Genomic DNA, 61338 nt, shown 5'->3' on the forward strand with positions numbered 1-61338 from the left:
GCGCCTGCCTTTGGCCCAGGGCGCGATCCTGGAGACCCGGGATCGAATCCCACGTCGGGCTCCCGGTGCATGGAGCCTGCTTCTCCCTCTGCCTGTGTCTCTGCCTCTCTCTCTCTCTCTGTGACTATCATAAATAAATAAAGATTAAAAAAAAATAAAAAAAAATTTATTTATGATAGTCACAGAGAGAGAGAGGCAGAGACACAGGCAGAGGAAGATGCAGGCTCCATGCACCGGGAGCCCGACGTGGGATTCGATCCCGGGTCTCCAGGATCGCGCCCTGGGCCAAAGGCAGGCGCCAAACCGCTGCGCCACCCAGGGATCCCCTAAAATCTTTTTTTTTAAAGGGGCTTCGGGCAATAGAGTTTTGGATGAGCAGCTCTGGGAAATGGGAATTTAAGCTAAAGAAACTCACAGTTGACAACAGAGGCACAAAGGGGGAGCAGTGGGACCCACGATGGGAAAGGGTGGATGGGGGCAAAAGCCCAGAAGCATTTAGATGTGAATGAGCAGGTCCAATGGATATGTGTGTCTCAAAGGCAATTTTCTCATTCTAAATTAACTGGAATCCAGTATATGTTAATCTGAGAGCTTGGTTAAGACAAAATGACAGATGGACTCTCTTCTTGTGCTAACAGCAGGTTTCTGGGGCTTCAAGACCAAGGGACTTTGTAAAACGAGTGCTGCTCTGTGCAACCTTGAAGAAGAGAGCCTGCCAGCCTCCCTGGTAGCTCTCCCACCTCCCACCTCTCCCCTCTTCTCCCTCCCCTTCCGCCCCCCTCCCTGGGCATCACTGCCCTTGAATTTAACCAGGTTTATTCTTCCTTTTGCAAACAAAAATTGAGAATTTTGTTTCTTATATATACTGGCTTTTAGAGCGTTTTGGAGAGTTCATGCTATTGGGTCATTCTATACCTGGATTGCTTACATTATACTGCAATGAGCAGATGGGGTCATAAACACTTGTTAGAAACACAATTTAACATTTTCAAGTAAGGTAAATCAGAAGGCAGAACTAGATGCAACAGGATTTTTGAGATGGGATAATTTTCCAAATGGGACAATTTATCTGTGAGCTTCTCAGAAGGCCAGGAAACAAATACCTTGGGATGCACAGCTTTTACTTGATAAAAGGAACATTTAGGCTCATCTGAGGAACGAGCTCTTCTTTTTTTTTTTTTTTTTTCTAGGAAAAAGAATGACATGGATTCTTATATAAATGCTGGTTGATGCTCTTAGCCAATTTTATGAAAGGTATAGAAGTTGTCTATAAATGGATGTCTCATATTGAAAGGAATGACTGGAGGCTCCTTAAGCCTGACTTCTACAAGGAAGCTAAGATAATGTGATCCAGATACGTAGCTTTTAGATCTTCTCTCTTAAATCATGGCTAAGACTTTGGACTGGGAATGACTAATGTAGGTAATCTGGCTGTTTTAAAAGTACAGATTCCTGGCCCTACATAGGCCCACTGATTCAGAGAATCCAGCAGGAGGCGCTCCTGGCAGGGAGGCTGCATTTTCTCAAGATCCCAGGTGAGTGATAATCAGTCTGGTCTGGAACCAAGGGTTCAATGTCTCTGATAACCACCAGGTGTCTCCACATTTCTGACAAACGCTGTTGATTCTCAGATGACTCCTCTGACCATCTCCTTAGAGTGCCAGGATTCTAAACTATAGATTAGAAAAAAAAAAAAAAAAGACACAGGTTTAGATACTAAATATACAGGAAGGAGTTGGCTTTCTTGGTGAGAATCTGGGGGGCTTGATGTCAGTGCCTGCCTGGGGAGCCACATGGTGGCCCAAAGTGAGGATCAAAAGTTTAAAAAAAAAAAAAGTTGCCAAGTTTTCAAAAAAGAAGTACGGAAGGCAAGTGTTTGCTGGAGGAGACCTCAGAGATTTGCACCAAGTTCTACTGCAAGTGATTCCAGCTAGATGTTTCAACAATCAATGAACTTTACTTTGGCCCTCAAGCACTGATTTTAGCACAACTGCATCACTCTAAAGGGACCACGGGTATTTGGTTTCCTGAGAACTTTTTTATAGTGAAAATTAATATAAAGGGGCTAAATCTTAATCTGACTGCGAAAACAAAGATTTCTCTGAATGCACTTTACTATTAGTTTCCTTTTCTAAGTGTGAATACTCTGGAATAATCTGAAGTCAGAATATGTTCTAATAAAACATTATTAAAGGATAGGAAGGAAGAGTGTCCTAAAGATTTAACGACAGGAATTGAAAGTTCAATACAGGGTTAGGAAAAGATATTGAGCAAATTTTATCAGAATAAAAAGAGGAAAAATAGGAGAAAAGGAAAATTAGAAATTGAATGCACAGGACTTAGTGGAGCACACTGCTGGCACAAATGAAAAGTGATAGATTGTTGTGGACTAAATGTTTGTGTCTCCCCCTCACCCCAAATTCATACATTGCATGCAGCATTAATCCCTGATCAGACCGTATCTTTGGGTGGGGTTTAAGGAAGTAATTAGGTATGGATGAGGTCATGGGGATGGAGCCCATCATGGGATTGGTACCCTTACAAGGGGATGAAGAGTAAAAAATTCTCTCTCCCTCTCCTCTCTATCCCCGACCCTTTCCCAGGTCTCCACCACCTGAGGGAGGACACAACCACCTTCAGACTGAGTAGAGTGCCCCCACGAAACACCAGATCTGCTGGTGCCTTGATTTTTGGACTTCCTCACCTCCAGAATTGTGAGAAATAAATGTGTGTTATTTAAGCCACCCAGTCTATGGTATCTTTGTTATATCAGCCTGAATACAAATACTTTAGGAAATTGTTCAGTAGTTTAAGTCAAAGATATGTCTACCCTCTGGCCCAGAAATTCCACTTTTTTCTTTCAAGATTTTATTTAAATTCATTAGTTAACATATTATATAATATAGTATTAGTTTCAAGGGTAGAGTTGGATGATTTATCACTTGCATATAACACCCAGTGCTCATTACAAGGGCGCTCCTCAATGCCCATCACCCATCTACCCCATCCCTTCACCCTCCTCCCCTCCAGCAACCCTCTGTTCCCTATAGTTAAGAATTTTCCACTCTTGGTGTATATGTAAGAAAAAATGAAAGCAAACTTACACAAGAATGTTTATAGCAGCTTTGTTCATAATAGCCCAAAGTGGAAAGACCAAATGTCTATCAATTGAAAAAACGTAACCAAACTGTGCCATATTCATACAGCGGAATTCTATTAAGAGATCAAAAGGAAATACTGCAACAGCAGGGATGAAGAAGCATTATGATGAGCATAAGAAGGAACTATTACCAGTGATACACAAAAATATGAAAATATCCCAGGGGATCCCTGGGTGGCGCAGCGGTTTAGCGCCTGCCTTTGGCCCAGGGCGCGATCCTGGAGACCCGGGATCGAATCCCACATCAGGTTCCCGGTGCATGGAGCCTGCTTCTTCCTCCGCCTGTGTCTCTGCCTCTCTCTCTCTCTCTCTGTGACTATCATAAATAAATAAAAATTAAAAAAAAAAAAAAGAAAAGAAAGAAAATATCCCAAAGAAAGTTTAAACTTTTCCTCCAGTTATCCATGGCTAGAAGTGATGGTGGTATTGATATATGTATATATATATATATATATATATATATATATATATATATATATATGCATATATAAATGTTTATTGGGAAAAGCAAATAATTATATTATGTGGTTAGAAACCAAGATTTCCAGCAAAAGAAGATGAGAAATCTAGATATATAAAATCTAAAATAAATTCTCCAAATTGGGCAGCATTGGTTTATATACGGTATATATTTTATCTTAAAAAAAAAAAAAAGGCATTTCCTAGGTCAGTCCACTAAAAAGGCTTAGAATTAATACCCAAACCAGAAGCAATGAGTATGTCTGTGCCTCAATTATGGTCTCTAAATAACATTTCCCTTGAAAAGAACCACAGCTCCCTGGAGGAATGACTGTTTCCAGGTCTAGATGAGGAAATGTATTAGACAAGCCTGAAATGCTTTATTACACCAGAAGGCAAGAAAATCATCAAAGACTACTAGGATTATGTAATCCTAGTAAGGACCTCTAGTCAAAGTGAGACAATTTAACATGGGAAAGTTGCCATAGTATATTGAAACATGAAATGTAAAATGATTGAAAATTTACTTACATAATGATATTAACAACAAGAAACCTCATTGGTTACATTTAGGAAATAAGGCATGAGCCAAACATTTATCCTGCCTGAGACTATATGTCTCAGGTAACTAAACAGGTTTTTTTTTTTTAGATGTCCCACAATTCAGTAGGAATGAAAAAATAGAAGTATCACCACTTCACAACTCCTAATAAAATAATGGATGTAGGTGCAATTATTAATGGATGCTAAAATCATAAGGTGAAGCCTAATAGGGGACTTTATAAAGGATGGTTTAAGATGACAACGCCTGAATGCAAATAATGAATCTTAATATAACAAAAAGGGATGAATATGTATTGGGTACCTCTTGTTGTGATGCAACCCAAAGAACATAGTACCACTTAAGAAGGATTCTTCCAAACAAAGCAAAATAAAGCCAGAGAACTTGAATTTGACTAACTCTGTAGATATACCACCTTACAGGAATACAAGAGAAAGATTTTCCTAAAAATTAAATGATACCAAAAATGAGGGAAACTCTCGAAAACTGTTGTGGTTTCTTCAACAACTAAAAAGTAAGAAAAGAGAGGAAGAAGAATCTATAGATTTAAAGAAACCTCAGAGACATACCAACCAAATGCAACTTGTAGATTTTGTTTGGATTCCAACTTGAACAAGCTACTTGGAAAAATGTGAAATGATCAAAGACATCTGAATGTTCATTAGATTTGGTATTAAAGTATCAAAATCTACGGCATAATAATAGCATTACTTTGTAGGTTTAAAATTCTTATATTTAAAATCTAAGATGAAAAATTTTAATTTCATATTTTAAAGATAATTCTAAATTATTTACAGATGATATGTCTAGAGTTTGCTTTAAATTTTGGAGGGGCAATAAAGAACAGAAAAACAATAGAGAAAATCAAAACTAAAAGCCGGTCCTTTAAAAAAGATCAACAAAACTGGGACACCAGGGGTGGCTCAGTGGGTTAAGCATCCAACTATTGATTTTGGCTCAGCTCATGATCTCAGGGTCATGAGATGAAGACCCACGTTGGGCTCCATGCTCAGTGGGGAGTCTGCTTAAGAATCTCTCTCTCCCTCTGTCCCTCCCCATGCTCACAAACACGTGCACTTTCCCTCTCAAATAAACAAATGAATCTTTAAAAAATCCAACAAAAGTGACAAACCTTTAGGTAGATTGACAAGAAAATAAAGAATACACAAATGACTAAAATCAGAAAAGACAGGGACATTATTACTGATGTTATGAAAATAAAAGGGATTATTTTGTGGAATAAAAAGAGAATACTAGGAACAAATATCTTCCAGCAAACTGGATAACTTATATGAATGGTCAAATTCCTAGAAACACAGTTTACCAAAACTTAATCATGAAGAAGTAGAAAATCTGAATACTTGAAACTAGTAAGAAAATTGAATCAATAATCCAAAACCCCCAACAAAGAAAAGCCCTGGACAGATGGGTTCACTAGTGAATTCTACCAAAGATCTACATGGCATGTTTTATAGAAATAGAAAAACCTGCCCTAAAATTCACATGGAATCTCAAGGGACCATGAATGTCCAAAACAATGTTAAGGACAAAGTTGGAGAACTCACGCTTCCTGATTCTGAAACTTACAAGAAAGTTACAGTGACCAAAATGGTGTGGTACTGGCATAAGGACAGACATACATACCACTGGAAGAGAGCCCAGAAATAAACCCTCATTTATATGGTCAATTGATTTTTTAAAAGGATGAGAGATAATTTTTCAATGGAGAAAAGACAGTCTCTTTCAAAAGATGTTGCTGGGAAAGCTGGATATCCACATGCATGAAAACATAGTTGAAATCTTACACCATATGCAAAAATTCATTTAAAATGGATTAGAGACCTAGATATTATAAGAACTAGAACTATAAAACTCTCAGAAGAAAACAGAAAAAAAAATCTTCATATTGGATTAGTCAATGATTTCTCCAGATACCAAAAGCACAGGCAACAAAATAATTAAGTTCAAATTCACCAAAATTAAAAACTCAAGAGCAAAAAGACAAGCCACAGAATGGAAGAAAATATTTGCAAATCATATATCTGATAAGGGACTAATACCCAGGAGATAGATAGATAGATAGATAGATAGATAGATAGATATTTTACAAAATCATATCCTGCAAATCAACAGCAGAAAATAAGAAAGCTAAAAATGGGCAAAGGACTCAAATGGACATTTCTCCAAACATATACAAATGGCCAGTACACACAGGAAAAGAAGCTTAACATCACTAGCCACTAGAGAAATACAAATCAAAACCATAAAGGTAACCCTTCACACTCATTGCATGGCTAATTAAAAACAGAAACAAAAAAAACCCTTAAAACTCATATTGGAGAGGATGTGAAAAAATTGGAACACTTCTGCATTGCTCGTGGGTATGTAAAATGATGTATCTTTGTGGAAAATAGTTTGGCAATTCCTCAAATACTTACATAAAGAATTACCACATAATTCAGTGATTCCACTCCCGGGTATGTTATCCCAAAGAATTAAAAGCAAAGACTCGAATAGATACTTATTCAACAACATTCATGGCAGCATTATTCTGAATAGTAAAAAAGTGAAACCACCCCAAATGTCCCTGGACAGATAAATGAATATAAAAATGTAGTACACACATACAATGGAGTATGCACCCTTAAAAAGGAATGAAATTGATACATGTAACAGTATGGATGAACCTTAAAAATGTTATGGAAAGTGACATAAGCCAGACACAAAAAGACACAAAAAGTATTTTATGATTCCACTGATATGAAATATGTAGAATAAGCAAATTCATAGGCAGAAAACAGAGGTTACCAAGGGCAGGGAAGAATGGAGTTACTGTTTCGTGGATACAGTTTGTTTGGGATGAAAAGTTCTGGAAATGGATAGTGGTGATGGTTGCACAACAACGTGAATATACTTATTGCAACTCATATACTTAAAAAATGGCTAAATAGCAAAATTTTGTATTTTTCTGCAATAAAAAAACTTAATGAGTTAATATTTGTTAACACACACATTAAAAATATCATGGAAGGGGTACAGACAAAACAAGATTAACCATGAGTTGAGAATATTGGAACAGGGTGATGGTACACAGGGGGGCTCATTAGCATAGTTTCTCTATTTTTTGTATACATTTGAAAATTCCTGTAACAGTTTAAAGTATCTGATACTGGGCAGCCCTGGTGGCGCAGCGGTTTAGCGCCACCTGCAGCCCGGGGTGTGGTCCTGGAGACCCAGGATTGAGTCCCACGTCAGGCTTCCTGCATGGAGCCTGCTTCTCCCTCTGCTGGTCTCTGCCTCTCTCTATGAATGAATGAATGAATGAATGAATGAATGAATGAATATTTTAAAAAGTATCTGATACTGAAAAAAAATCAATTTAAAAACACAGTAAATTAGTGGGAAGTGAGAAAGTATTGGTTAAGTCATTACAGTGAATAATATCTAATACTAGTATTACATATTTTATATAACACAATTACATAATTATTATAATTACTCCTTAATGATATATAATAAGTTATGATGCTAGACCCCTGTACTTCTCTACTGGGAAAAGTGGTAACTATCTACTGATAGTAATGTCAGACTGTGTCACTTCTCTTGCTGTTGGCTGGTTAGACAACTCATACCGCTGAAACTCAGGATCGCACAGCAAGAACAGACCTACTAAAGGTCACACAGCAAACTGGCAACAATGCTCTACAGTAGCAGCTCAGCTCCCTCCATTAGCACCACATTATAAATAAACTACTTTAAGTCAGCCTTGGTTGAGAGCACAGTACTGACTTTCAAAACACTAGCTGTATGGACACCTGAGTGGTTCAGTCAGTTAAGTATCTGCCTTTGGCTCAGGTCAAGATCCCAGGGTCCTGGGATCAAGTCCCAGGTCAGGCTTCCTGCTCAGCGGGGAGTCTGCTTCTTCCTCTCCAACTTGTGCTCTCTCTCTCTCCCTTTTGCTCACTCTCTCTCAAATAAGTAAGTAAGAAGATCCTGAAAAAAAAAAAAAAAAAACACTGGCCACAACTGTCAACAGCATTTATCAGGAAACTCATGGGAGATTAGGCAGTCTGTTGACTCACTTTGTGAATATAAAACACTGTTAACATTTTGCTATGAAGCTTAGAGCCAAATTATAGATAGTTGCAGAGTGAAGACACTCATAACCTAAGTATTAGGTTGCGGTAAAAGTTAATATTTTCAAATTTAAACTTGTTCTATATATTGTTACCATGATACAGAGTCCTGACTGCTTTGCAAGAAATTAACAAGGAAGCCTGGGGTTTAACTTGTACTTGTGTGAAATAGCAAGTTGCATTTACTCACAATTCATTAGAATGTGTATGAAACTGAAGTTTCTGAAGTTGTGTATGAAACTGAAGTTTACTGAAGTTGTGATTCACATTCCAGTTTTAGAAGAGCTAATTTATCTTCTGTGACTGTATTCAATAACTTCACCTGTGTCTGAATGAATTGATTTACCAACACTCTGTCTCCTCTGGTCTTTCCCTATAGGCCAGGATACGGGAAATTAACTCTGTGATCATGAAATTTATTTATTATTTATAAGATTTTTATTATTTATTATTTATTTATTTTAAAGATTTTTATTTATTTATTCATGAGAGACCGAGTGAGAGAGAGGCAGAGACACAGGCAGAGGGAGAAGCAGGCTACATCAGGGAGCCTGATGCGGGACATGATTCCGAGTCTCCAGGATCACGCCCTGGGCTGAAGGCAGGCGCTAACCCGCTGAGCCACCCGGGCTGCCCTGTGATCATGAAATTTAATTCTAAACATTATACACATGTCCTTCCACACCTGATGGATATTAGTGGCATTTTTTTCCTGAGTTGTGGCCAAAGTAAAAAAGACAAATATATGGAAAAACATGGATCCAGTGGGTCTGACTCTGTTCCAATGAGTATTTGAGACCCTGTACAAAATAGAATTTAACCTACTGTGGATTTTCTGAAAGCTAGTTTTCTGGGTGGTGTTTGTGGCTACATTAGCACAGGCTTTTAGCTTCATAAAGTAAAGACAAAGAACCCAAAAGAAAAGAATAGGCAAACAAGATGATGTAGTACACAGAAAAAAGAAATTAAAATGGTCAATAAGACATATGAAAGGATGTTCAACCTGAGACAAAGAATGCAAGCGGTCATTTTTACATGTATCAGATTAGTAAATTTGATGGAGAGACAGAGGAAAAAACTCATATTTATTTTTTCACAGGAGTTTAAATTCATTTTTGCATGGTAACATTTATTAAAAGTTACATAGCACACACTCTGACCTATCGATATTCACTGCAAATTTACACTCTGGGTATACTTGTAAAAGTGTGTGGTGTGTATTAATTTTCACGGTAGCATATTTTATAATGACAAAACATGAGTAATAAATGAGTGTTAGGAGCATATGCAGATCATAGAAGGTTACCAAACCTGTTTGGAAAAAGTAACATGGAAATGTCGAAGTACCAATTATATAGTGTACTACCTTTGTGAAAACTTGAGATACAAATATATAACCAAATATAAAGATATAAAACTTAATGTAAACTGAATGCATATATATGAATGTGTATATGTATGCAGCTAATATTTTCTGGAAGGACACAGAAAAAGCAACAGTGGTTAACAATAGCTAAGCAAGCAGTGGGTACGTCTTTTTCACTTTATACCATTCTGTTCCATTTACATTTCTAACTTGGGCACCAACTATGCTCCCCTTTCCCCCTCCTTGCTCACCCCCGTGAGAAAGAGGCCATGTAAATCCTGAGTTTGTTTCAGGAACCAACGGAGTTCAACATTTGTAAACAGTCATCACAGGAAGGTAAAGATCAATGGTTCTCAGCTCTAGTGGCACGCTGAGAGGCCTTACAAATCTACTGATACCTAGGCCAAACCTAGACTCTGACTTAATTAGTACGGTGTGCATCCTTGCATAGGATTCCTAAGAGACCCAGGTAATTCTAATATGCAGCAAGAGGTGAAAACCACCGGATGTATCACTTTAATCATTCTTCAATGACAAATAATGAATGAATGGGCTGTTGATCACGAGAATTGTCTTTGAGTCCCCAGCAGTACCTGCCCACATTAGGAATTTGAGGCCCAAATAAAAGACACATGGATATGCCACACACCACCACTGTTGCACGAATGCTTAGCTAGTTTCAGTGGGTCCTGTTCGCAGGGATTGTGGACTACACTGGTTTAATTCCTCATACTATTTTTTTTAAGTAATGATTAGTTTAAATGCTGTCCTCCCACACTAGCCTTTTACAAATTTAACTTAATAAAAGATATCTCTACCTAAATATGATATATACATGAAAGCCCATGTTGTTGTTCTGTTAAATCTTGTTAGCTACATTTTCAAAGAATTGTATCTTGGCAATCATTTTCTTAAAGGGTGAAATAAAATGTAAGTACTTCCGAAGAATCAACTGAGCAAGCAAACTTACTAATCCTATGACTAACTTTCTATTAAGTCAGATAACAGCCATGTAAAATATATATATTTTTGCAAGAATATAGCTGACCCAAAGGAGGGAAAAATAGCAAATTCCAGAAAGAACTGCTACATAAATATTCACAAACTTAGATATGCTCTATATTGCCGCTATCGTTTAAGCAAGGTTTCTTGCGGCTAAATGATTGACAGAAAGAGTCTCTTCTTGAGTGTAAAATACACGTACACACTCACGCACACACACACTCTCTCAAGATGAGCTCAGTTTTTAGAGTCTTAATGGAGCAGTCTTAGTCTCCTAAATAGAAGTGGTAATTAATAGATTTTAAAATGAACTCAACTTGAGGATCAATGGACAGCTTTAGTTTCCAAAATATAATTTGAATATAGAATTCTTTAAAAGTAGTATCTGAAGAGTTAGCCATCATATATATTTTTTTATTTTATTACAAGATATTTTAAAATTTGGGCAGATACAATTAGGACAGAAAACCAGCTTCATACCAAAAATACACTTTCAATTACTTTATCAAGCAAATAAAAACAACCTTCATTTATTTGCTTTTTCTAGAAGTTAATGTACAGTAAAAATTTAATATTGTATATGAAAACATGTAATTAAGCATACATATAAAAGAAACATGTATTGAATGTTCAGAAACAAAAGTAAAAATAAATAGCAATGATAAAACTTTGAAAAAAATAATGCACATTTCAGTTGTGGAAAATACGATTCTTAATTATATATACAGAGTTATAATTAATAGAAAGCCATCTCTTTAAAATTGCACAAACATGGGACCAATAAAGCATAATTTTTATGGCATGTAACACTATAATCCTAGGGCAGTTTGCTGTTTACCTCCAGGACATAAAACACTTAGGTCTGTAATTTAATGAAAGGTATGCTGTACTGTTTGAGAAAGATTGTCTTCCTCAACTCTCATTAACCTGTAGTAATCCTACAAAAGGTTGTACAGGAAATTTCACAAAAAGAAATATTAAACGATTATTGTGCCCACTCCATGCTGACTACACAGCCAAAAATGGGCTTCAAAGTAAATGTGGTGGGACATTTAGTATTTTTGATGCCAGTATATTTTTATACTAAAGATCATTTCTTTGTTCTATAAAAACACTGCCTTTAACCATGATTGGCAATCTCAGCACAAGGAAAATCCTGGCAAAATGGATTAAGAATTTCTGCTTACCTTATTTCCATGAATAAAATATTTCAGCAGGTAAGAATTTATAGAAAAGAAACATTAATGTTCAATTCACTTATAACTTATCAGGAGCATAATTCCATTTTTTAAAAATCCTGTTTAAACTTCTCTGTAAGAAAATCAAAGGTAACATTCCCATTTGTATTATGGCACAGCCCTCGCTTCAGAGAAAAATACACTTTGGGGACCAGAAAAAATTGCACAAAGGTTAGGGGCAACCTGAAAAGCTCTTGGTGAAAAACACTTAAGTCCTCTAGGGTAATAAAAAAATATGTGCAGACTTAATTACAAGTATTTACACTTCATAACAGAATCATGAGTTAGCTGTTCAGCTGCTCTGTTAAGAACGATTTGCAGGCATTTCAAAAGGTGTGACCGTGTGCCCACAGTATCTGTGACCACACTTGAATGCATAGAATACAGTAAGATCATGGTTCTTCAGCCTGTCACCTGTCATATCTGTAAAACAAAATGGTTTCAACTCTGAAAGCTATACAACCACAGGACCGAGCAAATCTTTTAATTATCTCACATAAAATAGACCTTAAGTACTACTGATTTCACTCATTTGTTCGACAACTTGTCCTAAAATTTCATCAACCACATCAACGTCGTAATTCACTTGCTGAAGATCGAGATCAGGTACAATCATGGCCAACAGCTGTCCTACGTTAACTCGAAGAGATCGGAGTTTGAGGCTGCAGATACAAATATTACATCGATTAGGTGAGTGTTGTAACACAGTTTAATATTCATCTGGGGCCTCAAATTTAAATGAAACATGAATTCGCTTACTTTAATAATCCATAATTTAACTTAATAATTACTTACCAAGAGAGAAATTACCAAGAGATAAATAGTATTTATACTTACCAAGAGATAAATAGTATTTATCTCTTGGTAAGCAGACTGTTTCATAAACTGCTGGCTCTGTTTGGTTCTAACTAATACAACTTTAACTTCCTATTGGAGAAAACATGGACTGGTAAAATACATATAATTAATTACGAGGTGTGATTTAAAATATAAAATATTGTCACCTGAAAAACAGCAGTGATAAACTAGTGAGAACACTGGTCTCAGAATAAGAATGCCTCTCTTTCAATTTCAGCCTCTGAGGAAAATAAAACTGTTCTCTAAAACGTGTTCTTTGAGATATCTACCCTTGTGTTAAGAGGAAAGAGAAATGGTTCTATGATCAGATAAGCTTACAAAACTCTTGGCTAAATAATGTAAAACAAGTTTTGTAAATCAAGATTTCTCTGAACCTTTCAATATGCTATAGTTCACTGAGAATCCATTTTACTGTGCATTTATAGGGAATAGTGTTTTGCTAAAAACATTGGGAATCCCTGGATTAGATGATCATTACCCTTCCTTCCAAATTTATATACATATATCTGAATATCAACATCCTAGACTTTACTTTTTATTTTAAGCAGGCTTCACGCCCAGCATGGAGCCCATCATGGAGCCCTTCATGGCACCCAAACTCACGACCCTGAGATCAAGACTTGAGCTGACATCAAAATGCACAACCAACTGAGCCACCCAGGGGCCCCAACACCCTAGACTTTTTTAAAGACCTATGACTATTCAGCAGCCTTTGCTTCAAAGATTGAGTGAAACTTAGGAACTGAATGCTGGTTGCTCTTATTCTGTTCCTCACCCCAATATAAGCAGCCCACATTTAGCTTCTATACTGATCTAAGGCAGAAATGTCTGAAGAGCCAAGATGCTCATCCCTAAGTTGACAATGCACAGTAATATATGATTTTAAACATGTTTTGTGAGCTTGGATCCTAAGATTCCTTTGCCCCATGGATAAAATTTTACATCATTCCCACTCCAGCCATGTTTTGTCCAAGCTTCCCCACTCATCTCTGACCAGAGGTCCAGGGTTCAAACACTTTTCTGTTTTGCTTTCCAGAAGTTATTAACCATCCTACAGCCTTACCAAGAATGTCCCCTTTGTTGTAACCACAATCTTTTATCTTTATGAAAAGTACACAAAAGACTAATATGACCCAAGGATCCTCTTACATCTTTTTTAAGTCTTTCGATTGTCCCTGGCTAATTTCTCCTACCTACTGGACATGCCACAGATTCTTATTTCTAGTGAACCGAACAGCACTGTCCAAGAGAAATACTGCAAGCTCCCTAACCAATTTAAAATGTTCACATAAAAAAAATAAAAATAAAAATAAAATAAAATAAAAATAAAATGTTCACATAGTTATGGTAAAAAAAAAAAAAAAAGTAAATGCAACTGTAAATTTAATGGCAGTTTTACATTTACCCAATGTAACTAAATATTATTTCATCACATAATCAAAATATATTATTTAATGAAGTATTTTACATTCTTTTTCTTACTAAAGCTTCAATATTTTTATTTTACACTTAAAGCACATCTCAAATCAGACCAGCCAGATTTCAAGTGTCAGTAGCCACATATTCGTATACTATTTTGGAAAGCACAGGTTTAAAAGATCAGTTAAAATAAATGAATGAATGATCAACAGTTACTTAAAGGTCAGTATGCAAGAGAAGTACCTGAGACTGTTTAAAAGTTCCCAATTTGGGGCACCTGGGTGGCTCAGTGGTTGAGCATCTGCCTTTGGCTCAAGTTGTGATCCCATGATCCTAGATCCCACATCAGGCTCCCTGCAGGAGCTTCTCCCTCTGCCTATGTCTCTGCCTCTCTATCTCCCACGAATAAATAAATAAAACCTTAAAAAAAAAAAAAAGTTCCCAATTTAATAAACTGCACTGCAGGTCAAGGATCTGCATCTCTACAAGCACCAGAGATGCTTGTAGTTCTCATTTTGAAAAACACCACTTGGGGTTTTCTTCTGACCTTACCCCTCTAGGCTTTCGTGTACTGCTCTACTCCATTTCCATGAGCAGATTTACTGAAATCCTTTACTTTTTTTTTTTTTTAAAGATTTTATTTATTTATTCGTGAGAGACACACAGATAAAGAGAGGCAGAGACACAGGCAGAGGGAGAAGCAGGCTCCATGCAGGGAGCCCAACGTGGGACTCGATCCTGGGTCTCCAGGATCACACCCTCCGCTGCAGGCAGCACTAAACCGCTGAGCCACCGGGGCTGCCCTACTGAAATCCTTTAAAAACTTAACCGGGCACCTGGGTGGCTCAGTGGTTGAGCCTTTGGCTCAGATCATGATCCTGGTGTCCGGGGACACAGTCCCACATCAGGATCCCCGCAGGAAGCCTGCTTTTCCCTCTGCCTGGGTCTCTGCCTCTCATGAATAAATAAAATCTTAAAAAAAAAAAAAAAAACCAAAAACTTAAAAAACAAGGTAATATAATGGATGTCAGTGAGGATGGTAGGAGATTATTTCTCAATGATGGTGCCTTTTAGGTCTGAAGTCATACTGTATGAGCAGGAAGAGCTGCCTCGTTTTACTTCTTAATGGCTACTTTCTGATGGTAGGTCACCGACATACCACCAGCACCATCATCCTCTTCTACCTGAACATCTGCCTCCCCCACACTCAAAACTAAAACAAAACCCCAAGCCTGTTTTATAGCTTACTGAGTTAGGGTAATCATTCACTTCCTATGTTCCTGTTTTCACAGAACGTCTTCCTAGTAATCATCTGTACTGCGGCAATTTCTAATAATTCTGTGATTATGTGAAAGTTAACACTGGGAATGACATATAGTAAAATGAGGACAGCAAACCATAAAGAAATGGCAAGTACAAAAGGAAATCCAGGTGGAAAATTAAGTTTCATGGAATAGTCTCCTGTCTTCTAGTCATGGCCAAATTTACCACCTTCTTTGATATCTCACTTTCCACTTTTCCCCACACAGCATTCCAAGCCACTCTAACCAATCAAGTGGTTTATTCTTTCCAAATTCCTATTTCACTTAAGATAAACCTAAACTGCTCATTCTTTGAAGGGTAGTGTTCTTTTGATTGAGCACTATTTGTTTGAGATGTGCTAGCAAGTATTATGCTAACCAGAAGGCAGCCCCAGCGTCATGCCTCATGTGATATTACCTTTCCCCGTCAGTATAATTTACAGATTCTTCTATGTTACTTGAAGTTGAAACATCTGCTCCTAACTGTTGATTTGTGGATTTTAATTGTTCAATTTCAGTTTTCAGTTCTTCACATTGTGAACGGATTTGTGATTTTTCCATTTCCAATAATTCAACCTGAAAAAAAATTTCATAACTGTAAAACTTAAAAATGCTAATGCCAAAGTACTAACTTAAGCTAAGAAATGTAAAGACCCTTCCTTCTGCTTGATGAAAATTACCATCAAAAAAGGGCAAAAAGAACACCCACAATGGTTTTCTAGAAACAAAATTTCATTTGTTTTGGTTTCTCCTTGACATCCTGTCACATTCAAAGAATACAAAATGTTAATTACAGCTTGACTGAAAACATATGGTATCTAAAAACAGGAAAACCAAGTTAAAAGTGCCTAAATTATGTTGATGTCAAAGTGGCTTTCATTTCTTGCACACTCAGAGCTCTAAGTTATAACCAAAAGTTCATATTGATTTTTATATATTTTGTCATCTAGCTTCGAGCCAACAGATCAAGATGAATGTTTGAATGAGCTGTTATGTCAGCATTATTTCCAGGAAGAAGGGGCAGTAGATCATCATCCTACTATTTCCAAATTCTTCAGCAGAAAATCCTTCTTTCAAATACCGCATTAATATATAAAATACATGTTTTTAAAAGGAGCTATCCAAATGTGAATGGAGGGTATATGCAGAGGTTACTACTTGTCTTCTGACATCTACCATCTTTTCTCCTCCTTCTTTAGTGGAAGAACCCTGAATAGAGACTACACTCCAAGGCATCCATTAGCCAGATGACTAAGTTCTGACAGGTGGAGTATCAGCAACTTTTAGGAAGTTCACGCCTCCTCTTTCCTGCTGCCTGGAACATCAATATGAGGACTGGACCTGGAGGCCACCTCTGACCATAACTGCACACGGAGGAGCAAAGCAACAACATGTAGGAGCCTGCTGTCCCTGATGCCTGTGGAACTATTGCCGTTCTATGGTGCTATCACTGGCCAACAAACCTAATCACAACTAATACAAGGTACATTTATAAAATGAGGACATCATCTTCTATATGGTTACTGTAGGACCTATTAATAATGGAGCGATGTTTTCTATATTAAGCAACTGAGTGGCTCAATGAGAATGAGAACCATATTTTGAGGACAATCCTTCATTACACAGCAATTTCCAATACACTACAGGAAATTATCATACCCAATCACTACCCATTAAATTCTACCAACATCCATCTCCTCAACACACATTTCCATGTGACCCCGGGAGGATCAGTCCCCAGCTGAGAAGCAGTGGGGCAACAGTCAATACATGGAAATATTTTTAAGTAATTTATTCCAATCTAGCAACTGGCAGTTCTTTGTGATTCACACGCCCTGGAATTCCCAGGACTCTCATTATGCTGAATAGTACACTCACCTCACTTTTATACTGGTCCCTCTCAACAGTGCACTTGTCTAGCTGTCTAAACACATCATCAAGCTGCACAACCATTTCGTCCACTTCACTTTTGCTTTCATTGCTGGCACACTGACTGCATTCAGCCTTTACATGTTGCAAAGCACCACACTGTTTCTTCAGCCTTTCTATTTCTTCCAAAGCTTGTTGATACTGAGATACTATATGGTCCGGACTTTCAGATTTGCCATTAATACTTTCAAGTAAAAACACAGCATCAGTTTCGGTAGACTGATGGCAAGTTTCCTTCTTCACGTATTTGTCATTCATTTCCAGTATCCTCTGCTGTAACACTTTGATTTGATCAGTAAACACATTACACTGTCTTTTATAATTTTCTTTTTCTTGGGTAACTAAAAGCAGCTCATTTCTCAGTTCATTCAATTGGCAACTAGCGTCACCCACAGATTTTTCAAAGGTTTCCTGGGTTTCTTGGGTCTTTCCTTCAGCTTCCACACAGGATGGTGGCACAGCCGTATCATTTCGTGCATCTATCTCGTCTTCAAGTGCTTCTTCCTTTTTAACAACTATACTTGGAGCTTCAGTCTGGGTGGCCGCAGTAGTTCCCTGATCACACCTGGAGGATAAGATGCCTGATGAACCAGTCTGGGCACAAGGTTCTTTATCAGCCACAGGCTCAACCTGATGACCACTTTGCTCGATGTGACTCTGTTCTGATTTCACTTCAATGTCATGATCTACTGCAGGTTTGGGAGTACTGTTTTCTTCTAATATGATGACGTCTTCATCATCATCATCTTTATAAGTTGCATTTTCAAATGCTTGATTATTCAATCTCCGAGTCTTTGTATTCAAAATTGATGAACGAGTAGAAAGTCTCCGTTTTAGGCTGGAAAAAAAGATAATATATAAAATATAAGACAAGAAAATAGAGAAAGAAACAAAATAGATGACCTTGCAGTAATCTATCTTGAAATTCTGAGAAATGTCCATGCTCACTTAAAACAATGGTTACACAGTACTGTTCAAGAATTTAAGGAAGTAGAGAGGATTTTCTCCTGTACAGCTGAGGAAAAAGACTACTAGGTTGCTTTAAAGTACCTGCTCTACAAACTGCCAAACATCCCTTCCCTTCATGTCCTCTGGGCATGTCAGTGTATACACAGCCAAATGGGAATGCCATTACCCACCCAGGTCTGCTTTTTGTGTTCCAGTGCTCAGTGAATGGCTATGCCACTCCTGTTTGCTCATTAATTTTTACCAACGCTCAGTGATCAGAGGTGGGCCACAAACTAAACCAGCATGCCCTATCCTTTCTACTTTCCTGGCATTAAAAACTGCATTTTCCTCATCGGCTTAGCTTAGTTTTCTATGAATTAAACACCAGTGGATACTTTTTGCTCCTCCTCAGAGGGTTATCTGTACTGGTTTATTGTCTGGGCCCTATGTGTTTAGCCCTCCTAGTTCCTCCACCTCAAGAAAGGTTCTTCTCTTTCTAGGGTTTACTCTCATAAATCAAAGGGGCACAATCTCCAATAAAATCTTGAGAAAGGGTACACAGGACATAAAAAATGTGATGTTTTACATGATGATAGTATCTTTATTCACTTCTCAATTTTATTGCTGGCTTGGTTTTTATATAGACTTCCAGGTTGAAAATTACTTTTTCAAAACTCTAAAAGCATCATTCCATTGTCATGTACCATTTGGTGTTCCTGCCATTCTGATTCCTGATCTTTTCAAAGGTAACCTGGGTTTTCCTCCCTGAAAAAATTATTTTCCCTGGTGTTCTAAAAGTTCATAATGATGTTTCTTAGAATGTATCTTTTTCCAGACATTTTTGCTGTGTATTTAGTGGAAGTCATATGATTTCTTCCCTTTTGCTTCCTCCAATTTCCCATTCTGAAATTTTCTAATTTAGATTTTGACCCTCTTGTACCTTGTCTTTTCCTTTTTCTACCCTCCACCTGCTTATCTTTTCCAAGAAATGTGTGTGTTCAACCCCTCCCCACCTCCTAGTAAATTCCACAGGGTTTCCTCTGCTCCCTGTTTCAGTTTGTACATCTGGTGATCTCTGCCTATCTTTAGGTTTCAGAGTGAGACTAACTAGAAGTGCGAGCTGGCCCCGTAATGCAAAGGGTGCTCAAACTCAGCACCACCCAGTGCTTTTCCCCTGAGGACCCAGTGAGGGCCATTGGGGCCAGAGTTCTCACCCTTTAGTACTCACTTTCCCTTAGCCCTCCTCTTAAAATACCCACATCTTCAGCAAAGTGCTCAGAAGGAAAACATTCTACCTTCTGATAGAGGAGGAAAAGCCACATGGCCAGACAGGCTGTAAAGAGGTCTAGAGAACTATCCTTCCTTAACGAACCTTTTATTCTCACCCATCTTCTACTTTAAGAAGTACCCAATGCTTCGAAGTTTGGAGCATGCCTGGGGTTCCATGGAGTTAATTATGTAACTGGTAGCTACTCTATTATTTTCTTACCAAGCTAATTCCTATTTATCTTTTCCAAGACTTAGTTTAGGTACCACCTTTCCACAGTCTTTGGCTTTATTTTGAAAGATCTAATTTAAAAAAAAAAAAAAAAGCTTCTATTTTTCTCAAATTCAAATTTTAAATTCTTCAGGCTTTAAAAATTAATGAAAAATTTCTCTCTTTTCTTCTACTTGGATGGACTAAATCACTTTAAAGAATAAATTCTAGGGGCAGCTGGGTGGCTCAGTCTGTTAAGCGTAGGACTCTGGATTTGGGCTCAGGTCATGATCTTAGCATTGTGAGATCGAGCCCCGCCTTGGGCTCAGGCTGGACGTAGAGCCTGTTTGAGATTCTCTCGCTCTCCTTCTCACTCTGCCTTTCCCTCCTTAAAGAAAAAAAGAATAAGTTCCATTATCTTTTATCTGTAAACATTACAGATTTTACTTTTTCTTACATTGTTTAGAACCATCTTTAAGAAGAAAAACAAGATTATGGAGATTAGTTAAAAAAAAACAAAAACTCACACAAATTTTTAGTGAAGTCACAATCCAGCCCCCAAATATGAAGGTTACAAACAGTGAACTATTTTAGAACATACCCTTCTGATGTATATATGCATAAAAGCAGTTATTTCTAATCCTTCTGGACACCAAAAATCCCTTTGAGAATTTTTTTTTAAAGATTTTGAGAGGGAGTGCACAAGCAGGGGGAGGAACAGAGAGAGAAGCAGACTCCCCACTGAGCAGGGAGCCTTAACTCAGAGGTTGATCCCATGACCAACTGAGCCACCCAGGCGCCCCCCCAACCCTTTGAGAATTTAATGAAAGGGTTACAAAACCTCTCAGAAAATCCCATTCCACTATCTCAGGGAACCCAGTTTCAATGTTTATCTTTCAACAAAAGACTTAGCGTAGTCAGATTCCTCAGTTTGCTGGCATCATGTTTTCTTCTTCACCTGTATTCATTCTATTCCCTATGAATGAGCCCCCTGCAAAGAGTATTGCTTTCAATCTCAGGAACCAAACCAAGTACTATCTCATCACAAAACCTTCCCTGACCATTCCAGTCCTGAGAGCTAATTGTTCAATTTTCATATCACTCATACATTTCTTTCTTCCTTCTCCATCTACTCATTCAAAATATAGAGCTTGCCACAAGCTAAGAACTTCTAGGTCACAGGTAACATTATAGCATTGTATCATTAATTGCTTTTTCTTTACGTAAGATATTGGCAATTTTAAAAGCAGAAATTTTCATACTATACAGAATTTCATAGAGGTGAAAATTTGATCAAATTCCACAATACAACTGATATTTTAAAAATTGATTAAATAGGTGACGTAAGTGGGGCAGCAGCAGGTTTAGATAATAAAAGCAAATTAACTTATCCTTAGACTTTTTACATACATATACACTACAACTTCTCAGAAGTGCATTACTGCCAAAGGCTCTGTTTAATATTTATTCCCTAAATGGAAAAACATATTTTAGCCACTGACTTGTTGTTCTCAGGTTCAGACTGGGGTGAACCTCGATGATTATTTATAAGTCTCGGTGCATAAGTATTTGCCACTTCTGAAAGATGTCCTCTTGGAACACTTTCCTTCACAGGAGAAAAGCTTTGACCTGACACGGGGGGTGTCCGAAATAAGAGTTCAGCGTTAATCTGTTGGAAGAAAAAAAATTGATCCTAAAGGTCTTTTTTTTTTCTACTATGCCATGCCCCTAAACATGAGATATTATTTTCCCTTTTCCCCATATCCCAGAAAACATTGAGAACTATCCTAAAGATGTAAATTCTTTATGCTACACCAAGAAGCCACAAATAGCCCAATAATCAAATCCAACCTGCAAGTGAGTGGAAGAATGATTCTGCATTTTTAAAAGGTGTAAACAAAACAACAAAACAAAGAATATGCAACAAGAGACTGTATGTGGCCCACAAAGCAAGTACTTACTATCTGGTCTTTTGCGACAAGATTTACTGCCTGTACTATATATACAGGACTTACTAAAATACAATTAAAAATTCTTTTTTCTGGGGCACCTGGGTGGCTCAGTCAACTGAGCATCTGCCTTTGGCCTGGGTCATCATCTCAGGGTCCTGGGATCAAGCCCTATATCAGGGAGCCTACTTCTCCTTCCACCTTTGCCCCTCCCCTAGTTAAAAAAAAAAGATTTAAATAAATCTTTTAGAAAATTTATTTTTCAAAAAAAAAAATTCATTTTCCTAAGAGAAAGAAATTGAAAATAAAGTCAAAGATAATGCCTTTGGAATAAGTAAGCCCATTATTCTTTTTCACCCCATTCTCAAGATTTTATTTATTTATTTGAGAGAGAGAGAGATAGAGATAACAAGAGCACAAGTGGGGAGGAGAGGGAGAAGCAGGCTCTCCACTAAGCAAGGAGCCCCACTCGGGGCTCAATCCCAGGACCCCAGGATCATGACCTGACCCGAAGGCAGATGCTTAACTGATTGAGACACCCAGGTGCCCCCTTTTCAATCAACTCTGTCCTCACCTCAAAACCTTCACCCTTTACGTAAGAAAACATTTCAATATAACTAAAAGCAAACACACATCTGCAGCAAACCAGAACTTCCTTACGTAAGTACAACTGCCTACCCATATACTCAGAAAAAGCTCTTTAACACCAGAAAGCACCAGTAAGGAAGAGTGGTCAACAAAGAGAAAAACACTGTAGCTTTGGTCCAGGTTAGTACTAGAACATGGCTCCCCAAGGCTTCCTGTGATCTTTTCCTTAACTGCCTATGTGACAGTAAGATTCTTTTCTTTTTTTTTCTTTTTTCTAGGGGAGGGTCAGAGGGAAAAAGAAGGGGAGTGAGAATCCCAAGCAGGCTCCATGCCCAGCACAGAGCTCGACTTAGGGTTCCATCTCACAACCCTGAGATCACCTGAGCCAAAAATCAAAGAGTCGGATGCCTAACTGAATGAGCCACCCAGGTACCCAATAGTAAGATTCTTAATGCCTGCCTATCCTCAGAAGATGTCCGACTAAATAGGGTAAGATTGAACAGTTTTTGAATGAAGTTGTTGGGCTAGGAAGGAGGACAAGGAGGGTGTAAGAAAAGGAGTATGTGCACTGAATAAACAAAATCACTTCAATTTGTTATATAACTCCTAAGCTTTAAAACTATTTGTTAAACTAGCCACTACCCAATATAAGACACAGATATAAAACGGAAGGTTTCATTAATTACCCGAGGGATCATTTCTGGTTGTCTGATCCTGAATTTTTCCTTGTCTCTGAAGAAAGAAAAAACACAAAAGATGAGAAAAGTTAATATATTTAATTATTTTTCAATTTGGTTTCTCAATGACATACTTGCCATTTTACTACTGAGTCACTCAGATATATATACTAAACTTTGCTTCAATTTCATTTCATTATCATCAGTGGCAAGCCCTTAGGCAGGGAAATGCTTTCCACCTCTTATCTCAGTAATGCCCAATGTGTGCCTTAGACTTTCCACCCCGACCAGCATTATTCTCAGACCCAGGTTTCTAATTAGCCTCTTTATTCAGTCCTGCTGCTGGATCTTTAAAAACCATACTCTAAATCAAAACTGCCTGGAAGTTCTGCATGAACTCAGCCTCTGTGTGCACACTAGCCTACAGTTCACCAGGGCTATCATTCAATGCCCAGCTTCTCTCTCCCTTCATTTTCCATCATGCCCACTCATATATTTGCTCTAAAGATGAACCAATCACCATTTCCTATACATTCGTATCTAACCCATCCTTCAAGACCTATTACTGATCCATATTTCCCTTCCCATCCCCAACCAGAAGTCATCTCTCCTTATAGGCTTCCCAACAGGACTGGTTTATGCCTTCTAGTACTCGTCAGCTTCTCATTAGTAATGCACATATCTCACTTTCCCTGTTAAGACTAAAAGCTCATGGTGGGCAATGCTCACTTATGATTCATCTGTGTGTGACTCAAAAAAAGACAAACTATTCTGTATGCAAGCTATCTTGCAGATAGGACAGCAATACATAGTAGGTAAAAAAAAAAAAAAAAAAAAAAAGAGCTGATATCCACGGTATAAAACTTAAAAAACCCCAAAACCCAAAAAAGTACACAATATTATACATCCACATCATAATTTTTTGGGGTCATAATCTTTTCTGGGTTGTACTAGCTTGATCTTGGAGAAGCATCAAACTAATGCTGCACAGCCTCCGCTGTTAATAAATTGGGCATTATTTCCCCATCACACATTAGTACAACACTCACTTCTTTTTGTAGGTTTTTTCGTAAGTAGGATGCACCAAATCCTCATCTTCAGGTTCTTCTGGAACATCACAATTTCTAGTCAGAAAAATCACATGGGAATAACACGTCACCAGCGCCTATTCATACATCTTGAATAGTACTTTCTGCCTTTCCAAAAAGGGTACTACCAACTATATGGTACCTGAACTGTGGGTCAGGGTTATTGGAGCAATACCATTTTTCTGGAAGCTGATCTATTCCATCTGGTAATTTCCGCCACTTTAGACAAGAATCACATTGAACCCATGTCTGATCAGGACGTTTCCTACAACAAAATATTAGTATGAAATCATATTAGTATGAAAATACAGAGGCTAAGCACACTTCATTAGATCTTCTACATCATTTCTACTACAAAATGCCTTTATTATTTAATTCTGTTTCTGAAACATCTGACATAATTATTGTACAGCAAATTACGTTTTTAAAAACAATTTTGGAAAAAAAGTAAAATAAAAAAATAAAAACAATTTTGGAAAAAAAAATTTTGGTTACCTTCAAAAGGTTAAAGCTAACAGGCCAATTTAAACAAAGAGACTTAAATGTCTTGCTTAATAGCATATTATTCAAATTGTTCTCTGGAAATAAAAACTCAAACAACTTAAGATTCCAAAAGCCTTGCTCTGAAATTCACATCAAGTCAGCATTTACAATGTCTAATCTCCTATATTTATTAGCACAAGAAACACTCAAGTAACAGAAAATGGACAAGCTGTTATTGCTATAACTTAAGCAATTTTTAATAACTCTTATATTATTAGCCACCACTATATCTCTGAATACCTAGAATCTATATATTCTTTTAGTTTATAAAATGCTTTATAGTTTTATCATTTGATAATTACAATGATGCTATGAAGAATTTAGGTATTCATTTAACATTTCATTTAACATTTATTAACAATTCACTGAATAAATGAAGACTACATCTTAATACCAGTAACTTTTTAAAATCTAATTTCTAAAAAATGCATTTACACAGTTACATAAACCTCAAACGATCCAGAAATGTATTTATTTATTTATTTTGGGCGGGGGGGGCAGAAGGAGAGGCAAAGACAGAATCTTAAGCAGGCTCCACACTCAGGGCAGAGCCTGACACAGAGCTCAACCTTACCACCCTGAGATCGTAACCTGAGCCGAAATCGAGTTGGATGGTCAACTGACTGAGCCACACAGATGCCCCAGAAATTTATAAAGAAAATACAAACCCCTGATTTCAGGAGCTATTCATTTTTTTAAACCCTGGCATAGTTTTCTATGCTTACAGAATGATGCATGTGTATATATGGACACTTTAAAAAAATAAAATGGGAAATTAATACATTGAATTCCATCTTTTTTTGTTCATTATGTATCTTCGTCATCTTTTCATCAGTACACACAATTATTATTCATTCATTCACAGAATTGGTACCGTGTACTACCGTGTTACTGAATGCCTGTCAGGTATATTTTATTGTCTTAAAACTCCAGGAAGTGAGTGCTACTAACGTTCCCAATTTCCAAGTCAAAAAATGGAAGCTTATTAAGAGGCCAAGTAACATGTTCAACGTCACATCATTCTTTAAGCCAGAACTAGAATCTGACTTTAGACTCATGATACTATTACACAAGACCAGGGTTTTTCAAACTATGAGATACAACTCATTAGTGGATCATGAAATCAATTTAATGGGTTAAGATGTACATTTTTTAAATGAAGTAAATATCAGCATGCAGCATATAGCTTAAGTACTGCTTTGTGAATCTTCTGTGTATATGTATAAATGTATACATTCACTGGCTTATTTCACATGTTGTGCTGACTAGACTTGCAGAATTTACTTCTTACTCTGGCTTAGTTCAAAGTTTGCATACCATCACTACACCCTCCAGTATCACTTCTCGATATTAGAGTGGGTTGCTATTCTTTAATGTACTTACTGAATATCTTCAACTGGCAAATTTAGAGGATACTCTGAATTTTTCTTCACTTTCATTTCATTCCAGTAATCATTCAGCTTTTCTCCTAGTGCTGCTATTGTCAGCCTAACAAAAAAATAAATCATACAATCAACTTAAGAAAAATAAAAAAAGATAAAGCTCAAATCTACGTCAAACACTGAGGAGCACAAACGACTTAGCAGTGATCATGTGGACACTACAGACTTCTCAAGGTATAGTTAATAAAAAATGCTCTAATGGCAATTTTCTATAAGGACACCTATAAGTTCTTAGAGCAGAGTCAGAATCATCTTTGAAGATACAAATAGTAATATTTCATGACCTCTGTTGAGAAAGTATGTTGCAGACCAATTAGTGGGAGAACCACAGGCTCTCTGTATTTCAATCCCAATAGATAAACTTGTATGCTTCAATTTTCAAATTAGAACTCAGACTTTCAGTTTATAAAGTCCAGAAATCATTATCAGCAAGCATACTTCAAAATAGCCTCTGTCCCACAATTAAGACTGTTGCTTCTTCCCCAGTAAGATATTAATAAAAAGGAAATCAGTGGGATCCAAGGCCATACTTAAGCACTTGAGTTAAGCACCTACTGTCCAGAATTAGGCACACCCAAGGTACAGTCACTGCAACATTCTGAATTTAACATAAAGCTTTCAAATATCAAGACTTTCAGTTCTACATTGGCAGACGAACCAGACATTCCTATCCCTACCCATTATCTCCCACTAAATTTTTCTCCACAATCACAGAACATTTAAGAGTCCAAATGAGAATGAATCTTCCCTCCCAGACATATCTTCCCTGTACCTCACGTTTTCAATTCCTCATTCCTTTCTCTCATCAGTGCTATTCCTCGGTCTAAGAGATGTACCCATTTCTGTTGAGAATATATCAAGGAGTCCAAAGGCAGGGTCACAGAAGTGGGCATTGATGTTTGGTTCTACTCAGTTCTCAAAAATGATCAATTTTCATACCCACCAGCAATGTACAGGAGCTCTAAATCCCCTACATCCTGCCAACATTCTCTTACTCATTTTAAATAATTTTTCCATTTTTCACATTATGATATTTTTTGCATCTTGTTTTAAAAATCTGCTTAACTAAAGTAACGGTTTTGAAAATTCTCTTGTTCCCATTTTTCTGTTTTTGTCTTTCTCATTTTAGGTATAAAATCTTGTCCCCATTTTGTTTTTGTCGTTCTCATTTAGGACTAAATTAGGTATCATTTTTTTGCCTCATTTGAGGTAGGAGTCATATTATCCATACAAATAGCCAATTGACCCAGCATTTTTGGAAAGATGATCATTTCCCTACTATACTATGATGTAATCTTTGTCATAAATCAGGTCACCAATGTATAAAAAGTGGGTAATTATTTAGGGCTTTTCTATTTCACTAGACTGCTTATCTTTTCATTTATACCACACTTAGTTACTGTAGCTTTACAAGCATTGGTATTTACTAGGGTAAGTTTTCCTGCTTTGTCGTTCTTTTAATGACTTTTAAGACCGATCTTAGGTCTTCTGACTTTCCACATAAAGTTTAGAATAAGCCTATTAATATCAACACCTACACACACACTGGCAGGGATTTTTTTTAAAAAACCTGAAATTGTATTCAATTATTTTAGAGAAAAACTGACATTTTATAATATTCAGCCCTCCAATTCTTGAACCTGACATGTCTACTTATCTGGGGCTTAAACTTCACTCCACAGTATTTCATAGTTTTCAGTGTATATGCTGCATGTATTACTGACACTTGATTTTTTGGACACTATCCATGACTTGTTAAAAATTTCATGTTTTGAAAAAAAATTTTTTTTTAAATTCATGTTCTGGATTTTATTGTTGGTAAACAGAAATACAACAGATTTCTGAATACTTTTCATCCAGCAACCCCAGAATACACACTACTTGTTCCTTTATTAATTCTAAATTTGCAGATTATTTTGGACTTTCTATATACTTAATACTATCTTATATAGAAAAGTCTTATTTAATTTTTACTTTTTCTTTCCTTATTATACTGGCTATTTTCTCAAGAACAATGGTGGAGAGCAGACATCCTTATCTCATTTTCACCCTTAAGGGGAAAGTTATTAACAATTCACCATGAGGAATGATGCTTGGTGCTTCTGTAAATGCTCTGTATTGCTAATATGCCCTTCTATTAATGGTGGGTTTTGTTTTTTTAGGTGTTCCTTTTCTTCCCTAAATTACAAATGGGCAGAGTACCTGGGTGGCTTAGTCTTTGGCTCAGGTCATGATCTCAAGGTTGTGTGATCAAGCCTATTAGGCTCTGCAATGAGTGTGGAGCCTGCTTGAGAGTCTCTTTCTCTCCCTCTCCCATCTGCCCCACCCTATGCATGCCACCCCCTCACTCATGCATACCCTTTCTCTCAAATTAAAAAAAAGAATTACAATTACAAATGGGTGCTGTGATATATCAAGTGCTTTTTCTGTACCTATGAAAATAACCATGAGATTTTTCTTTTCTAACATTGGTGTGATGAACTACATTGATTTTTAAATATTAAAACCACCATGTTGTCTTGGAATATAATCCAATCAGCTTAATGTACTAATTATCCTTATTATGTATCACTAGACAGTACCTGCTCTTATTTTAATTAAAATTTTTATATCTTGATCATGAGAGAAACGGACATAAATTTCCTTTCTTGTAATGTACTCAAAAGTTCACTACCAAAGTTACATGCCCTCATAAAACCTTTAAGATTGTGTAAGACCAGTGCTACTTTCTCCTTAATTGTTTAAACTTAGTATGTGGGAAGTTTTCTAAAAATTGATTTAATTTTAAAGGAACGTGTCCATATCACCTAAGACAGTAAAAAAATTGTTCATGCTATTTCTTTGATGTTTTTGTGTCTATCTCCTTTTCATTTCTGATATTAATGATTTCTGTTTTTTCCTTTTTTCCCCTTTTATTGCTAGATACCTACTATAGACTTTAATAATCTTATCAAAAACAAACTGGGCTTTTTAATTTTTTTCAGTTATGAACTTATTGTCCCTCAGCTCCAAATCCAGTCTTCTTTGCTCAATTTTACGATTTTGAAGCTTGATTATGTAAACATTTATCCTTTGGCAGCCTGAGGAATGCTGAACTGGATTAACAGGGCAATGAACCTGCTAGGTGATAGTGAGACATGTGTCCTTCAGGTTCTGGTATGTATAATTATTATAGGACTGGAGCCAAATGGCCCCTAGAGAAGCTCCAGCTGTGCTCTCTAGCCATGCTCTGCCCTCCAGCAGCCCACAACCTCCAGCAGCAGAGATCAGTTCCAGTGTGCCCACATCCTTGGGCAAAGACAGGTCTCCTCTGCAGAATAGCTCCAGTCCACTCAGCCTCTGGCAACAGCAGATCACATCTACAGATCAGCACTGGCCAGGCCTTCTTTTTCTGGCAAGAAACTTGCAGGTAGCCTGTTTCTATGTTTGTCATGACCTCTACAAGATCTGAATCTCTGACTTTAGGGGCAGGGGGCCCTCTCCCAGTTCCTAGTCCTCCTTCTCCATTTTGAGGGAAGTTGGTCTTTTATATCACTAGTTCTGGACACCTACTGTCCTCTTTTACTCCTTCTCGTAATCACTCTCTACTCTCCCAGTTAATAATTCTTTACATTAACTTATCACTGTTCAACTAACAGGAGCAGCCTCTGCCTCAGGAGTGAACTCTGAGTACATACCGATTTTCTCTATTATATGTGTTTCCTAATACAACGATTTTGCTTTTTTTGTTATCTTCTTCCTTCTACTTTGTTTTAGTAGTTCTTTATTTGAAAAAAAAAAAAAAAAGGCCTATGGCATTATCTTTGTCTTTTGCATTTGCATTCTACTCCATCCTATGTGCTCATTAGGGAAAGTGTGCTTCCTAAATTTACAAGTAAAACTGATGGTCATATTCATTCTAGACTTCTAATCACTCTTAAAAGATCAGAGTACTTCTAAGGTACAGAGGAATAAATAACTTTAAAGTTCCCATTAATAAGCACAAAGTTTGAGGATATTATACAATAAATGCTGACATCAAGAAAGCAGGAACATCCCCTATTTTTCCTATAAATTTCAGAGATACTTCATCAACAAAGACAGGGAAGAATGTATTTCTATTGGTGATTCCTAGGTTGGGAGAAGATGGTTAAGTGTGTTTTCTATGCAAGCCTCTCACCTACCACTTTTCTTAAAGTTCTGTAATAAAAAAGCATCCACAAGACAGAAAAAAATTTTCAGCTTAGGAAAAGAGATGAAAGTATTTCCAAAATAAACTGTAAAAAGTCAGTGACTTAAATAGGTCTCATACCTGTACTCGTTAGTATAATCAAAATCTTGTTTATTATGAGTTGGCTTTAGGAAATTACACTCTATAATTCCCACTACTCCAACACCCATGTTGTTTGCCTAAAAAAGAAAATGGTATTGGTGTTTTAAGCATAAGACATGATGCTCAAAATAATTGCTCTTCCATAAAGATTTATAACTTATATGAAACATTTTCCTACATTTTATGTCATGATTCTTAATGAAATTCAGATCGAAAAACAGCGTTTGGTAGGTAATTTTACCTTTCTAGAAGTTAATTCCTAAATATATTAGAGCCTTCCTTAAAAACCACTTCCACTGTTGCCAAATATCCATTTAGATAAATATTATCACCCCAGGGGCAACCAGGGGCACCCCAGGGGCAACCCAGCTCAGCGGTTTAGCACCGCCTTCGGCCCAGGGTGTGATCTTGGAGACCTGGGATCGAGTCCCACGTCAGGCTCCCTGCATGGAGCTTGCTTCTCCCTCTGCCTGTGTCTCTGCCTCTCTCTCTCATGAATAAATAAATAAAATCTTTAAAAAAAAATATTATCACCACAATTTTCTACAAAAGAACGAAGACTACCCTCTATTGGGATGCATTTCTTAGACAGTGGAAACCCCAACTAATTTCCTTCTATATCCACAGTGACCAGCAAAGATTCCAGCAATAAAATTCCAAAAGTTTGCTAGATAAAAATTAAAATCATTTATCAAAAGTTACACATGCAGTTGCTAATGGTGATGAGATTAAAAACCTAGGTCAGTTGGATTCAAGTTATTTTTAAAAGGGTGCTGGCTAAAATATTGAACTCCAAGTATATGAGTCATATATTCTGATTATTTATATGTGATTAACAAGTGTGTTTTGTTCACAATGGTAGCTGAATCTACAAAAGGAAAATGTTAAAATAATAATAAAGTGAACATTTTCATAAACAGACAAAATAATGCAAATCTAATCATTACCGTGCTCTATTAAAAACTACCAGTGGTTCCTTGTCTCGTATCATTAATAAACCACAACATCCTTCAATTTGTAGTTCCTGTTCACCTTCTTTCTGGCCTCATACTGCTGTCTCCCATCACTCTCCTGACTTAGCATTTACTCCAGGAGAGCATGCTACTCCCTTAATTAGGTCACAGTCTACTCCCTTAATTAGGTCACAGTCTCCAAAGTCTTTCCCTTCCTTTGCAGAGATTTTTCTCTGCCTGGAAAACCCCTGCCAGACTTTTCAACACAATAACATCAACCTAGACTCGTCTCAATCACCACTTTCTCCAAGAAGTTTTTTCTGATGCTTCCAACTTGTAGTATATAACTCCTCTCCAGACAGAGCTCTGGATCTTATCATCTTTTTATTCTGAGCATTAAGCATGGCAAATCATACCAGTTACCTGACACTAATTATTTAGTAACTGTTTACTGAAGCCACAGAATGCAAATACTATGCCCACTCCATCACGTGGTAAAGAAATACAGTAAGAGTTGGCTCCAAAAGCCTATCTTTCACAAAGTTAACCTTAACCAGAAATTATATACACCACAAATTTAAGTGGTTGGAAAAATGGGCTGTGTATCCTAAGTCAGATTCATAAATGATAAAGAAAAAAATAATTTACATTGTTGCAGATATACTGTTATTTTGAATCCCTAAGCACTTGAGAAACAAAGCTTATCACCAAAAATGCAATTCCAATTATCAGTGACATTGAGTAACTTTTTCATTTTTACTTAAAAGATTTTATTTATTTATTCATGAGAGACAGAGAGACAGAGAGAGAGACAGAGAGAGAGAGAGAGAAGGGGGGGCAGGCAGAGACACAGGCAGAGGGAGAAGCAGGCTCCATGCAGGGAGCCTGATATGGGACTCAATCCCGGGTCTCCAGGATCACGCTCCAGGCTGAAGGCAGCGCTAAACTGCTGAGCCATCCAGGCTGCCCGACACTGAAGAACTTTAATTATAGAATATTTCTGATGCACATTACTAGTCTAATTATAAATTAAATTAGCATTTTAAATAAGTTATTGACACCTCATATCATACTTGCCAGATTCTATATTTAGCTTTTGACTAAAATTAGTGGTTACCAAGAGGAGCCCAACAAAGTTCGCTTATTCTTGCAAAAATGCTATATTCTGGGCTCGTGTCATGTAAAATATATAACAGAGTTACAACTCCTATTAAGTAATATTCAAGAAAAACACACACTATTATACTGTGTAGAGCTTATATCATTCTATAAAGAATTTAGAATGAAAAAAGATAAACAGAAAAGAAAAAAGAAAACCATACACCTGGAAAACAAAATATGCCTAGACTTCAATAAAACTTTTAACAAACTTGATTTGCAGAACTTACCACTGAATTCTTAACACATACACCCCTAAAAAGCCGTTCTGCGAAAACATGTATAGGATGAACAGACTAGTATAGTGCACAATGATCATCATCCTGACTTGAATTCTACAATAGTGCAAGTAGATTAGGAGGAAGGCTCTAATAATATATTTTGGAATTAACTCCAGAGAAGTAAATTACCTATATGATCCTGTTTTTCTGGCTACTGAGTCAGGACTAAATAAAACTAGCCAATTTCATCCCAGAAATAATCAGGGATCCATATCCAAATGCAATCAAAAGAAATGCCTGGGTGGCTCAGTGGTTGAGTGTCTGCCTTCAGCTCAGGTCGTGATCCCGAGGTCCTGAGATCGAGTCCTGCATAGGGTCCTCCGCAGGGAGCCTGCTTCTCCCTCTGCCTATGTCTCTGCCTCTGTGTGTCTCTCATGAATAAATAAAATATTTAAAACCAAACAAAACAAAACAAAATGCAGTCAAAAGATCTGCATCTGGATCTAAGATCCATACTCATTGTAGGTCTAGGGCAAGTTAACTTCTTAGCCCCAATTTCACCCTCTGTTAAAACAAAAACAAAATATTCTGTCCCTCTCATAAGATTATTTGGACCAAATGGGAAATATAAAAGCACTCTAAGTTCAAGTGCCATTACCAACATTATTAAACACACTGACATTTATTTATTTATTTTTAAAGGTTTTATTTATTTATCCATGAGAGATAGAGAGAGACAGAGAGAGAGGCAGAGACACAGGCAGAGGGAGAAGCAGGCTCCATGCAGGGAGCCTGACGTGGGACTTGATCCCGGGTCAGGCCCTGGGCTGAAGGCGGCGCTAAACTGCCGAGCCACCCGGGGTGTGCCCCACACTGACATTTAAAAGTTATTAAGCAAAGCATTATTATTTCACATTTGACACAATAACATGGTATTTTAACTTTTATGAAAGATACAAACATTTTCAGATATAAAACTTACCCTTAACTGACATCCAACTTTTTCATAAGCTTTGATGAGTCTATTTCGGTGATACATCATTATCCCATAATGGTCTTTATTTCTGCAGTTGAATCCAAAAGTAATTCTCACAGTTTTAGTCTTAAATGTTAAGGAAAATTCTGAACACACCATCTCACTCCCCTCAAATCAATCTTTCCAAGTCGTTTCTTAATGAACCCAAAAGTGTATAAAAAAGGGCCAAGTTGGAGAGGATTTAGACTCCGTATCAGGATAAAAGGAGAAAGGGGAAGAGGAATCGCTTTATTAATGTATCTTTATACAGATTCATAAAAAGGAAAATAAAGGATACTAAAAATTTGGGTCGATAAACATCACGTTCGATGTAGGCAAGACTCTTTGAAACCAGCTGTGTCTTCACTTTCTGTCCACGTAAGATGATCTGCATTCTCGGCTTTAGGTATAATATACTGCAGTAAGCCTGCCAAGACACATAATAGTATCTGTCCTTCCCAAATAATTACCTACAAATTTGTTCAGCATTACTGATATGTGTATTTAAAAGGAAATTTAACCACTTTGCTTTGATAAAGAACCCATGAACTCTTCAACAATATAGACTATATATAAAACTGTTACTAGTTAATATTTGATTGCTTTTTTTTAGAATTTTATTTATTTGAACGAGAGAGATATTAGGAACAAGTGAGTGTGCATGAGTAGAGGGAGAGGCTGAAAGGGAAGCAGATCCCCCATTGAGCAGAGAGCCCAACGTGAGGCTCCATCCCAGCAGCCTGAGATCATGACCTAAGCCAAAGGCAGGCGCTTAACCAACTGAAACACCCAGGTTCCCTGACTGCTTTTCTTTAAAAAATAAACTTGATACACTATAGCCAGTAAAATGGTTTGCAGAAAACAATCCATTGACCTATATAGATGTTATGTTAAATTATAAATAAAACTTTTTAAAAAGTTACAAGACAGCATATGTGGTATGATCTCATTTTAATTTTTTAAAAATATACATATATACAAAAAAGGACTATATTTTCTGACTCTTCTGTCAAATACATATATTGCTATTGCAGTTTAAAAGTAATGATAAATTTTATTTAGGCAAAAATAACAAGCAAAATCCAATACAGACAAAAGGGTCTATTACATGTCTGAAAAAGTAAATATTAACAATATACCAACACTTAAGCCAAGTAGAGGAGTTCAGTATTTCTTAAAAATTGAACTGTAACAATCAGTACTAATCTTAAATGTGTTTTCAATTCTGAAAGTACGAAAGTTTAGATACTGGAGTGCCAGGGTGGCTCAATCATTTAAGCAGCCAACTTTGATTTTGGCTCAAGTCATCATCTTAGGGTCCGGGGAGTGAGGCAAGCTTGGGAGTCTGCTTGGGATTCTCTTTCCCTCTGCCCCTCCCTCCATGTGTATATGCACTCTCTCTTAAATAAATAAGTCTTTACAAAAAGAAAAAAAAAAAAAAAAAGGAAGAAGGTTTAGAGACTTTACAATCTTGACTGAAATCAGCATCCTAAAACATGTTAAAATATATCATTCTTTGCCTGCCTCCAAGCTTTGTCTCTAAGGAAATGAACTGAATAACACAAAGCCAGATCAAAGTTTCTTTTTTTTTTTTTAATTTTTTTAAATTTTTATTTATTTATGATAGTCACACAGAGAGAGAGAGAGAGGCAGAGACATAGGCGAAGGAGAAGCAGGCTCCATGCACCGGGAGCCCGACGTGGGATTCGATCCCGGGTCTCCAGGATCGCGCCCTGGGTCAAAGGCAGGCGCCAAACCGCTGTGCCACCCAGGGATCCCGAGATCAAAGTTTCAACACAGAACTAAAATTTGAACATTTCTCTTTTTTCCCCAACTCCTGATTTCAAAATTAGTGATATTTCGTCATTTATAAAATTTATTAATGATATTTTAAAACATTTTATACTTTTATTTATTTTATTAATGATATTTTAAAACATTTGTATACTAAATCCACACTACCTGCTCTGCCTGCCTCTGGACCTGTTTCATAATTGAGCAAGACTTTCTAAACAACTAGGACATACTTAATAACACACTGGGGTATGTAACTGCTAGGGTCTCAAAAAGTTGTAAACGTATAAACATCACATGTATCCTCAGCCTGTGGTTATTAAATCATCTTAGCACAAAAATAAAGGGAAGTTAGTGTTATATGCCTTATCATAGTGCCTAAGAAACGATATTCTTAGTATCATATCAACATTTTAAACTGAGTATTAATTTCTTCCATCTCAAAAATATTCCTAAGGTCAAATATCAGAGATATTTATTATAAAACTATTAATGTGTATCATCTGTAGTCTGTACATAATTTATCGCTTTAGAATATTAACTAAGATGTGTGTCCTAGAATATTTTAAACTAAAAAAAGAAATACTCTGAATTTGGGGTTTTTGCCTGAATTAATCAATATGGCTACCACAGAGGACATACTGATTCTGGTATTCCGAATTCAAATACTCTAACCACACACTGAAAGACTTGTAAGTGCTGTTAGATTTGGTGACTTTACAATTTAAAAACTGGTTTTCAATAAATAAATAAATAAATGAATGAATGAATAAATAAATAAATAAATAAATAACTTTTCTGTATAAAGCAACCAGTCTGCTCATGAAAAGTTAAATTGGTTCCTGAGATACTTTTACTTAGCAATTACTGACAGTATTTATAACACTAGTGGATAGCAATAATTTCCATTATTTGATTATTTCTCTCACGTCCAGAAAGAGAGCTGAATACATACCCTCAGGGAATAGTCACTCTCAGGAGCAATTTGGTCCATCCTCTCTTGCTTCTTGTACCCTTTCTTCCCTGTTGTCTCATCTAAATCTTCAGGAATTCTGATGTCATATTTATCCTTATCAAAATCAAACTCTGTTGCACTTTTGTAGCTATAAAAACAATTTTTTGAAGGAGCTAAATTTTAACTTCACAGAAATATAAGCAAATATACTTACTTATTTAACAAAACAAAACACCTACCCATAGTAGGGGTCCTGGTTGGGGGAAGAGGGGAGACAAAAGCAAGGGAAAAACAAAAGAAAAGAAATATAGGAAGATGTGGGAAAACTGTATACATTCACACACTGCTGGCAGGATGTCAGCTGGTAAAGCCACTCTGAAAAACATTCTGGCAGTTTCTTAAAAAATGAAACCGGCAACTACCACATGACCCAGCAATTACACTCTTGGGCATTTATCTTAGAAAAAAGAAGATTCTATTCCCACCAAAACCTATACACAAATGTTTACAGCTCTATTTGTAATAACTCAAAATGGTAAAATGTGCTTTAACTGGTAAATGGTTAAACAAATGATGGCCCATCTATGCGATATACTACTACTCTGCAAGGACAAGGAAGCAAACTACTGACACACACAAGAACCTAGATCAACCTCCAGGGAAATATGATGAATGAAAAAAGCCAATCCCAAAAACTTTCACACTGTAGGATTCTATTCATATAACATTCTTGAAATGACAAAGTTATAGAAATGGAGAACGTTTTAGAGGTTGTCAGGGATTAAGGAGGGAGTGGGTGTGGATATAAAAGGCCAACACGAGGGATCATGGATGTCCTCTCTCCATGAAAATGTCCTGTCTCTTGACTCTATCAATGTTGCTATCAACACTTACATACTATAGTTTTGCAAGATGCTGCCATTGGGGGAAACTGGATAAAGGGTATATGAGATTTGTGCGTATGAATCTATAGGTATCTCAAAACAAAAAGTGCAAATTAAAAAAGAGGAGTGAGGATGGGAGGGGCATGACAGCAAAAGCAAGAAAAAAGGGAATACAGATCAGAAAAGATTTAAAGTATTTTAGGCTCACCACTCAATTTATACTTTATTCCTATCATTCTTATATCTAGATACCTCAACATTATGCATCCATCCCAAGTTTTTTAAAAAAAATCTTATTTGCAAATGATTTTATCCTCACAATGATAAAGGACTACAATCTTGAGCAATACAGAGGTCTCATTTACAATACTTTTCTCACCACCTATAAAACTATGCTTACCTTTAAGTAATAGACAAATATTTCTCTTCCTAACTTACACAAGCTAGGGTTTATTGGCTGAGATATTTTCTTCTCCTTTCTTTTTGAGAATAGAATAAAAAAGAGAATTGAGCTCTATGAATACTGAATGGCAGGGCTAGGAAATTTAGTTTTAATAATATGAAATTATCTCTAATGGAAGCCAAAGCGGCTCAATAAAACACACTTGGAAAAGACAAATCATTACCTATGCCAAAAAATGAGTACCTTCCAATATATTTCTACTCTGTGTAACAATGGATAAATGTAAGAAAACCACTCCTGCACAAGCAATTTCCTTCCCAAATGCGAAACTACTCGCTGAGCTCTACATTTACCTTCTAAGGTTCCAAATGATGATCCTTGTCCCCTTCTTACCCATAATAGCATCAAGTTCTGCCAGTAATTTCTGTTCCGTAGAAAATAGAGAATGTTCCAGAATCGCTGCAAGGCTTGCTTTTGATTCTGCTAAATTTATCATCTGTCGTATATCATAAGTTAAAGACTCAGACCAAAAACATATTTTTCACAGTTACAATATGAAAACTCAAACTTAAATAACAGATAACTATTTCCTAAGTTTTAAAACTGCAATTTGATTTCAGATGAACTCCAAGAAAGATGAATTATAAGCAAGTTCATTATGATTCCTAACTAATTTAATGGTTCCTAATATCTCAAAGTTTTTATAAGAAACACAGTAGACATCTTTCTAAAGATACTTTGCTTTCTCATAGTCATTAGGGAAAATTTCAAGGCAGACCACATATCTCATTAGACATAATACAACTGAAATTAAGGGGAGAGCTACAGGAAGCTAACATAGAAAGCAACCATCTTAATGACAAAATGCCAAGGGAAGGGAGAAAGGGAGAAAGGCTTAGCCTCAGATATAAGAGGCAATGGGTAGGAACAAGCACTATCACGGAAACTATGATTAAAAAAACAGAATCTGGAGGAGGCAAAAGGAGGGAATGATTCAGAGTATCTTCAGAGTTTCTCCAGTTTCTATTTTTAAATCAAAAGGATATGGTGTTTGTTGAACGCCACTATTGGGACAACAACATGTTCTGCTTTTATGACTTCCAAGTAGGTCTGAGACAAGAAGCCCACACTCATGCTTTCTCCATTTTTGGTAAACACGATTGCATCTTTACCCAAACGCATAGAACCTGACTTGAAGCCATTCCCATACAATCCAACTGGGACATGACCGTTCATGGTGACTTTGTCACTGAAGCCAAAGCTAAAAAGAAAAAAAAAAAAAAAAAAAGATTTAAAAAATAAATACACATAGTCTTCATTTCTTAAATTCACAAATTATAATATTAAGTAAAAAGACTGGGTATAAATATTAACCTCATCCTCTCTAGTTTTGTAATCATAGGCAAATTACTTTTCATCTATTTTGATGTGTTTCCCCATCTCTGAAATGAAAAATAAATCTGTATTGTAAGGTTTAAGAATTGCTAAAACAGGAGCTCGTTGCCTGGTACATCCTGCCTAAACAACTGAGATCTCATTTGGACTCCTGGGACCCCTGAGATTTCACCTCGTGAAATTTCTTCTAAATGTGAACAACTCCCTTCAAATCAGGAGCCTACAGTGGTATGATTAGATTACTAATGGCATCAACTGGAGTTTTGGGAAGCATAACAAGTATTTAAGGGACAGTAGAAAGGGCTATGCTGCCACATTTTCTCTACCCTGTACCTGTATCAGGTACCATACTTTCCTTTCCAGGCACATCTGGCTTCATGCTGACATCCTACTTTGTGACCATAGAGCCCAAGGCTTTATGCCTATTTTATCCTGCTACTTTCCTTATCCTCTGAATCCCTTTAAAATGACTCCCCACCAAAAGTGTTTTATTGGAAATACTGGTTAAAAATATGTAACACTAGAGTATTAATAAGTGTTATCAGTGTGCTACAACTCTTAAAGGAATGGTGGAAATTCAGATAAGTCAGACATGGTGGGGTGAGAATGGCAGGGATTGTCTAATAATCAAACAGCAGTAGGAAACGATGGGAAGGGAAGAGAGCACACTGTGGGTACAGCAAATCATGTTTACAAAATAAAAAGTACAGGCAATAAGTATGATACATGAAACCCCTGAATGGGGTAAAACCAATGTTTTTATTTTTACATACCTTAGCATTTTATGTAATTTATCTGAAGTCATACCATTCCCATTATCAGTGAATGTCAAGCATATATGGTCATTTATCACCGTTTTGTCAATCCATATCTGTTTAGCATTCACATCAGGATCATAAGCATTATCTACGAAACAAAAGTTTTGAGAAATTTTGATTTCGCATTTTAAAGAGCAATTAGTTCAGTATAATCCTTAACAAGCAACGTATTTTTTAAAAATTGAAATGTTTAGGAACTCTATGATTTGAAAACATGAACTAAACTGTACCTTGATATATACATCATTCACTGATCATTACAAAATTAGCTCTTTCCAAAGCCCTCCATTTGTCACACTGGTTCCCACTACACCAAAAGTACAAACAAGAAGAATCACTGTACCAAACAGATGACCAAGACAGGGAGGTAGGTCTTCTTCTGCCCAAAGACCCAGCCTGGCTATCAAGAGACAAACTGAGAGCTGAGTTTCAACTGGCAATCCAAGTGCCACTATAACTGGCACACAGAGGGAACACAATGCGGATACTGAATAAATGAGAAAGCAGAATGTCTTCTGCAAGGCTAGCTAGATACATAGGAGAAGGTTTACCTTCTACACAGTTCGAATTGTGGCCCTTTCCAATCTAAGCAAAGTTTCTGGTGGCTTTTACACTTCTATGAGGTCTGTACAGATCCCCATTTAAGCTTACTCTTGTTAGCTTCCTTGTTTGTCTCAGATAGGTTAAATAGGAAGGAATACATTAAAACAATAAAAACAAAAAACCAAGGAAAAGTGAAAACAATGTCAACAGAAGCAGTAATAATATCAGCTTGTAAACTACCTAAGTTCCACCTGAGTATCCTTAACTGACTAAAAACACTTTAAGTCTTTATGACTAAACATAAGTAATGGTTCTCACATCCTTTCATAAGGTTGCCTAGAATTAAAAGCATATTTTTATTTTTTTTTAATTTTTTTAAAATTTCTGATAGGCACACAGTGAGAGAGAGAGAGAGAGAGGCAGAGACACAGGCAGAGGGAGAAGCAGGCTCCATGCACCAGGAGCCCGACGTGGGATTCGATCCCGGATCTCCAGGATCGCGCCCTGGGCCAAAGGCAGGCGCTAAGCCACTGCGCCACCCAGGGATCCCTAAAAGCATCTTTTTAATCAACTGCTTCAGGAAAAATGGTGTTTCCCTTAAATCTGATAGCAACAAGAGCACCCTGGTCTCCAGCTGCCCTAATCCAGAGCCGGACAACCACTACACACGCAGGAACAATCCCAGGTTGAGTGGCTCCTCTGGGCTGTCATAAACAAACAATGGCTCTGAATGGCTGCACTGTTCTATCCATTTAACAGGTTTTTAAGAAACTGGCTGAACAGCACATGTTAGCTGGGAGACTTTGGAAAATCTAACTATGCCAAAGAAAAGGGTGCTCAAGAGTTCCTTTTCTTCTACTGTACATCTTAGAACTGTTTCTTGACAAAGAATCTAAAGTATTTCTAAGAATTATGAAGAATAGTGCTCGCTTCGGCAGCACATATACTAGAATTATGAAGAATATACTTTCCTTTATTACCTGTTTCTCAAACACATGCTTAAAAAAATTCAGGTGCCAGGGAGCCTCAGTCAGTTAAATGGCTGACTGCTGGTTCAGGTCAAGATCTCAGAATCCTGGAACTGAGCCCCACCTCTGGCTCCATGTTCAGCAGGAGTCTGCTTCCTCTCTCCCTGTCCCTCTCCCTGCTCTCCTTCTCTTTCAAATAAATATTAAAAAGACAAAATTCACATGTTTGAATTTTCCAGAGGGAAAAATATCATAACCCATAATGCAAATGTGATCACAACTTTCCTCTTCTCATGTTCACTAAAACACTATTAAAATATAATTCTATACCTAGTAATTCTACTGGAGGAAACAAAAATGTATTATCACAAATTTAACATTGATTCCCCTACTTGCTAACATCAGAAAAACAAACCCATTGTTACGTACCTATACTTTCCAATTTTAAAAAACATAATTTCCATTTTTGCAATAGATCAAATTCTTTTATAATCAAAATAAAACTATTTCAACATAAATGTTTTATGAATTTTGCAAAATACTTTAATAGTACAGAGAAGGCTGAGCAGCAATTAATTTGACATCCATTTGAATAGCTGTTATACACTAGATAACCTTTACCAGTGGTATCATTCAAGATACATGTTTTATTAAACAGTATATTTGCATATTATTTTTCAATGAAAAGTTTTTTAAAACTTCAATTGCAAGCAATAGATTATACATGAAATGTCGGTTTTACATACCTATTAATTCAGCAACTGCACTGAACGGCCAAGTGTGACTAGTAGAATTTGTATGTAAGAACTTCGGGCAAAGCTGAAAAAAACCAATGATTCATGTAAATTGATTCAGGTCCTACTTTTGAGAAGAGAAACCAATATTATTTTCTGTCTCTGTATTAAGCAACACTGGGACACCTGGCTGGCTTGGTCGGTAGAGCCTGTGACTCTTGATCTCGGGGTTGTGAGCTCAAGCCCCACGGTGGGTGTGGACATTACTTAAAAATAAAATCTTAAAAGATAATAAAAATAATAAAAACAACACTGAGACCAAGCACAAGATAATAGCTGCTTCAGGATATACCTAGAAGATATAACCTAGAAGATAAAATTCTTGGAAGGCTGTACTCATCAACGAAATAGTTTACTTAACCAAGATCGCTTCACAACCCTTGCCTCTCTGGATCCATCAATCTAAAGCCATGATATATCCTAAACCACCAATCAGAAAGTTACCCACCCTGCAAGGCCTACCCTCAAAATTGCCGTGAGACACAACGAAGAATTTTGCCAAGGGGGTGTTTTCTCCTGGTGCATCAGGCTTAATAAACTTAGCTTGGCTTATTAATCAACGGCTTTTCTAGTGGTCTCTTGGAAAATCATTATTTGATACTTTTTATATAAATTACTCCATGCTCATTATAGTTAAACCTTGGCAGTGGAGTAATATACACCTATCAAACCTTTACATAATGTCATATAAAAGTTCAAATCCAATTATTTTAGGCTGATTTTATTCACAGTAATATACTATGGAAGACTATGCTAACCAACCTCATGCTATAGGAAACTCTCTAAATTCCTAAGTAATACAGATATTAAATGTATAAAAATGTAGAAGTGGCTTTCAAAGGCTGACACTTGAAAATTTCCATTGCAGAGGATTTCTATTTAATGGGGATTTTGTGTCTGTTTTGAACAGATTATCTTACACTTAAGGGGAAAAAACAGAAGAGGCGCTTTAAGTATTTAATGTGAAGAGCTCTGGAAATGTGAGGAGATTATTAATCAAGCCAAGTGTGTTTGTAGTGCTAGGCTGCTGCCACAAGGTGTCAGAAAGAGGTCTACTATTCCTCTGTCCACACTTGATTTTAGACAATTCCCAAGCATTCATTCACCAGCAGACTGAAGTACATGTGTGAAAAATGGAATTCTGTGGAAGAACAGTCTTAAAACTGGAGTACGGCACATATTTATGCGATACGGAGTATAGGTAGTTCAGCCTTTCTACAGCATACATTACATTTGTTTGTTTGTTTTTAATAAAAATCAATTTCCAGGTCTTCATCTTGCACAAGAGGTCTTTTTCAAATTAATCTGAGACTGTGCCAGGGGCCAGCCATCAGGAGGCTCTATATGTCCCAGGCCTCTAGAAGAACGGCACACTCCTCACATGTTACAAATTTTACAGTGGGGCATGGCTTTGGAGTGTGAAACCTCTGGCTATCAAAGAAGATACCCTTAGAGTTACCGGTCTTTGCTCTATTTCATGCACTTATGTTAGGTGTGAAATCTGGAGCTAGAAAAGGGGTTATTTTGAATTTTGTATGTATGGCAGAATGTGGTAGTGGGAATGTCAATTTTCACTTAATGTCCTCATCCTTTATATCAATTCCAAATTGACATGGTACACATTATCCTTGAGCAAGAGCCCCAGAAGAGCAAAGCAAAGAAAGCATCAGTAAGAAAGAACTGAATGGTAAACAATGGCTTTTTCACTTTTCTGAATTCTCATCTCCAGAACATGTCATTAGCTGGAGAGGGAAAAAAAAAAAAAACACCCTTGAACAGACGAAGAAGTAATACACACAAACACATGCATGCGAAGCCGAGTATGTTTAACTAGTGTATGACCCTGAGCAAGAAGCTTAACCTCTGTGCCTCAAGTTCTGTCATCTATTAAAATGAGGATGATAATCCTATTAGCTTATCAGGATATTAAGAATATTAAATGAGTTAATATTTGTAAATGCTTAGAAGACCAACCAGAACATAATAAGCATTGTATTTTTTTTTAAGTATTCCTTAAAGGCACAACTGAGCTCATATAAAAATAAAAATAAAAATAAATAAAATAAAAAATAAAAAATAAAAAATAAAAATAAGGAAAATCTTTAAGGGCTTTGAATAAAGGAGGAATTAAAAACAAAAGTAAGATTTGAAAATGAGGATATAATGAATGAGGGCTTAACTGGAAAACAAAGGTTTTGGTTTTAATGGAGATTCAAGAATAGAAGATTTGGAAGTAACTGCCCCTCCTCACTCCCCTTCCTCCTCAATAAAAAGTTGGGGGCAGGGATCCCTGGGTGGCGCAGCGGGTTGGCGCCTGCCTTTGGCCCAGGGCGCGATCCTGGAGACCCGGGATCGAATCCCACGTCGGGCTCCCGGTGCATGGAGCCTGCTTCTCCCTCTGCCTGTGTCTCTGCCTCTCTTTCTCTCTGTATGACTATCATAAATAAATAAAAAAAAAAAAAAAAAAAAAGTCTAATAGGAAGTTCTACAAAAAGGGACATGCCTTTACTTGGGTTAAGTGTTTCAATTTGTATCACCTACAGAACCACTATGAAGACACAGCCTCAGCCAGGTGGCATAAGATTCCCCTAGGTCCTTATTTGGGAGAATATTTGAGTACAAAATCTAAAGTAACATTTAAGGGAACAATCAATCCACCAGGAAAAAAAATGTTAGAAGACAAGATACAGTAGTAGTATTAGATATCACTCCCCATCCCCAAACATTAGGAAACACACACAATGAAATGCTCTGAAGATTACACAGATTTTTTTAAAGAATTAATGTAACTTTTAGAATCAACAGTCACAAATTTTACAGTTAAATACAAAACTTTTTGGAAGCCCAAACATATAGAGAATGTTTACCGGTGTTTCTGCCTGAAACTGCTCTGTAATGAAGGGAAAAAAACAAAACAAAAAAGGGGGAGGGAGCGGGTAGAATAAAACAGGAAGAACAAAAACAATCAGAGAAATGAGGATAATAGTAGATAAAACACTCAGTAGTTTGGAAATTGGAAAGCACAGACAGTGACAACTGATTTAATAGCCTGTAAAGAACTGAATCCGAAACCTATACAAGATGAGAAACAAAACAAGCATCAGACCAGGAACCCCGGCAGAACTCCAGAAAGCCTTAGGAATTACACTTCTGTACCTCTGAAGTCCAAGGTACTAGAGATTATATGAAAACAAGATAGCTTCCAAGTCTTTAAAGGAGTAAAGATTCCCCCCCAGTTCCTTCTTTCACCCTACAACTACTCTAGGCAACCCCACAGAAAACTGGAGATCTGTTCTCTGGAGGAAGTGACGATAGCAGGCTCAGAGACAACGAAAACGGGTGGGTTTGAAACCGAGTCAGCAAATAGCCAGGAAAGAAACCCTCACATAAATGGCCAAATCATTTTCCACAAGGGTGTAAAGACTGTTCAATAGGAAAAAGATAGTCTTTTCGATAAGTAGTGCTGGGAAAGCTAGATAACCTTATGCAAAAGACTCAACTTGTACCCTTAACTCACACCATATAGAGAAAAAAAGAACACCTTAAAATGGATCAAAGAGCTAACATAAAGAATTATAACTATAAAACTCTTAGAAGAAAGTACAGGTGAAAAGTTCCAGGACACTGGATTCCGCAATGATTTCTTGGATAGGACACCAAAATCACAGGAAACAAACAATAATAAATTTACTGCATCAAAATTTAAAACTTCTACAACACATTAAAGGATACAACTGGGGGTGCCTGACTGGCTCAGTCAGTTGACCGTCTGCCTTTGGCTCAGGTCATGATCCCAGGGTCCGAGGATGGAGCCAGGAGTCAGGCCCCCCCTGCTCAGCGGGGAGTCGGCTTCTGCTTCTCCCTCTCTCTTTGCTCCTCCCCCATCCCCACCCCCACTTGTGCTCACTTTCAAATCAATCAATCAATCTTTAGAAAAGAGACAAAGGCTACAACCAACCGAATGAAAAAGCAATCTATGAAATGGGAAAAAACATCTGCAAATCAAGTATCTGATAAGAAGTTAATATCCAGAACATATAAAGAACTCCTACACAAATCACAACAAAGACTAAAAACCTAATTAATTGGTGGGCAAAAAAAAAAAAAAAAAATTGGTGGGCAAAGGACACGGATATTTCTCCAAGGATTATATACAAATGGCCACTAATAAAAGATCCTCAACATCACTAATCATTAGGGAAATACAAATCAAAAACACAATGAGATACCACCTCATACTTACTAGGATGGTAACTATAAAATTAAACAGAATTGCCATTCGATCCAGCAGTTCTACTAAGAAATGAAAGGAGGATCTTAAAGAGGTTTTCTGTACAGTTGTGTTCATACACCGTGTTTCACAACAGCCAAAAGGTGGAAGCCACATAAATATCCATCAATGAAACAAATAAAATGTGGTATATCCATACAAGGGAATAGTATTCGGCCTCAAAAAGAAAAGATCTCTTGACGTATTCTCTAACTAGATGAACCATCCTGAGGACATTATGCTAAGTGAAATAAGCCTGTCACAAGAAGACAATTCATCATTAAGCTTACGTAAGATACATCTACAGTAGCTAAATTCACAGTATAATGGTGGTTGCTAAGGGCTGTCAGAAGGGAGAATGGAGAACTGTTTTTTTTTTTTTTTTAATAGGTATACAGTTTTATTCTAGCCAAGATGGAGTTTTGGAGGCTGTACAACAATGTGAATGTATTTAACACTACTGACTTATATACTTAAAAATGGTCAAGATGGTAGATTTTATGTTAAGTGTATTTTACTTTACCACAATAATAAAGAGATAAATACCAAGTCAGCAAATTGAATGTAATACTCCCATCTGAGTTTTTTTTTTTTTAAGATTTTATTTATTTATTCATGAAAGAGAGAAGCACAGATATAGGCAGAGGGAGAAGCAGGCTCCCTGTTGGGGAGACCTATGCGGAACTCGATTCCCAGGATCCCTCCTGGGATCATGACCTGAGCCAAAGACCTGAGCCAGACGCTCAATCACTGAGCCACCCAGGCATCCGTCTCCAACTGAGCTTTCAGAAGAGCAAGCAGTTTGAATTATACATGCCATGGGCAAGAGACTAGATGCAGAATTCCTCTCTGGAAAACTGAAAGATTTCTAAAAGTTCCATTTGATTCTTTTACATTTGTGCCAGGTCTTTCAGGACAGCATCTTATTTTTGTTGTTCCCACTTTTTAAAAATTACTTAAATTTTTCAAAGTTATTTTTTAAAGGTTTTATTTAAATTCCAATTAGCACACTGTGTAATATTAGTTTCAGTTGTACAATATAGTGATGCAACACTTCCATACAACACGTGGTGTTCATCATAAATTTTTACATTTTTAAACCTATTTTATTTTCTAACACTTCCATTCTTTAAGCTCTTACAAATACAGACATAGGGTGTCCCCAACAAAATATAACTGATTCCTTCCTATCTGATCACTCTACACTGAAGCCCACCAAAGGAGTTCTACTTATGTATGAACACCTTCCAGTCAGCTGTGTGTCTCACTTGGAAACGTAAGCAAGTTAACCATCTCCACACATTAGAGCCCGTGTAAAATTAGGAGTCAAAAACAGAGAAAAAGGAACAAAGAATGTAGAGGCAATACGCTGAGCAAAAGAAAATTTCAGAAATACTTTGATCAACATACCCAGTGATAACAAATATTGGAAAGGGGGGAGGAGGAGGAGGGAGTGAGAGATATTTACTATTTATTTATATATATAGCATTTTATTTTATTTTATTTTATTTTATTTTTTTTAATTTTTATTTATTTATGATAGGCACACAGTGAGAGAGAGAGAGAGAGGCAGAGACACAGGCAGAGGGAGAAGCAGGCTCCATGCACCGGGAGCCCGACGTGGGACTCGATCCCGGGTCTCCAGGATCGCGCCCTGGGCCAAAGGCAGGCGCCAAACCACTGCGCCACCCAGGGATCCCTTATTTTATTTTTTAAGTAGGCTCCATACCCATCCTTCAGACTGGAAACTCGGGCACAGAGAAAGGAATTTGCCAAGGTCACATATCTCCTTGTCAATGAGGATTTGAACTCAGGCAGGTGACAGAGCCCAAGCTCTCTGGCACTAATTTACTGTGCTGGCCAAGGGAATCAACCCTGTAAGAGGAATATGTGGGATGGAGACACAACGAAAAGGGGAAGGATATTTCCAGAATGATGATAAAGGAAGTCCCCAAAACACAAGTGAGCCAACAAAACTGACAAAATATTGGGTGTGCTTGAGAACATCTGGAAAAGATTTTCCAGTTCTGTGAAAGTTTGGACAGAAGAGCAAATTTAAGCAAACAATTAACTTCAGAAAAACAAAAAGCTATGCAGCAAAGAAAATGCAATCATAGTTCTGGTTGGCTCATTTGTGGATAATGGTAAGAATGATAAATCATACAGTAATTCAATGAAGAGATAAATGCATTGGAAAGATGGGAGAAGGTGAAGAGTGGGCATGTGTCAGTTAAACCCACAACAGGACTACTGGAAAGCAACAAAACGGTACCAGCATTTTACTTCGAAATACGAAAGCAAAAATTGAAATGTTTTTGTCACTCTGCATTGTTCTTGGATCTCTTGCCCTCCTAAATTAAAAAAAAAAAAAAAAAGGCATACATTATAATGGTTCATTCCTTGTGTCTTACCTAGCCTTCTAGGACTTTTGACAAATACAGAAAACTTATTAATTCCTAGACTTTCCTAATGAAAACATGTGAGAGCTACACCCAAACAGTGAGCACGGCTATATTCAACTGCAAATTACGGAAACCGAATGTCTATGTCGTGTAATTTTCATATGTTACAAAATGTTCTTTTGATTTTTTTTCCCCAACCTTTTAAAAATCATTCTTAAGTTTATGGGCCATACAAAAACAGGTGGCAGGCTAGATTTGGCCCACGAGCTGTAGTTTGCCAAGTCCTGTCTTAAAGCAAAGAGATGGGTGGGAGATACAGTACAGAAGCTGCAGATGGGAGATTTCCATCAATGAGGTTCCAACAGCCCATGTTACCCAGGAAAGAAATATTTAGCACATAGACAGCTGCTTCACCCAGACAGCGAGCTAACAACAATACCCATCTTTTAACACAGTTCGGACCTTTATCTTTGCTCCCTTTATCACCTGTATCTTGAAGAACCTGAGACAGCAGCATTGGAGGGGCCAGGTGAAGGAGGAGAGAATCCAAGGGCAGAAACAGGACCAAACCAGTTCGTTCACTCCTTTTCCCTACTCCAGGACTCTGGTCCAGAGTGTGGCCCAATCGGACGGGGGTGGGGGGGGGGGCGGGCATTAAACTGAATAAAAGAGATTTTTGCCTTAAATGAGGTCAGACTTTACAATACCTGAGGCTACCTGGAAAGCATTACATCGGCCCAGACTCCCCCAAGCGTGGAAGAGAACCTTTAGTATTTAAAGCCAGCGGTTAAGAAAAGAATAAAGTTGTCCCCTATATTCAAACTACTAAATACTCACTCAATAAGCCAGTTATGTAACAAAGGACCTTTATTCAGTACAGATTAGAGAAGGTTTATCGGTCAATAAAGATCCTAAGAGAAAATTAAAAAAAAAAAAAAGTGGGCAAAGGACACGAATAGATTAAAAAAAAAAAAAAGAGTTAAATGTGAATAACTTCCAAGGAAATGCAAAAAAAAAATACGCCCTGACACATTTCACATCCATCCTACAGGAAAACGGCTAAAAGTGCAACAACGCTACCAGGTGTGGGTTAAGATCGGGTGAATGGAAGAAGTCACAGGGCAATGCACCATTTTTTAAAGCGACGGTATCCCCACCGGATGGTCCCATTTTTAACGATTCTCCGGCGGGGGCTCCGAACCCCGAACCCCCGGAGCAAGACGAGGTCAGCACTTCTGCGGGAACCGCCAGCAACTTGCTTAAAGGATAATCAGGTGCGAAGGCCACGCCCACGTTTTCGGAGGTGGGATTTTAACTCCTCCAAGAGTGACCGCTCCCCGGCGACGCTAAGACTCGTGCAAACGAGGAAGGCGGGCGGGGGGCGGGGGGGCTTCCAAGGGCGCCCCGGGGCGGACCCGACGGGGGAGCCCGGGGCCTCGCCGGAGGGCAGCGCCCGGCGCTGCGGACGCGCCGGGAAGAGCCGCCCGCCGCCCGGAGGTCAAGGCCGCCCGGCGCCCCCGGCCGCGCCCCGCCGCTCGCGCTCCCCGCTCCGGGCAGCCCCGCGGGCCCGCAGGCCGGGCGGGTCGGGGCCCCCGCGGGCCGGGCGGCGGGCGGCGCGGCCGCCGAGGCCTCGCCCTCGCCCTCCCACGACAGCTGCGCGGCAGCCAGGAAGGAGCCGGGAGGAGGGGCCGCGGCCCCGGCCCGCCCCGAAGCCGCGGGGGCAAAACAGAAACCGAGCGCGGAGGGCGCGGGGCGCAGCCCGGCCCTGCCCGCCGCCGAGCCGCTCCGCCGACGGCAGCGCGATGGCCGCCCCTTCCCCCGGCCCCGCCGCGGCCCCAGCCGCCGCGCCGACGAGCCGCCGCCGCCCACTGCCGGCCCCCCCTCGCTTGCCCGCCTGCCCGCCCTCCTGGGACACGGCCCGCTCCACCCCTCGCGGCTGCTCACCGCGCTGAGGCGGATCCCGCTGGGTGGCTGCGCCGCCATCTTGAGCGAGCTACAAAGCCAGGACCGGCCTCGGCCGCAACCCGACTGGGAGGCGGCCGAGACGACTGTGGGGCCCGCTGGGCCCGCCCACTTCCGGGGCGGGGCGCGCGGCGGCCCCGCCCTCCCACTTCCGCCTCAGGCACAGTTGTGTTAGCAGAGCGGCGGCGGCGGCGGCGGCGGTGCAGGGGGGCGGGGGGAGAGCGGGGCGCGAGCGGCGCGGCGGCTGGAAGCCCGGAGGAGCTGGGGAGAAGCGTTGGGCCCTGGGGGCAAGGGCGCATGCGTGAGGCCGGCGGGGCTTGACACCTGGAGGGTCGGGAGTTCCGAGCCCCGAAACGTGCCCTCGGGGAGGGGAAAAGCCATCCCTTGCCCACCTGTGTCAATGTGATTTGAAACCTTGTTAACCAAAGAATTTTTTAAAAATAACAATAAACTTTAAAAAAAAAAGAAGAAGCAGCAGAAGAAACCTTGTTAACGAAAAGTGTAGATTTTGGGCATTTTGGGTTCGCGCTGGAAGTCCCCATCCTCGGTCCTGGGGAAGGGGCCTTCCGCTCTTGCACACTTAGTGTCGACGTGCAGCCGGTATTGGGCTAAGTGAGTAGGATGCAGAACCCGGTCTAGGGCTGTTTCCGACCGCAGGGAAGACAGGATGATGGAAAGGTTTTTGTTTGCTTTTTTTAAATGCCCATTTTGGGCTTTTTGCTTTTTGTTTTTCCTTTTATCTCTTTATTTGTCCTGATTTTGGGGGGGGGAGTTTAAGCACATGTTAGGCCTCCAACACTGGTTTTGGTTTGTTTGTTTGTATTTATTTATTTATTTATTTATTTATTTATTTCTAAAAAGGCCAAACCAGTTAACAGATTTCTCCCACCCACTCCCCCACCTATTGCATTTTTTACTGTGATGAATTTTTTTGATGACTTTATTTGACCGAGAGACTGAAAGAGCACAAGCACTGGGAGTGGGAGGGAGAGAAATAGACTCCCCGCTGAGCAGGGAGCCTTAGGTGGGACTGGATCCCAGGGCCCTGGGCTCATGACCTGAGCCAGCCAGTGATAAGAATTCAAATAATATGGAAATATAAAACATGAAATTTACCCCCAATCTCTTCACGAGAACATATAAACAATTTGGTATACATTAATCTAGCCTATATGCTAAATTATTATTTCCAATTCAGATGGTCTCCCCACTTGCCATAATTCTGCTTAGGATTTGTCAATTTTACCATGGTGTAGAAATGATATGCATTCCGTAGAAAATGTACTTGGGGGGTGCTTGGGTGGCTCACTTGGTTAAGGGCCTGCTTTTGGCTCTGGTCATGATCTCTGAGTCCTGGGATTGATCTGAGTCCTGGGATTGAGCCCTGCATTCTGCTCCCTGCTCAGCATGGAGTCTGTTTCTTCCTCTTCCTCTGCCCCTCCCCCTGCTTGTGTTTTTTCTCTTTCTCTCTGTACTCTCTCTCAAATAAATAAATGCAATATTAAAAAGAAAAGAAAGAAAAAAGAGAAAGAAGAAAGAAAAGGAAAAGAAAGAAAGAAACTAACTGTACTTGGAATTTTGGATTTTGCTCTTTGACTTGTGTGAAAATTAATAACCGGAAACTTCACTAAAGTGGAGTTCCAGCTTCCACAGGGGAACCTCTCTCCTATGCTACCAATTCTTATCAATCCTTATCAATCACAAACCTAACAGGAAGAGATCAATTTAACATTACCCGGACTTGACTTTGCTCCTTGGTGCTACTTTACTATCCTCTGGGGGAAAGAAGAAACCCTTATCTCCCACACCTCTGAAACAGCTCAGCCAAGAAGCCACTATTTTTTTTTAAATATTTTTTTTCTTTATTTATTTATGATAGTCACAGAGAGAGAGAGAGAGAGAGAGAGGCAGAGACACAGGCAGAGGGAGAAGCAGGCTCCATGCAGGGAGCCGGACATGGGACTCAATCCCTGAGGCCTCCAGGATCAGGCCCTGGGCTGAAGACGGCGCTAAACCACTAAGCCACCTGGGCTGCCCTACAACAAGCCTTCTCAACTTACCCCTTTTCTCCTTAAAAAGGGATACTTCCCCTTTATTCTCTGGACTCAACTATGGGTCTTACTGCAACTTGTTTGTCCTGGGTTACAGTTCTCTTTTATTCTTGAGTAAGCCCATTTTTACTAGTAGAATAACTGGCAGTTTTTATTTTATTTTTAAGATTAACACTGGGCTAGTGATATCTGGTATGATCCTCTCTCCTGATGCTGAATAGCAGCGAGCTGTAGTTCCCTATCAACCATACTATCAGGGTGAATAAACAACCTCTATACACTTACAACCACTGCACCCAAACAACCCATTTTTCACTTTCAGTATGGTATTTAATAAATTACATGAAATATCCAATACTTTCTTATAAAATAGGCTCTGCATTAGATGATTTTGTCCAACTGTGGGCTAACATAAGTGTTCTGAGCACATTTAAGGTGATACTAGGCTAAGCTACAACATTCAGTATGTATTTTCAACTTACGATATTTTCAGCTTATGATGGGTTTATTGGAAGGTAACTTTATCGTAAGTTGAGGATGATCTGCACAAATGAGAAAATGATTAGGGGCACCTGGACAGCTCAGTTGGTTGAGCACCTGCCTTCAGCTCAGGTCATGATCTCAGGGTCCTGGAATCGAACCTTGCATCGAGCTCCCTGCTCAGCGGGGCACCTGCTTCTCCCTCTCCTTCTGTGCTCTCTTTCAAGTAAATAAACAAAATCCTTAAAAAAAAAATCTTTTGTTGTCACCTTACAACTCACCATTGGGTAGATGATATAATGTGAATCACCTAGCACTTGTAATGCCCTGCACTGGAAAATTTGTTTCCTCCCACATTAAGATTGTTATGTAAGAGGCTTTTTCATTAATTATTTTTCTTAAATTATTTTTCTATTTTAAAAAACATTTATATTTATTTATCTTTGTGTGAGAGAGGGCAAGATAGAGAGTACCCCGGAGCAGAGGGAAGGGGAGAGGGAGAGGGAGAAGCAGGCTTCCTGCTGAGCAAGGAGCCCAGCCAGGACTTGATCCCAGGACCCTGGGATAATGACCTGAGCTAAAGGCAGATACTTAACCTACTGAGCCACCCAGGCACCCTCATCAAGTCTTTTTGAGAGCTTTCTTCATGTTTGTCAACGTCAGGGCCGTAAGGATGGAGGGGTCAACAATATAGAGAATTTATGATCTCAAGCCTGTGTTTGTTGTTGTTGTTTTTTTTAATATTTATTTATTATTTATGATAGACATAGAGAGAGAGAGAGGCAGAGACACAGGAGGAGGGAGAAGCAGGCTCCATGCCAGGAGCCTGACACGGGACTCGATCCTGGGACTCCGGGATCGCACCCTGGGCCAAAGGCAGGCACCAAACCACTGAGCCACCCAGGCATCCCCTCAAGGCTGTGTTTGTTAAATTGTGGCCCATTTGTGAGTTGTGAAGTCAACTTGATGAGTCTCTACTAGAGCTTTGTGAAAAGCAAAATAGAATTTTAATTTGGTAGTATAGGGCGATGTCAATCTAGGCCTACATCCAACTTCCTCATTTATTAGCTATGCACTGCTTGCTTAGTAAACTTTGATTTTGAGATGAGATTAGCCTGGATTATGTGGATGGGCCCTAGATACAATCCCAAATGTCTTTATAAAAGAGGCAGAGGGAGACGGGGTCATAGAAAGGTTATTTGACCTCTGCAATAGAGAGAGACTTGAAAATTCTATGCTGCTTGCGGGTTTTGAAAATTTGGAAGGGGCCTTGAGCCAGAGAGTGCAAGGAATGCAGTTCTAGAAGCTGGGAAAGTCCAGGCGATTCCATTCTAGAGTCCCCAGAGTTAACAGAAGGAGGGAACGTGGCCCAGCAGACACCTTGGTTTCAACCCAGTGAAACTTATTTCAGACATCTGGCCTCCAGAACTGGAAGAGAAGAAATATCTGTCATCTAAGCCACTAAGTTTGTGGTAATTTGTTAGGGCAACAAAAGACATAGACCGTAAACTCACGTATAAGCAAGTGCTTACCTACCTATACATACAAATTCTTGTCCCTGACTCCCTTTTTTTTCACACACTTGAGCGTACTGTGGAATTCTACATTCTCAAGGCTTACTCATGTCGAAAAAAATGTGAGGCAAACATGTACAGGCTAAGCTTACACCAGGTTGATATAAAGGACATTTTACAGGAAAGTAAATGCCCCACCACACCCCTCTGGTGCTGGTATTAGACAAACCCAAGCTTGCATGGAAATCTTTATTACAAAGAAGTCAAAGTTGATGTGATTTTTAAAGAAAGATTCATTTATTTTAGAGAGAGTGAGCAGGAACAAGGGCTCGAACCCACAACCTCAAAATCGTGGGTCACACGCTCTACTGACAGCCAGCCAAGCACTCCTTGACGTGTGTACATATTAATTTTTTATTGAGTTTGATTGCCTTTAAGCTAATCATGCGTTTCAATTAGCCACAAGCTCCACCTCTCTCAATCGTGTTAAACAATTTGCCTGTTTCCTGAAGGATTTAGATTCCTTAACAATTAGATTAACCTGGCTTAGATTCAGAAACAAACATAAAACAATTAGGACAGAAACGTGAAAGGAGATACAATCAAGTGCTTATTAGTTAAGATAGTATCTTCACCTTAACACAAAGAGCTCTCCACACACTACAGTAGAGCCCAGGGTCAAGTGTTCACCCTCGTACAGCACAGCCATGCTTTGTTGTCAAAGGGTCCAGTAAGAATTGAGACAAGCTCAGTGAAGACAGAAAGAGCAGTCCTCACATATTTTTCAGGTGGGTTGGGCTGACTCTGTGGAATTGAGCAGTTCAGGGACCAGCAGGGAAGCGTGGGGAAAGCAAGCCAAGCCAAGCATCCTCATGCAACCAATACTGGGTGGTCAGTGAGGCAACAGGGAGGTGGTTAGTAGAGTGATGGAGGGTCAAAGTTTGGAGCCAAAGTGTTCCCTGAGCCCCCAGCTATCTAGTCCTACAAATTACTTCATTCATTCAAACTTGGTTTACTCCCCTTGGTTCCTCCTCAGGCGCCATCTTTATCAGAAAAATCAACCTTTATGTTTTTCATTTAGTTATCTCGGGCTGCCTATATATGCCAGACCCCAAAGGACCCCATGCCTCTTGTCTCTTCCACAAGAGGGGCACTTGCCTTGCAGCCAGTGATGGGCTATGCCATTAGTATGTGCTTTAATAGGGCCACCCTGTGACCAGGTGCCTCAGGGGGGTCTGGGGAACTGTAGAAAGAAGCAAGACTGAGGAGTTTGGATCTCAAAAACTGGCTCCCGTATATTTGTTAAATAAATGACTTGAGCAGGACTTGCCAGGTGAAAAGAGGAGAAAATAGTACCAAGCTGTTGGAATGACATATGGAAGAAATGCATGAGATAAGTAACACTGAGTGGTTGGAGGAGACAGAAGAGACAGCTGAGAGGCCTCCAGGTCCCAAGAGTCATTATTTCAATTTCAACTTGGTGTAACATGTTAAGTGACTTCTTTCTTTCAGAGCCAAAACATGGACAGGCAAGTTTCTCCTTCATTTTCCACCTCCCAACTGCCTCTGGTTGACTTTGGGCAGGGGAACCCAGGATGAGACAGATGTTTGCTTCTCGTATAAGGGGGAACCCCAGCTGTCTCCCATGCCCTTACTTTAAACTCCCAGGATTTTTGTTTTTGTGTTAAAAATGTTATTGGGGTAACATATACAGAACATTAAATTTGCCATTTTAACCCTTTTTCAGATGTCCAATCAGGGGACATTAATTTTACTCACATTGTTGTGTCCCCATCACCACTATCCAGCTCCAGAGCTTTTTCATCATTCCAAACTGAAATGCAATACCCATTAAACACTAACTCCCCACCCCCCACCCCTGCCCCAAACCCTCATACCCACCATTCTACTTTTTGTCTACGACCTTGGCTATTTCAGGTCCCTTGTGCAAGTGGAATTATACATTTGTCCTTCTGTGATTGGTATACTTACCATGACCTCCTCAAGGTTTGTCCATGTTGTAGCAGGTGTGAGAATTTCCTACCTTTTTAAGACTGACTAATATTCCATTGTGTGTATGGACCACATTGTGTTATGCATTCATCTGTCAGTGGATCTTGGGTCATTTCCACCTCTTGGCTATTGTGGCAATGCTGCCATGAACGTGGGTGTACAAGCATCTGAGACCCTGCTTTCAGTTCTTCTTAGCAGAATTGCTGGATCATATGATAATTCTATTTTTAACTCTTTGGGGAACTACCTTACTCTCTTTCTAGACCTACATAATTTTGAAGTCTATTTCCTTTCCCCCTTGGCTTAAAGGTAGACTTATTTGATTTAGATGGAGAACCACTTGGAAGGGGCTACCTATATGGGAGGGACAACTGCTCAGCGGTTGAGTGATACCTTCGGCTTGGGGCATGATCCAGGGATCGAGGGATCCAGGGTCCAGGGATCAAATCCCACACTGGGCTCGCTGTGAGAAACCTGCTTCTCCCTCTCCCTATATCTCTGCCTGTCTCGGTGTCTCTCATGAATGAATAAATAAAATCTTAAAAAAAAAAAAAAAAGAGCTACCTACATGGTATGAGAAGTAGCCAAACAGGCGCAGCCTTGCTGGTTTCCATAAAAGTCATCACATTTATGAATAAATTGCTCTGAAAACTCTCCGAGAATGGTCCAGGAAGCACCTGGGACTGAAACAACTTGATTACACATGCACATTCCTTTTTTTTTTTTAATTGGAGTTCAATTTGCCAACATACAGCATAACACCCAGTGCTCATCCCGCCAAGTGCCCCCCTCAGTGCCCATCACCCAGTCACCCCAACCCCCCTGCTAACCCCCCCTTCCACTACCCCTTGTTCATTTCCCAGAGTTAGGGGTATCTCATGTTTTGTCACCTTCACTGATATTTTCACTCATTTTCTCTCCTTTCGCTTTATTCCCTTTCACTAATTTTTATATTCCCCAAATGAATGAGACCATATAATGTTTGTCCTTTTCCGATTGACTTATTTCACTCAGCATAATACCCTCCATCAAGTCCCACATTGGGCTCCCTGGAGGCCTCCCTCCAGGTCCTCCACGTCGAAGCAAATGGTGGGTGTTTGTCGTTTCTAATGGCTGAGGAATATTCCATTGTATACATAGACCACATCTTCTCTATCCATTCATCTTTCGATGGACACCGAGGCTCCTTCCACAGTTTGGCTATTGTGGACATTGCTGCTATAAACATCAGGGACACATGCACATTCCTGAATGTCATCCCATCTACTGATTTAGACACTCCAGGGAGGATGCCTGGCATTCTGCAAGTTAGCAAGCTCTTCAGGTGGGTCTCGTGCCCATAAGAGTGGGAGAGACCCTTGCTGAGCATAGTTGCTTTGCTGGATTCTAACTGACAGATTTCTAACCTCAGGACACTCCTATGCATCCTCAAAAATGCTTGAAGGGATCCCCTTCACTCCGAGCTTCAGAGACAGCACCAAGTCTGGTTGAAGAGGATTGAACGACCGGTCTGGAATGATCGCTACATGACTTAACACAATATGGAAACATGATCACATACATAGGACGCTAACATCACGCTCACAAGCCCAGCTGTTCCTTCATGTAGAATGGGGAGACTCCTTAGTTGGCCCACATCATGCTCCTAATCATATTCTCTTCTTTGAAAGTGTTGGGATTTGCATGTTCATTGGTTTGTATGCCTCACTGAACTGCAAGTAATCCCTCCTAGCAGGCCCTGTCTTACCCCCAAAGCATTTTATTCCAATGACACAGAATTTTGTCTGGTCTCCCAGGGAGTTGTTCAAAACGTTTAAGTACAGCCTTCATCAATTACTCCCACGAATCTAGCTACTTCTACTCCTAATTCAACTGGGCATAATGTAGACTAATGGGAAGTGAGGCTCGTTCTCTAAAACTCATCTCACCACACCTTCAGAGCAAGGAGCTGGGCCGTGCCCCTTCTGCAAGCTGGTTTTGCAGGAAGTCATAAATGGGCGAGGTAGTTTCAGAGACTGCCTTCCACATGTTACCAAAGAGCAGTAGCCACCTCAGGGATTTCCTCTCGGTTTCTCTTGAGAACATAGGGTTCTAGAGGGAGACGGACCTAGGTTTTGTTTCCTGGCTCTGCTGAACTTGTAGAATGGGGTAAGCCCCTACTTCCTTAAGAGGTTGGAAGAAAGAAAACGAGGCAGGTGATGCACTGGGCACTTGCCGGCCCCTGGAGAGCACCCCAGTAGTAAGGATCATTTCACCCCAAGCACAGGCACTATTCTTCCAACACTGCCTGCAGCTCTAGGTGTTCAAAACTCTGCTGTTGGAGCATCAGTCTGTTCTCGTGTGCTGTGGCCACTCTTGGCAAGCCCCACCTCCCCCTGCACACTCCTTGCCCTAGGCTCAGTGCATAAAGGCTAGACACAGAGCACCAACTCCCTTGGGGAGGAACGGAGTCAGAGCGGTTGGCTCCAAAGTGGGAAGCAGAAGGCCCTCTGTTGGGAAGAAGAAAATATCAGAACTATTAATCTTGGTTTTTCCTCATGCTTTCAGACATTGGGGGGTTGAGGGCACACAGGCTTTCTTACTGATCTGTGATCAAAACCGTTTCTAGATCACAAAGGTGGCACAGACAGGATTAGTTTCTACAACCCTAAGATAGTTACATTTTGATATTCCCATTTTATAGATGAGAAGACTGAGACACAAAGTTTTGCCCAAGTTATCATGTGGGGAAGGAAATGTCACACCCAGGGCAAGTTGTCTTCAGAGCTCATATCCTCAACTGCTGTGGTAGATGCAAACTAAAGATTTAGATGTATGTCATGTTTGTAAAACATCTTTAGTGTTCTAGGAGAAACCTAGGGATGTGTTGTTGAATCCTGGTCTTTTAAGATTTCCATTTAATAAGTAAGGATTAAATGACATATGGTATTTTCAGAGGCCATTTAGCTATTTTAGATATTGGGGAGGAAAAGAACAATGAAAAATTGTAAACCTAAGTACTGATACAAGAGCTGCCTTTCATGGCATGACAGCTGATGACGTTATTAGTTTTGTTGTAAATTTTGATATATGAACATATGCACATACCCTGATCGTAACTATTAATCAGCCGATGGTTATCTCCTCACAATCTGAATTAAAGCTAACTCACAGTATAAATACCCAGGATTTATAATTCTACACTTCAATATTTAAAATATCAGTGACCAGAGGTACCGGAGTGGCTCAGTGGTTGAGCGTCTACCTTCAGCTCAGGTCATGATCCCAGGGTCCTGGGATGGAGTCTCAAATCTGGGTCCTCGCAGGGAGCCTGCTTCTCCCTCTGCCTGTGTCTCTGCCTCTCTCTCTCATGAATAAATTAATAAAGCCTTTATTTATTCATTTTTATTTATTTATTCATGAGAGACAGAAAGAGAGAGGGAGAGACACAGGCAGGAAGCAGGCTCCATGCAGGGAGCCTGATGTGGGACTCGATCCCAGGACCCTGGGATCATGGCCTGAGCCGAAGGCAGATGCTCAACCACTGAGCCACCCCTCAGTGGTTTAAAACTTTAAAATTTAAAGTTTTAAATTTAAAAAAATTAAAAAAAATTTTTTTCAGTGACCAAACTTAAAATGTTTTTAAAGATATCCCCTTATGTGCAAAAAACCATAATTTTCACTTATTTTTAAAAATTTTTCTTCAAAGATTTTGAGAGAGAGAGAGAGAGAATGAGTGATGGGGAGGGGTAGAGAGAGAGCAGCAGACTCCCCGTTGAGCAGGGAGCCCAATGCAAGACTTGATCCCAGGCAGGACCCCAGGATCATGACCTGAGCCCAAGGAAAGACACTTAGCCGACTGAGCCACCCACCCAGGTGCCCCAATTTTCATGTCACTTTAACACATATTTGTACGAATCCTATATTTCTAGCAGTGCTTTTTTCTTCTTTTTAGCTCTTACTTAGGGAATCGGGTGGTTCTGTGCTCCCCAAATCCTATTTTGGGGCTAATGACGCAAAGTGCTTCTGCACTGCACACAAACCAGTAAGCAGTAGGATGTTAGGAGAAACTTCACCAATAATGCTGGCCGAATTCCAGAACACCCTGGTTTACAGAAAAGATGGACAGGAGAGCGTGCGTGAGGCCTCGTACACATCATCTGGCCTGGGGAGTGATTCCATGCAACGCTCCGGAGGCTGAAAAGGGGACATGAGGTAGGCAAGTCTGGAAGGCAAGCCACGCTCCCTGGCAGCGTTCAGGCTACCACAGCAGAGCAGGGGCGCCAAGCCAGGACTCTAAATAGGGTAGCT

The 61338-nt window shown here is 38.9% G+C and overlaps 1 protein-coding gene across 2 annotated transcripts; it reads right to left on the reverse strand.

Annotated features, from left to right (window-relative positions):
- Positions 1 to 11078: 11078 nt before the first annotated feature.
- On the reverse strand, positions 11079 to 51141 carry MORC3 (MORC family CW-type zinc finger 3). Of its 2 annotated transcripts, none has more exons than XM_041735124.1 (17): positions 50973 to 51141; positions 42308 to 42380; positions 40006 to 40138; positions 38884 to 39098; positions 38191 to 38338; positions 36551 to 36698; positions 34100 to 34228; positions 33769 to 33888; positions 30434 to 30531; positions 26084 to 26188; positions 24300 to 24422; positions 24119 to 24193; positions 23079 to 23124; positions 21358 to 21524; positions 17380 to 18268; positions 15920 to 16077; positions 11079 to 12585 (listed from the first exon to the last, which is right to left on the reverse strand). In XM_041735124.1, exons 1-17 carry the CDS (start codon positions 51009 to 51011, stop codon positions 12432 to 12434), a joined length of 2820 nt encoding a protein of 939 aa, XP_041591058.1. In that variant the 5' UTR covers positions 51012 to 51141; the 3' UTR covers positions 11079 to 12431. The 2 variants fall into 2 exon arrangements, with proteins under 2 accessions (XP_041591058.1, XP_041591059.1); XM_041735125.1 differs by lacking the exon at positions 50973 to 51141 and adding an exon at positions 50159 to 50939.
- Positions 51142 to 61338: the final 10197 nt, after the last annotated feature.

The sequence above is a fragment of the Vulpes lagopus genome, chromosome 20 (genome assembly GCF_018345385.1).
Source record: "Vulpes lagopus strain Blue_001 chromosome 20, ASM1834538v1, whole genome shotgun sequence".
NCBI lineage: Eukaryota > Metazoa > Chordata > Mammalia > Carnivora > Canidae > Vulpes > Vulpes lagopus.

Bases quoted from the DNA above. Each gene is read 5' to 3' on its own strand.
- MORC3 (XM_041735124.1), bottom strand. From the start codon at position 51,011: ATGGCGGCGCAGCCACCCAGCGGGATCCGCCTCAGCGCG. The intron at 24,194-24,299 runs GTACCATATAGT...TTTTCTGACTAG, and splicing joins AACCCTGACCCACAGTTCAG to AAATTGTGATGTTCCAGAAG. The intron at 18,269-21,357 runs GTCAGTGGCTAA...CTTTTTTTCCAG, and splicing joins TCTGAACCTGAGAACAACAA to CCTAAAACGGAGACTTTCTA.